Here is a 72,089-nt window from a genome sequence, read left to right as displayed (position 1 = left end):
CCTGTTTGATTGAAGGATTTTTCCGAATATTTTGCACTCAAATCAATGTTGTCATCAGGGAAAAAGCCCAACCACAAATACCGTCCACTGGATCGCACTACAGTAGTTTTGTGATCTCCACAGAATACACCAAGAACGTTGGCTGACCGATCATTGCCGTCACGAATCTCAAGATAGTTATCCAGTAGACATGGTCGAGGATTCAACCAGTAGCTGCGCATGGTAAACTTTAGTTCCACGTAGTGTCCTTTTGGAGCTGAGAGAACATGTGTACTATCAAACCAAGGAACTCTCTTCCATCCTTTTACTTGTTGAGGATATTTCAACAAAACTGCAGCAAATGCAACAAGTTAATTACTTTGCTTATAAAAAGAAAGTTTGATAGATATCGTAGGTGAAGGCTTAATGGTATATAGCAAGAGAAAGAAAAAGTCTGCAGGTTTACATAACAAGGGCCGCCATTTTAGACCTCAGCTGATCTCTGTCTTACAAGTGTCACTGGTCCACTAATCAGATATCAGATCAATAAACTTCAAAACATCTATCGCACGACTGCAAAATAAATTCTCATTCAGATCTTGAGTTCAACGGGCTTGAGCTAGCTATTACAAAACTGAGTCTTCCATTCTAACCAAAAACTTACTAATGTTTTACATTTGCAGTTACTTTCACTGAGAAAAGTGTTTCAGAAGATAAAGGAAAGTGGTTTATTAATGCATTAGAGGAATAATTTATTGACTTCATCCTATTCTAGCACTTTACTTTGAAGTTTGATTGTACAAGGTAAATGCAGTGGCAATGTCTTTGACGGGTTCAGTCTCGAGCTCAAAGTAGGACTAGGTAAACGTTTCGGACCACTTTCTCTCACCACCGAACAAGCATGCACCACATGTTGCATGCCTGGAAGCAGTTTGATATTACACGCGGGTATGAGAAGTTTTCATCCCACGTGATTATTACATTACATTTAAGCACTGGCGCATATTCCAGTTCAAGAAAGCCTGACATAACAATTACCAACAGATCCTCATGCCCACTTCGCAGTTTTTCTTGTCGCTCTATCCATCCATTCAACCTTACACTCTCCTCCTTTCCTCTCCTCTTTTCTTCCCTTTACTCGCCCTTTCCCGGGCCTTCCCAAGCATTCTATCCTTCCTCCCCTCCCACATTACCCATGAAGGGCTCCCATTCCCTCCCAAATGTCAACAAATGCAAATATTTATCATTTTAGTAAACACTTTCGACAACAGTTGTGAACAACTGAAGGGCTTACCGAAAAGGAGGATGAAACTCCACTTAGCCATTGAGGGTACCATCATGACGTGTTTCAGTTTGTTTTCTGCAGAAGAAAAGTTAATGTCTCAATTTGTTTCTTTCATCAAAAGTGGTTAGTAAATTAAATCTTTTCGAAGCAGCTCGATGTTTTATACACAAGTTTCTGGAGTGAACTCTTAAGGTTTTAATGAATTTGTCTCCATCGGCTACAGAACAAACGTATCCTTCGAAGTGAAACAGAAAAAACCTCAGACTTTCTTGGCACTTGCTGGAAAGTTGAATTTAAAAAAAGATAGTCATTGTTTAACTCTGCTGAAAATTAAGATATTGTTTTGCCATTGCTCATCAACAATACTTTTCATAACCTGCATTAAGCAATCGAAAGAAAAAAAACTCCTTTTTGTCCTAGAACATTCTCCTTTGTAATTTAGAATAATAAAAAGAAGATTGCGTTAGTTACCTTATGACCCATGAGAAAAAAATTACTTCAAAACTAATAAATACAGCCACCCAGGAACTTTACCCATTGTTCAGTCATGCACAGCTAAAATTCACGTACTCTAAAAGTGGCAATGTATGTTAAGACCTGGTAAAAGGAGAGGAGTAACTTTGTCGTCTTGTCTGATAACTACTGTTCACACTTCGTAGAACATTTGTATATTGTGACAAAAATTTTGGTTTATTCTCAAATCATAAACCTGATATTCAACTTTACATTAAACTTTTAGATAGGTTTAACTCCCGAAAAATTTCGATTCGTTCCTGCATCTTACACATTGATAAATTTTTTTCAACATTTCTGTGCGTGTTATTCACAAGAGGGAAAAATTATGCAAAACAGGGAAAAAATTTAACAGTTTATTTAATAATACTGTTGTCATGGATTGAGCAGATATTCTGATGCATCAAAAATGGACAATTTCATATAAAACCGAGCTAATTCTATTGAAGCATTATCTTAGTGAGAATGGAGGCATCAGTTTTTAGCCAATGAGTTGCATTTCATAACAACGGACCTTTGAGCTATGGCAAAAGAGACTGAAATGAAAAAAAAAATGTTTATTTTCCTTTTAATCGAAATGAGGTGACTGCGTTTTCCCTCGAATGACTAAAATTTAATTTTTTTATCGTACTGTTAGCGTAGTCTCCGACTTGAAAGTCGGAGACTGCGCTAAGATCTCAGTTAGTACGACCAAAGGAAGTTGTCGACCCGGCTAAACAAGATGGTGTAGTTTACAGGATTTCCTGTGAATGCGGCAAGGTGTACATCGGAGAGACTGGAAGACCTATTCAAGACAGAATTAAGCAGCACGATCGAGACATCCGACTCGCCCGTACCGAGACCTCCGCCGTTTCAGAGCATGCCCACAACACCGGACACAAGCCACTCTGGAACGACGTAAAGTTTATTGATCGTGACCCTTATTGCTACACGCACAGAGTCAAAGACCTAATTCATATAAGACTTCACCCTAACAAAATAAAAAAAAACAGCTAATCACAGCAAAGCATCATGCTTTATAAGATCACGCATGACCAGTCGACCTCATCGCCTGAAGAAGACTAACAGTATGCAGTCGAAACGTCGCGATCTACATCAAACATGACAACATCGTGAGACAAACGAAAAACTTGGCTTTTATTGTTGTTCACCACGATGAATAACCACAACCTTTTTTACGAAATTGACCGACATTTACTTCTCCTGAATTCTAAAAGATGTGCGTGATTAGAATTGACGCTTCATCTTCAAAATTTACATTATTAACGACACTAATTTCTAATTCTCTGGTCGATTAAACACGTCATTAGGGACCAAGGTTAAAAAAAAAATCTCTCCTCTTTCAAATGTCTTTTTGAGTAATGAATCATATGATGAACCTCGTTTTTCCCACTACCCTCTGCCCTGAGAAAGCGTCGTTTGGTTGGGAGAATTAAGAATTTATTGTTTGGAAGCAAACAGTTATAAACTAAAATAGTTATTTAAACACTAAAAGTTATCGAAACTCTAGTAGATTAGTCCTTATTTTAGTTCCTTTTAATTTCATTGATGCTGACGAAAGAAATGCTAACGTCGACAAAAAAAAAAATTGAAAATTAGTAATTTTTAGAACCCGCATCATCCGCAAGCCGACTGCTTCTTGTCTCCAACTCAGTTTTCATTTGACTTTCAAATTTTTGGGTTTACAAACTGATCGCCAATTTTTCCTTTTTTGTTGTTGTTGTTATATCTTAAATGTAAAACAACAATTCAAAGTGGACACTCCTGTGCAGATTTTACCACTCTGAAGTCCGAAGATCTCACCACCAAATCTTGTTGCGTTTCTCAAAGCATTTGGACATTTTAACAAGTTCATTGTTCTTGATTCTCGTCAGTAGTTTACACAACATTGTAGTAATGTTCATAGAGAGAAAATAAATTTTGATCAGTTTTACAGAAGTGCTGTTTCCTTTGTTGTGAAACCACTAGGAAAGTTCATCGCAGAGTTCATGTTTCGGTGATTTCACAGAACCTAAAGAAACTAGACGGATCGAATGACAGACTATACGTTCCAGAGATAAATAGTGAACAATAAATATTCCGTTAGAGTACAAAACCAACACGTATTCATCAACAGCATCGACATCTGTACCGGAAATGAAGTTATTTTGCGATACACAGAAAAAATTGCTCATCGTCTTTAAATCAACTATTTTGCCCTTAGAAGGATATAATAATTGACTACTAAGTGTAAAGGAGAAAGCTACAAAGCTTTTTCATTAATTACCTGATCATATTAAAAGATAACTATCGTTCGACAACTGACGTTTTCATTAGTTCGCACCAATATTCAACTTAAAAATGCAGATGATGCCATCATTGACGCACAAATTTTCAGATCAGAAATTTTTGTTTCGCCGTGTATATAAAAGACGATTTTTTGTGTTAATTCTTTGAAACCGAATCTCAAAAGTTATATGATATTGTCCTATGGTTGAAATATTTTTCTCACATCAGTTACTCTCTGTTAGGAAACAAAAAGTTGAAACAAAGTTGGATGTAGTTTGAATAATTATTATTACTATTTTCATTATCATTTATTACTCTTATGTTATTATCTGCAGCGTACCGAGTATTAATGCATAAAAATATTGCCCCAGTAGGTGCAAAATATAACCTATGCTGTTCTGTCGAAATTTGATACTGAAAAAGTTGAGGTCTTAAAATTTCCTTTTACTTTCATTGATGTTGAGGAAAGAAATGCTAATATGAAAGAAATGGAATATTAGTATTTTTTAGAACCCACATCATCCACAAGCTGACTGCTTCTTGTCTCCAACTCAGTTTTCATTTGACTTTCAAATTTTTGGTTTTACAAACTAATCGACAATTTTTCCTTCTTCTGAAGTCCGAAAATCTCACCACTAAATCTTGATGTGTTTCTCTAAGAATTAGGACATTTTAACAAATTAAATGTTCTTGATTCTCGTCAGGAGTTCACGCAACATTGTAGTAATCTTTATAGAGAGAAAATTAAATTTTGATCAATTTTAAAGAAGTGCTATGTTTCCTTTGTTTTGAAACCACTAAGAAAGTTCTTAGTGGAGTCCATTTTTCGGTGATTTCACGGAGCTTAAAGACACTAGACGGATCGAATAACGGACAATACGTTCCAGAGATAAATAGTGAATGATAAATATTCCATTAGAGTACAAAACAAACACGTATTTATCAACAGAATCGACATCTGTACCAGAAATGAAGTTATTTTGCGATACACCGAAAAAATTGCTCACCGTCTTTCAATTAACCTGAGAAAGCGCCGGTATAGTTGAGAGAATTAAGAATTTATTGGTTAAAAGTTAACGGGTATAAACTAAAAGAGTTATTTATATAAAAAATTGAATATTAGTAATTTTTGGAACCTGCATCATCCAAAAGCTGACTGCTTCTTGTCTCCGCTTAAGTTTTCATTTGACTTTCAAATTTTTGGTTTTACTAACTAATCATCAATTTTTCCTCTCTTTTGTTCTTAAGTGTAAAGCAAAAATTCAAAGTGGACGCTCCCATGCAGATTTTTCCACTCTAAGTCCGAAGATCTCACCACAAAATCTTGATGTGTTTCTCTAAGTATTGGGACATTTTAACAAGTTGAGAGAAATTCGATTTTGATCAGTGTTACCGAGACGCTATGTTTCCTTTCTTTTGAAACCACTAAGAAAGTTCATTGTACAGTTCATTTTTCGGTCATTTCACAGAACTTAAAGACACTAGACGGATCGAATAAGACACTGTACGTTCCAGAGATAAAAAGTGATGAATAAATATTCTGTGAGAGTACAAAACCAAAACGTATTCATTAACAGAATCGACATCTGTACTGGAAATGAAGTTATTCTGCGATACACCGAAAATATTGCTCACCGTCTTTAAATTAACAATTTTGCCCCAAGAAGGATGAAACAATTGATTACTAAGGATAAAGGAGAAAGCTACAAAGCTATTAAATTATGTACCTCAATATTGATTGTCCCTTTACACTTTTCGAGCCTGATCGCATTTATCCACATAAGCAGCAGAGAATAAATACACAGAAAAGTAAAGGTTTTTACAGCTGCAGTTAATTGTTGTTTTCAATAAATTCAGAGTTAAGACAAGAATTTCAATCGCGTAATTCGTAAAAGTCACAGGTACAGCAAAAATAGAAAAGAAAATTAGTTTTGGTTTAAAGAAAGGGCTGATTACTACTACTGTTGGAAACTAACGAGACAATTGATAGAATGCAGCAGGAAAATGAAGACGTGCTAACCAAAACTTAATCCCTGATCATATCGAAAGATAACTATAGTTCGACAACTGACGTTTTTATTAGTTCGCTTCAGATCAGAATTTCTGTTTTGCCGTGTGTATTAAAGACGAGTTTTTGTGTTAATTCTTTGAAACCCGATTTCAAAAAATATATGATGTTGTCCTGTGGTTGAAAATATTTTTCCTACATCAGTTACTCTGCTAGGAATCAAGAAGTTGAGTCAAAGGTGGATGTAGTTTGAACAATTATCATCACCATTTTCATCATCATTTACTACTCTTATGTTATTATCTGCAGCTTACCGAGTGTTAATGCATAAAAAAATTGCCCCATCAGGTGCAAAACATAACCTTTATTGTTTTGTTGGAATTTAATACTGAAAAAGTTGAGGTCTCAACTCTTCGCTAACTAGAACAATTTATAAATAAAAAGGGAAACAAATTTACTCTATCAAACTTTTGCATTAATTTTCGCGCATTAGTTTATACCCTGCTGACGTGACATGCCTGTCACACGGGGAAAATAAGCTTCACCAGCTAACCGAAAAAACATAAGGACCATGTGAGCGGACAACATTACAAAGTCTATGACATTAGAAGATAGCAATGGAATGTCTCCCACTCGTGCACGTATTTACTGACAACCACCGCTACACGTTAACAGAGCTTGACTTAAGGTAACGTTACACCGGCATCCACAAGCTGACTGCTTCTTGTCTCCAACTCAGTTTTCATTTGACTTTCAAATTTCTGGTTTTACGAACTAATCGACAATTTTTCCTCTTTTTTTATATATATTAAATGTAAAGCAACAATTCAAAGTGGACGCCCCCGTGCAGATTTTTTTTTTTTTGGACATTTTAACAAGTTGATTGTATTTGATTCTCGTCAGCAGTTTTACACAACATTGTAGTACTGTTTATAAAGAGAAAATTAATTTTGATCAGCTTTACCGAAGTGCAATTTTTTCTTTCTTTTGACACCACTAAGAAAATTCATTGTACAGTTCATTTTTCTGTGATATCACAGAACCTAAAGAAACTAGACGGATCGAATAACAGACTAACGTTCCAGAGATAAATAGTCAAGAATAAATATTCCGTTAGAGCACAAAGCAAACACGTATTCATCAACAAAATCGACATATGTACCGGAAATGAAGTTATTTTGCGATACACAGAAAAAAATGCTCACCGTCTTTAAATTAACAATTTTGCTGCAAGAAGGATAAAATAATTGACTACTAAGGGTAAAGGAAAAAGTTACAAAGCTATTACATTAAGTACCTGAATATTGATTGTCCCTTTACGCTTTAAGCGCCTGATCGCATTTATCCACATAAGCAGCAGAGAATAAATACACAGAGAAGTAAAGGTTTCTACAGCTGCTGTTAAGTGTTGTTTTAAATAAATTCAGAGTTAAGACAATAATTTTAATCGCGTGATGCGTTGAACTCACGAGTACAACAATTAGCTGAAAAACGTAACCTATGTTGTTCTTTAGGAAATTAATACTGAAAAAGTCGTTGTCTTTATTCTTGGCTAGCTAGAACAATTGAAAAAAAAAGGAAACAAATTTCCGCTATCAAACCTTTACATTATTTTGCGCGCGTTAATTTATCCTTCGCCGACGTGACATGCCTGTCACACGAGCAAAATAAGCTTCATCAGTCAACCAAACGACCATAAGGACCATTTTTAACAAAGGGACGTCATTTCAGTTTTTTCTATGCAGTCCAGAACCTCCACAACACTCATTTTGTTTGTTGGCTTCAAAGGAAACTAAACTTGCAATTATCTTTAAAAATACTCCGATATGGATTAGACATGAATATTAATTTTGACAGCGACCTGAGAACTGACTCGGGTGAAGAAGAAGAAGAAATAAGCGATGTAGGCACAGTTAACCCATGCTGGTAGAATGCGCCTCGGCAATTATGAAAATATCTTTACGCACAGGCGTCCCGAGCTCAAGTCATGAGAAAAAGAAAGCGATTAATTCATGAAAGCGTCACGCGTTGTGTTACTCGGTGTTAAGTTACCAGAGGAAATTTGAGAATTTAACTTGTTCGCGTCTGAAGCTTTTATAGTCATTGGCGATGTTTACCTTGCTTTATTCGCCATGAAATCCTTATAAAGTTTTTTGCAAGAAAACAAAATTGTTTTTTTACTAAAGATATTTCACTTTTCTATATGTCCAACTTCTAATAAGTTGTACTGGATTGAAGACCAACTCGCCGACGTCTCTACTCGATTTTACAGGTCGGCGAGTTGGCGTTGGCCAGTTGAACCGTCGGCGACTTGACCGTAATTCTTTGTTTTTAATCAAAACGGAATCAAAATTTTGAGTTAAGAATAGCACTATTCCTTCGGAGGCAAATCCTTAAAGTTCCACAACATAAACAATTGTTATTGTTTGGAAATAAGCAGTTATAAACTAAAAGAGTTATTTACATACTAAAAGTTATCGAAACTCTGGTAGTTTTTACATCTTCCTAAAGAGCATGTGGACATAATGGTTTTTTTTTTTTTTTTTTCTAATTTTAGTTCCTTTTAGTTTCATTGATGCTGACGAAAGAAATGCTAACGTTGACAAAAAATTGAAACTAAGTAACTTTTAGAACCCGCATCATCCGCAAGCCGACTGCTTCTTGTCTCCGACTCAGTTTTCATTTGACTTTCAAATTTTTGGTTTTACAAACTGATCACCAATTTTTCCTTTTCTTTTTTTTTGTTACATCTTAAATGTAAAACAACAATTCAAAGTGGACACTTCAATGCAGATTTTTCTATTCTGAAGTCCAAAGATCTTACCACTAAATCTTGTGTTTCTCTAAGCATTTGGACATTTTAACAAGTTGATTGTTCTCGATTCTCGTCAGTAGTTTACACAATATTGTAGTTATGTTTATAGAGAGAAAATAAATTTTGATCTGTTTTACAGAAGTGCTATGTTTCCTTTGTTGTGAAACCACTTAGAAAGTTCATCGCAGAGTTCATGTTTCGGTCATTTCACAGAACCTAAAGAAACTAGGCGGATCGAATAACAGACTGTACACTCCAGAGATAAATAGTGAAGAATGAATATTCGGTTAGAGTACAAAACAAACACGTTTTCATCAACAAAATCGACAACTGTTCCGGAAATGAAGTTATTTTGCGATACACAGAAAAAATTACTCATCCTCTTTAAATCAACTATTTTGCCCTAAAGAGGATAAAATAATTGACCACTATGGATAAAGGACAAAGCTACAAAACCTTTACATTAAGTACCTGAATATTGATTGTCCCTTTGCACTTTCCGAGCCTGACCGCATTTATCCACATAAGCAGCAGAGAGTACCTACACAGAAAAGTAAAGGTTTTTACAGCTGCTGTTAATTGTTGTTTTAAATAAATTCAAAGTTAGGAAGACAATTTTAATCGCGTTTTTCGTTAAAGTCACACGTACTGAACAAAAATAGAAAAGAAAATTAGTTTAGGTTTAAAGAAAAAGCTGATTACTACTACTATTGGAGGCTAACCAGACAACTGATAGAATGCTGCAGCAAAATAAAGACTTTCTGACCCAAATTTGATCCCTGATCATATTAAAAGATAACTATCGATGACGAGCATTCTTATCATCACTCGTTGAAAAAGAAACAAGGGATTTGATGAATCGCGTTTTTCCCACTACCCTCTTTCCTGAGAAAGCGCCGGTATGGTTGAGAGAATTAAGAATTTATTGGTTAAAAGTTAACAGGTATAAACTAGAAGAGTTATTTATGCACTAGAAGTTATTGAAAGTCTAGTAGTTTTTACGTCTTCCTAAAGAGCATGTGGACCAAGTATGTCTTATATATTTTCTTTTAATTTCATTGATGCTGAAGAAAGAAATGCTAAACTCGACAAAAAATATAAAAAATTGAATATTGGTAATTTTTAGAACCTGCATCATCCACAAGCTGACTGCTTCTTGTCTCCGCCTAAGTTTTCATTTGACTTTCAAATTTTTGGTTTTACAAGCTAATCACCAATTTTTCCTCTTTTTTGTTCTTAAGTGTAAAACAAAAATTCCAAGTGGACGCTCCCATGCAGATTTTTCCACTCTGAAGTCCGAAGATCTCACCACAAAATCTTGATGTGTTTCTCTAAACATTTGGACATTTTAACAAGTTGATTATTCTCGATTCTCGTCACTAGTTTACACATTATTGTAGTAATGTTTATAGAGAGAAATTAAATTTTGATCGGTGTTACCGAAGCGCTATGTTTCCTTTCTTTTGATACAACGGACTAAGAAAGTTTATTGTACAGTTTATTTTTTGGTCATTTCACAGAACTTAAAGACATTAGACGGATCGAATAACAGACTGTACGTTCTAAAGATAAAAAGTGAAGAATAACTATTCCGTTAGAGTACAAAACCAACACGTATTCATCAAGAGAATCGACATCTGTACCGGAAATGAAGTTATTCTGCGATACACCGAAAAAAATTGCTCACCGTCTTTAAATCAACAATTTTGCCGAAAGAAGGATAAAGTAATTGCCCACTAAGGGTAGAGGAGAAAGCTACAAAGCTATTAAATTATGTACTTCAATATTGATTGTCCCTTTACACTTTTCGAGCCTGATCGCATTTATCCACATAAGCAGCAGAGAATAAATACACTAAAAAGTAAAGGTTTTTACAGCTGCTGTTAATTGTTGTTTTCAATAAATTCAGACTTAAGACAAAAATTTCAATCGCGTAATTCGATAAAGTCACAGGTACAACAAAAATAGAAAAGAAATTAGTTAAGGTTTAAAGAAAGGGCTGATTACCACTACTGTTGGAAACTAACGGGACAATTGATAGAATGCTGCAGCGAAATGAAGACTTTCTAACCAAAACTTTATCCCTGATCATATCGAAAGATAACTATAGTTCGACAACTGACGTTTTTATTAGTTCGCTTCAGATCAGAATTTCTGTTTTGCCGTGTGCATTAAAGACGATTTTTTTGTGTTAATTCTTTGAAACCGGATTTCAAAAAATATATGATGTTGTCCTGTGGTTGAAAATATTTTTCCTACGTCAGTTACTCTCTGCTAGGAATCAAGAAGTTGAGACAAAGGTGGATGTAGTTTGAATAATTATCATCACCATTTTCATCATCATTTACTACTCTTATGTTATTATCTGCAGCGTACCGAGTGTTAATGCATAAAAAAAATTGCCCTATCAGGTGCAAAACATGACCTATATTGTTTTGTTGGAATTTAATACTGAAAAAGTTGAGGTCTCAACTCTTCGCTAACTAGAACAATTTATAAAAAAAAAGGGAAACAAATTTACTCCATCAAACTTTTGCATTAATTTTCGCGCATTAGTTTATCCCCTGCTGACGTGACATGCCTGTCACAAGGGGAAAATAAGCTTCACCAGTTAACCGAAAAAACATAAGGACCATCTGAGCGGACAACATTACAAAGTCTATGACATTAGAAGGTAGCAATGAATTGTCTCCCTCTCGTGCACGTATTTACTGACAACCACCGCTACATGTTAACAGAACTTGACTTAAGGTAACGTTACACCGGCATCCACAAGCTAACTGCTTCTTGTCTCCAACTCAGTTTTCATCTGACTTTCAAATTTTTGATTTTACGAACTAATCGACAATTTTTCCTCTTTTTTATATATTAAATGTAAAACAACAATTTAAAGTGGACGCTCCCATGCAGATTTTTCCATTCTGAAGTCCGAAGATCTTACCACTAAATCTTGATGTGTTTCTCTAAGCATTTGGACATTTTAACAAGATGATTGTATTTGATTCTCGTCAGCAGTTTACGCAACATTGTAGTAATGTTTATAAAGAGAAACTTAATTTTGATCAGCTTTACCGAAGTACTATTTTTTCTTTCTTTTGACACCACTAAGAAAGTTCATTGTACAGTTCATTTTTTCTGTGATATCACAGAACCTAAAGAAACCAGGCGGATCGAATAACAGACTGTACGTTCCAGAGATAAATAGTCAAGAACAAATATTCCGTTAGAGCGCAAAGCAAACACGTATTCATCAACAGAATCGACATATGTACCGGAAATGAAGTTATTTTGCGATACACAGAAAAAAATGCTCACCGTCTTTAAATTAACAATTTTGCTGCAAGAAGGATAAAATAATTGACTACTAAGGGTAAAGGAGAAAGTTACAAAGCTATTACATTAAGTACCTGAATATTGATAGTCCCTTTACGCTTTAAGAGCCTGATCGCATTTATCCCCATAAGCAGCAGAGAATAAATACACAGAGAAGTAAAGGTTTCTACAGCTGCTGTTAAGTGTTGTTTTAAATAAATTCAGAGTTAAGACAATAATTTTAATCGCGTGATGCGTTGAACTCACGAGTACAACAATTAGCTGAAAAACGTAACCTATGTTGTTCTTTAGGAAATTAATACTGAAAAGTCGTTGTCTTTATTCCGCTTGGCTAGCTAGAACAATTAAAAAAAAAGGAAACAAATTTCCGCTATCAAACCTTTGTATTATTTTGCGCGCGTTAATTTATCCTTCGCCGACGTGACATGCCTGTCACACGAGCAAAATAAGCTTCATCAGCCAACCAAACAACCATAAGGACCATTATTAACAAAGGGACGTCATTTGAGTTTTTTCTATGCAGTCCGGAACCTCCACAACACGAATTTGAAAGCAACTCATTTTGTTTGTTGGCTTCATAGGAAACTAAAACTTGCAATTATTTTAAAAAATACTCAGATATGGATTAGACATGAATATTGATTTTGACGGCGACCTGAGAACTGACTCGGATGAAGAAGAAGAAGAAGATGAAATAAGCGATATAGGCACAGTTAACCCATGCTGGCAGGATGCGCCTTGGCAATTATGAAAATATCTTTACGCACAGGCGTCCCAAGTTCACGTCATGAGAAAAAGCAAGCGATTGATTCATGAAAGCGTCACGCGTTGTGTGACTCGGTGTTACGTTACGAGAGGAAACGTTAAGAATTTAACTCGTTCGCGTCTGAAGCTTTTATAGTCATTGGCGATGTTTACCTTGCTTTATTCGCCATGAAATCCTTATAGAGTTTTTTGCAAGAAAACAAAATTGTTTTTTTACTAAAGATATTTCACTTTTCTATATGTTCAACTTCTAATAAGTTGTACTGGATTGAAGACCAGCTCGCCGACGTCTCTACTCGATTTTACACGTCGGCGAGTTGGCGTTGGCCAGTTGAACCGTCGACGACTTGACTGTAATTCTTGGTTTTCAATCAAAATGGAATCAAAATTTTGAGTTAAGAATAGCACTATTCCTTCGGAGGCAAGTCCTTAAAGTTCCACAACATAAACAATTGTTATTGTTTGGAAATAAAAAAACTAAAAGAGTTATTAACATACAAAAAGTTATCGAAACTCTAGTAGTTTTTACATCTTCCCAAAGAGCATTTGGACATAATATATTTTTTTTTCTTATTTTAGTTCCTTTTAATTTCGTTGATGCTGACGAAAGAAATGCTAACGTCGACAAAAAATTGAAACTAAGTAATTTTTAGAACCCGCATCATCCGCAAGCCGACTGCTTCTTGTCTCCGACTCAGTTTTCATTTGACTTTCAAATTTTTGATTTTACAAACTGATCACCAATTTTTCCTTTTTTTTGTTATATCTTAAATGTAAACAGCAATTCAAAGTGGACGCTCCAATGCAGATTATTCCATTCTGAAGTCCAAAGATCTTACCAATAAATCTTGTGTTTTTCTAAGCATTTGGACATTTTAACAAGTTGATTGTTCTCGATTCTCGTCAGTAGTTTACACAATATTGTAGTAATGTTTATGGAGAGAAAATTAATTTTGATCAGTTTTACAGAAGTGCTATGTTTCCTTTGTTGTGAAACCACCAAGAAAGTTCATCGCAGAGTTCATGTTTCGGTCATTTCACAGAACCTTAAGAAACTAGACGGATCGAATAACAGACTATACGCTCCAGAGATAAATAGTGAAGAATCAATATTCTGTTAGAGTACAAAACAAATACGTATTCATCAACAGAATCGACAACTGTTCCGGAAATGAAGTTATTTTGCGATACACAGAAAAAATTGCTCATCGTCTTTAAATCAACTATTTTGCCCCAAGGAGGATAAAATAATTGACCACTATGGATAGAGAAGAAAGTTACAAAGCCTTTACATTAAGTACCTGAATATTGATTGTCCCTTTACACTTTCCGAGCCTGATCGCATTTATCCACATAAGCAGCAGAGAGTAACTACACAGAAAAGTAAAGGTTTTTACAGCTGCTGTTAATTGTTGTTTTAAATAAATTCAAAGTTAGGAAGAGAATTTTAATCGCGTTTTTCGTTAAAGTCACACGTACAACAAAAATAGAAAAGAAAATTAGTTTAGGTTTAAAGAAAAAGCTGATTACTACTACTATTGGAGGCTAGCCAGAAAACTGATAGAATGCTGCAGCAAAATGAAGATTTTCTGACCCAAATTTGATCCCTGATCATATTAAAAGATAACTATCGATGACGAGCATTCTTATCATCACTCGTCGAAAAAGGAACAAGGGATTTGATGAATCGCGTTTTTCCAACTACCCTCTTTCCTGAGAAAGCCCCGGTATGGTTTAGAGAATTAAGAATTATTGTTTAAAAGTTAACAGGTATAAACTAGAAGAGTTATTTATATACTAGAAGTTATTGAAACTCAAGTAGTTTTTACGTCTTCCTAAAGAGTATGTGGACCAAGTGTGTCTTTCTTTTTCCTATTTTTTTAAATTTATTTCCTTTTTAATTTCATTGATGCTGAAGAAAGAAATGCTAGCCTCGACAAAAATATAAAAAATTGAATATTGGTAATTTTTAGAACCTGCATCATCCACAAGCTGACTGCTTCTTGTCTCCGCCTAAGTTTTCATTTGACTTTCAAATTTTTGGTTTTACAAGCTAATCACCAATTTTTCCTCTTTTTTGTTCTTAAGTGTAAAACAAAAATTCCAAGTGGACGCTCCCATGCAGATTTTTCCACTCTGAAGTCCGAAGATCTCACCACAAAATCTTGTTGTGTTTCTCTAAGCATTTAGACATTTTAACAAGCTGATTGTTCTTGATTCTCGTCAGTAGTTTACACAACATTGCAGTAATGTTTATAGAGAGAAATAAAATTTCGATCAGTGTTACAGAAGCGCTATGTTTCCTTTGTTTTGAAACCACAAAGGAAGCTCATTGTACAGTTCGTTTTTCGGTCATTTCACAGAGTTTTAAGACACTAGACGGATCGAATAACAGACTGTACGTTCCACAGATAAAAAGTGAAGAATAAATATTCCGTTAGAGTATAAAATCAACACGTATTCATCAACAGAATCGACATCTGTACCGGAAATGAAGTTATTCTGCGATACCCCCAAAAAATTGCTCACCGTCTTTAAGTTAACAACTTTGCCGCAAGAAGGATAAAGTAATCGACTACTTAGGGTAGAGGAGAAAGCTACAAAGCTATTACATTAAGTACCTGAATATTGATTGTCCCTTTACACTTTCAGAGCCTGATCGCATTTATCCACATTAGCAGCAGAGAATAAATACACAGAAAAGTAAAGGTTTTTACAGCTGCTGTTAAGTGTTGTTTTAAAGAAATTCAAAGTTACGACAATAATTTTAATCGCGTGATGCGTTTAAGTCACGCGTACAACAAAAATGGATAAGAAAATTATTTTAGGTTTAAAGCTAAGAAAGGACTGATTACTACTTTTATTGGAAACTAACTGGACAATTGATAGAATGCTGCAGAAAAATGAAGACTTTTTACTCCAAATTTAATCCCTGATCATATTGAAAGACAGTTATCATTCGGCAACTGACGTTTTCATTAATGCGCACCAGTATTCAACTTATAAATACAGATGATGCCATCATTGACGCACAAATTTTCAGATCAGAAATTTCTGTTTCGTTGTTTACGTAAAAGATGATTTTGTGTGTTAATTTCAAGCCAGATCTCAAAATTATATGATGTTGTGCTATGATTGAAAATATTCTTTCTATATCAGTTCCCCTCTGCTAGGAAACAAAATGTTGAAAAAAAGGTGGATATAGTTTGAATAATTATCATTTCCATTTTCACTACCATTTACTTCTCTTATGTTATTATCTGCAGTTTATGGAGTATTAATGCATAACAAATTGCCCCGTTAGCTGAAAAACGTAACCTATGTTGTTCTGTAGGAATTTAAAACTGGAAAATTCGTTGTCTTTATTCTTGGCTAGCTAGAACAATTTGAAAAAAAAGGGAAAAATTTTCTGCTATCAAACCTTTGCATTATTTTGCGGGCGTTAATTTATCCTTAGCCGACGTGACATGCCTGTCACACGAGGAAAATAAGCTTCACCAGCCAACCGAACAACCAGAAGGACCATTTTTACAAAGGGACGCTATTTGAATTTTTTCTATGCAGTCAGGAACCTCCACAACACGAATTTGAAACCAACTTATTTTGTTTGTTGGCTTCAAAGGAAACTGAAACTTGCAGCTATTTTAAAAGATACTCCGATATGGAGTAGACATGAATATTAATTTTGAGGACGACCTGGGAACAGACGCGGAAGAAGAAGAAGAAGAAGAAGAAGAAGAAGAAGAAGAAGAAGAAATAAGCGATGTAGGTACAGTTAACCCAAGCTGGCAGGATTCGCCTCAGCAATTATGTAAATATCTTTACGCACAAGCGTCCCAAGCTCACGTTGAGAGAAAAAAAGCAAGCGATTGATTCATAAAAGCGTCACGCGTTGTGTGACTTGGTGTTAAGTTACGAGGGGGAACGTTGAGAATTTAACCACGTTGTAAGGAATAATATGGGGAACGAAATGTGGTCGATTAACAACGATACGTATATTTCGAAATATTATTTACGCGTAAAATCAGTAGAATTTACTTAAATCTTGTGTGTCCGTTGTGGTTTCTGGCGTTCTCTGCCGTTTTAAGCTCGCTTTTCCTACTATTATTCCCGCTACAACAACAACTTTATTTTTCAACAACAACTTTATTTTTCACCCCAAAATATACAAGAAAGAAGAATTTATAATAATAGTACAGACAATGATAGGGGCGCTGGCTGCCCGAAATAACCTAAGAGTAAAAAATGCCAGCCAGCTAGAAGTGGAAGTCAACTTTACTTCGTTAGTTCATGAAAAAATCGTTTGCTTTCTCTCGAGACGTGAGCTTGGGATGCCTGCTTTACGTTTAGCAATGGAAGCAAAGTGAGGATTTGAGTGAGAAAATAATTTTAATTTAGTTCTTAAATTGAAAATCTGAACAATTTTTGAATTAAGAAAAAAAACTTTTTCTCTCTCTCATAGTGTTAGATTTTTAGGCTATTTACTGAACTGTTTAGTTCGCTTCCGTTTATCTTCTCTAATTTCTATATACTCCTTTCCCGGTGTAATTGCGTTCCGAATGCTGCAATTACAACAGAATTCCACATACGTGACAGTAAATGATAGAACTCCACGATTTCGTAAACAAAATGCAAAATAATCAGTGACTTAATTCGTATTGACTACCAGCAGAAATGTAGCGAATTTCTTTGAAACAAAGTACAAACATTTAGCCTTAGATGTAATATTGTGCTCCATGATAAGCAGGGTCTGGAGTTAACTGATTTTTTGTTTCATCTTCCTATTAGAATGAATAGATGGCCAATCGTTTCTCGTTCTCGTTGATGTGGGATTTCTTGACGGAAAATCCTGTTTCTTGTTTTCGTGTTTTCTAACATTTGTGTCATAAGATTACGAGTATTGAACTTGTGACGTTTATTTTCCTTTATCTTGAATTGACAGTCGTTTTATTTTAATCTTTATGTAGTTTGCATGTTGTTTTTTCAGACAGTAACAAATGCAGAGAAGCTCATGCTGTTAAAAGGAACGAATGCCTACCAAATTTCATTTGCATAAATAATCAGGGCTCCTACAACTGCTCTTGAAATCCTAAATAGGTTAGGGACGAGTTTAACTTTCAAAGTACATGTTTAGTATCTGCCATGTATTTTCGCATTTTTTAGGTAGATAAATTGTTGTTCTTTTAAGTACTAGTTCTGAAGCCAAGTTACTTTTTCTACTTTCTATGCAAATACTGGGGTCTTTGTCTTGACATAGCTGTTTTTCTTTTTCCCAGTAAAAAATAGAAAAGAAAATTGGTTTAGGTTTAAAGAAAGGGCTGATTACTACTACTATTGGAAACTAACTAGATAGCTGATAGAATGCTGCAGCAAAATGAAGACTTTCTAACCCAAATTTGATCCCTGATCATAAAGAAAGATAACTATCGTTCGGCAACTCACATTTTGACTAGTTCGCACCATTATTCAACTTATAAATGCAAATGATGTCATCATTGACACACCAATTTTCAGATCGGAAATTTCTGTTTCGCCGTGTACATGAAAGACGATTTTTTGTGCTAATTCTTTCAAACCAGATCTCAAAAGTTTATGATGTTGTCCTATGGTTGAAAATATTTTTCCTACATCAGAATCAAGAAGTTGAAACATAGGTGGATATACTTTGAATAATTATCATTACCATTTTCATCATCATTTACAACTCTTATATCATTATCTGCAGCGTACCGAGTATTAATGCATAAAAAATTGCCCCGTTAGGTACAAAACGTAACCTATGTTCGTGACATGTGGCGTGACGTATTATGTCAGTTACTGATTTCCCATATGTAAGAGGAAGCGAGAGCACGTGCTCACCATTAAAAAATACGTAGCTTGTTTTTGTGAACTCTGCGTACTTTTACTCTGTATTTTCGAGAGGACGTCTTGATACATGGTGGCAGCGGTGGTGGTTTTTATTCTGTTTATTGTTTCAACGATGAGCGACTAGGAATCTTCCTCTGGAACCCCCGCGACTGTTTCTGTACACACAACGGCTTCAACCAAGCTGGAAATAGCCATCGCCCGTCGTTACCTCAAGTGAAACCGCCACCTCCACTCAATCTTGCTGACTGCTCGGCGAAAAGGTGGAAGTTGTGGAAGCAAACTTGGCTCAACTTTGCTATTGTTTCGAAATTTTCAACGCAAGGAGAGGCATACCAGAAAGCTCTTTTTCTTTGCACCATCGGGCAGAGCGCCTTGGAAAATCAACGCATTTCAGTTCACTGCGAGCGAAGATTCAAACAAGGTCGACACGATAGTCGTTAAGTTTCACGAATACTTCACTGGTGACGTAAACGAGACGTACGAGCGCTTCAAATTCAACCAACGCAATCAAGAAGCTGGTGAAAACTTCGATGCTTACCTGACCGCCCTCAGAAACATGACCGACACACGTAATTTCTGCACATGCCCGACGATGAAAGACTCTCTGATACGAGACCGCATAGTCCTTGGGATCAGAAAGGAGGATGCTCGCAAACGTCTACTTCAGGAAAGAAAGCTCGACCTAAAGAAGTGTATCGATATTTGTCGAACCTCGGAGGGCGCCACAACTCATATGCAAGCGATAGGTGGAAAACCCGAGGAAGTTCATTGGATTAACAAGGCAAAGGGCCCTCCAAAGACGAGCGGGAGACGGAGTGACCGTCCCGAACATTTACCTGACAGGAGTAACTCCCAATCACGAAAGCTCAAATGCAAATTCTGCTTAAAAATTCATCTTATGAAGAAGGAACTGTGTCCTGCATGGGGTAAAAGGTGCAGTGTCTGTGGTAAAATGAATCACTGGAAGGGCTCGGAGATTTGCGAGCGAAAAGACAAACTTCACTCGGTAAGTCAAGACTCTAACCCTTCAGACTCTGACTCGGACGTGGCTTCAGTTAAGACTCTTAGTGTCGTTGTTAATGGTGTTCGATAAAAACAGGACAAGCCCATTTATTGTGAAATGCTCGTTAACTCCAAGCCAGTCAGTCTGCAAGTGGACTGTGGAGCCACTGTCTGTATATCCCTAAAAGCCACACCGATTACAGCCATACTAAGCCTTCTAAAATCTCCCTGAAAATGTGGAACAAAGTGAAGATGAAAGCGCTTGAAACCTGCAAGCTGCTCTTTGAAAACCCAAAAACACTGTTGAAGTACATGGTAAAGTTTGCCGTTGTTGACAAACAGCTCACCCCCCTGCTTAGCCGCAAGGCTGCTGAAAGGATGAACCTCATCACAGTCAACTATGACCAGTTTGAGCATGTCAATGGAGTAGTAGATAGCACTGATATCTTAGATGAATTTCCTGACATTTTCAACGGGGACATTGGAACCCTGCCTGGCTCTGTGCGATTCACACTGAACTCTGATGTGGAACCGATACTTTGCCCGTCAAAACGACTGCCTATTGAGTTAAAAAAACCAGTGAAACTAGAACTTGACAGGCTAGACACTGCAAGAGTTCTCACTCCAGTGGATGAGCCCACTCACTGGGTAAATCAGATGGCAATTGCCACCAAGAAGAACGGAAGCCAACGCATCTGCACGTTCTTTGAACCTTGCGCTAGAGCGGGAACACTATCAATTACCAGTCCTTGATGACATCCTTCCTGACCTTGCTAAGGCCAAAATCTTCAGCAAAGTTGACCTTAGTCATGGATATTGGCACTGTACTTTGGAAGAAGACTCTAGCATGCTTACCATATTTTCAACCCCTTTTGGGAGGTATAGGTGGACACGCCTATCCTTTGGACTTTCCGTAAGCTCGGAAATATTCCAGAAACGTCTGGTCCAAGCTCTGGAAGGAATTGTGGGTGTTGCCTGCATAGCAGATGACATCTTGATTTATGGTATTGGTGACACTCTTGATGACGCCAGGCAAGATCATGACAAGAACCTCTCGTTGCTATTGGAACGTTGCCGGCAGAAGTCCGTCAAGCTCAACAGGGACAAAGTGGTGCTGAGGGTACAACAGGTGGATTTCATGGGACATCTGCTGACTGCACATGGCTTGAAACCTGACCCAAACAAAGTCGAAGCCATCTTGAAACTAGAAACGCCTGGGACCAAGGAAAAAATTGAGAGACTGAATGGCACTGTTAACTACCTTGCTAAATTCCTGCCAAGACTTTCCCAAGTCATGGATCCACTTAGGAGATTGACCCAGACAGGAGTCGAATGGTACTGGGGAAATGCTGAAGAGAAAGCTTTCGATGAGGTGAAGCAATTGTCACTCAAGCTCCAGTTCTTGCCTACTACAGCCCAGACAAGGAACTTGTCATACAGTGCGATGCCAGTAGCCTAGGGCTTGGTGTGGTCCTTATGCGAGAAGGTCGCCCCATTGCTTATGCTAGTAGAGCTTTAACGGATCCAGAGACTCGCTATGCAACCATCTAAAAAGAAATGTTGGCAATTGTCTTTGCACTTGAGAAATGGCATCAGTATATCTATGGGCGTCATGTTGTCATCAAAATAGACCACAAGCCTCTAGAGTCCATCGCCAAGAAACCACTTGATAGGGCACCAAAACGCCAACAAGGTATGCTCCTCAGAAGCCTGGCCTTCGACATAGACGTCCAGTACACCCCTGGCCATACCCAACTTCTGGCAGACATGATGAGCAGATCATTTCTCCCAGCTGATGGTCAATCAACCCCCAGTGAATTTGAGTCTGTCAATAAGGTCCAATTCCTACCCATGCGATAAGAGAGGGTACAGAAAGTCCAACTCGAGACTGCAAAGGATGAAACCCTGCGACTGCTTATGGACACCATACTGAAGGGATGGGCCGAGGATCGGTCAAAGATCTCACCTCAGCTGACCCCCTACTACAGCATGAGAGATGAACTTAGTATTTATGATGGGCTGGTGTTCAAAGGGAAGCGCCTTGTTGTGCCTCAAGGGCTGAGAGCTGAGATAAAGAAAGACATATATGCGTTGCATGCTGGTGTAGAAGGCTGTTTGAAGAGAGCGAGAGAGAGTTTGTACTGGCCTGGTATGAACTCTGAACTCAAGCGCTGGATCTCGACTTGTTAGCCCTGCAGATTATTTGAAGTTTCTCATGGGAAAGAGACCTTCATGAGTCATGACATACCAGAGGCCTTGGGAAAAAGTAGCTGTGGACCTCTCCACCCTTAACCAGAAATATTACTTGGTAATGGTCGATTACTATAGTGGTTATTGGGAGCTGGACCGGCTACATAACACAGATTCTGGAACTGTCCACTTGCTAGTGACAATGGCCCCCAATTTGTAGCTGCAGAGTTCCAAAAGCTTACAAAAGAATGGGACATTGAGCACAAGGTCACCTCTCCTTGCAATAGTAAGGCTAACGGCAAAGTAGAGGCTGCTGTGAAGTCTGCTAAAAAACTCCTCCGTAGAACTGCTAAAGGTGGCAATGACTTCTACTTGGGACTACTGGCTGAGCGCAATATCCCATCTCAAGGAATCGGAAGTAGTCCAGTTCAGAAGCTTATGAATAGGAGGACAAGGACATTACTTCCCACAACTGGTTCTCTCCTGGAACCAAGAACCCTGAGCTCTAGTCACGAGAGAGAGAAGCTGAAAGATGTTCAAAAAAGGCAGGCTCGATACTACAATTCTGATGCCCATGACTTACCTGAATTGAATGAGGGAGACAATTTGAGGCTGAAACCATTTGTACTGGGGCAAAAGGAATGGAAGAGGGGAGTGGTTGTTGAACGACTTGACGAAAGGTCATATGAAATTGAGACAGCAGATGGATCTTCCTCTAGGCGCAACAGAGCCCATCTGAAGAAGACTAATTAGTCACGCCCTGAAGCAACTAGTGGTGAATCACAGCAAATACCAGACAGCAACATGAAGAAGGACCAGCAAATTGCCTCCTGAGGATACCCTTACTGAGCCACCACAGATGTCAAGCTGCCCTGACGAGCCAGATGAGCCCTCACTTCGCAAAGAATCAGGCACTAAAAGCCTACCATGTAGTGAACCCTACAAAGAGCTGGACTCAGGGATTAGAACCCAGTCAGGAAGACTGGTCACTAGACCTTCATACTTTAAGGACTTTGTAGCGTGACCAACCTACAAGCAACTTGTGGACACTGCCTGTTAGGCTTAACACCGAACCTTCTATTTGTTGTTCAAAATTGAACATTTATTACCAGTTGAGACACTTTCGCACATAGTGTCCATGTTCCAGTTTATTATTGGTTAAGGTTTCTCATGCATGTTCCAGTTTTTTCGTTTTTCTTTTGTTTGTCTACCCATTTTATATTGGGGAGGATGTGACATGTGGCGTGACGTATTACGTTAGTTACTGATTTCCCGTATGTAAGAGGAAGCGAGAGCACGTGCTCACCATTAAAAAATATGTAGCATGTTGTTGTGAACTCTGCGCACTTTTACTCTGTATTTTCGAGAGGACGTCTTGATACAATGTTATTCTGTAGAAATTTATACTGAAAAAGTTGAGGTCTTAACTCTTCGCTAGCTAGAACAATTTATAAAAAAGAGGCAAACAAATTTCCACTATTAAACCTTTACATTAATTTTCGCGCATTAATTTATCCCTTGCCGACGTGACATGCCTGTCACACGGGGAAAATAAGCTTCACAAGCTAACCGAAAAGACATAAGGACCATCTGAGTGGACAACATCACGAAATCTATGACATTAGAAGGTAGCAATGGAATGTCTCCCACTCGTGCACGTGTTTACCGACAACCACCGCTACAGAGCCTGACGGAGGGCAATGTACCGGCATGACATTTTGGTTTTGTAGTATTTTGCGCTCTTACGCACTTTTAAGTAGGTTTCCAAAATTTTCGATTTGTTTCTCCATTGCCACCTCTGATTTCTTCAATTTGCTATATAACAAATTACCAGACGACTGTGCCTACTGTGAAGCGTTCTTTTACTAATCAAAAACTTTCTGTAATAGGATAGTTAATAGATGTAACTCATTGGGCAGTTTCCTTCAAATTATCAACCTCATAATGGTGTTTGTTAATTCTCAGAATGTTAAGCTCAAGCGTTTGAAATACCATGATCCAATTCTTTGGGGGAATATATTAAAAGGTTTGTACTCTTTACTAATATGAAGTCTCTAGTTTTCTATATTCAATATCAATTTACTTTGCTTAATTGCACTAAAAGTTGTCCTAGAAAAAAGCAAAATCCGAAAAGGAAAAAAGCCAGGAAGGAATTTGACTGATGTTCCATGCATTGTTTCAATTTACAATAAAGTATACACATTAGAATATAGTGAGTCATTGACAGGAAGTTTGTTCAAGACATCAAATAATGGGCCATACATGTCTCTTCAAAATTCAAATTGTCAACTTAACTACAATTGTTGTTTTTTAACGATTAGAATTAATACTGTTGCAGTGATTAACAATTCAGAACAAAGCTTTAAAATTTTTGATACTCATTCCAGGGATTTGGGAAATGTACTTTGCTTACCATTAAAGGAATTGAAAACCTTGTGTCATATTTGAAAATTTCCTGCTTACAAATAGGGGTTGTTCCTTTTGAAATTAATGGTGTCTTTGTCAGAGATAATGAACTTGATTTGCCAAATGTTCACGAGAGTCCAAAAATTGAACATTTGCCTTTCGGAAATAAAAGAAACCAAACACAACATATGAAAAGGACGCAAAAGTCTTTAACTGAAACGCCAGAAGAAAAAGAAAAACGATTGTTTGCTAGACACGCCACACACGCCGGCTTTCCTACAGTCGGCTTGTCTTCTAAGTGGATTACAACGTGGAGTTGTGCTCTCACAGGCCAACATTTCACGGTCTGGAACTTTAGTGCAGGTTGCGCCACATTGAAACTTAGGAGTCATTATTGGCTCTCTATGCGGACACATTTCACGTAAGTCATTTACTGGAATGTTTTTTATCCTGAAATTCTGTTTATACCACATGCTCAGTGAGAAAATTACTCAACCAGTCTTTTAAGTAAATGCTAAGATAAAATTTTGGTTAAACTGCAGAATACCCTGCCACCTCATGGCATGGAATACAAATAGAATAAACAATTTTTAGCCAGTGAGTGAAAATAGGACTTTTTTGTTGACATTAGAAAATCAAACACTGCTGTTGTCTGTCAATTCGATTTGACGGCCCCTTTAAATGAAATTATACTTTCATGTTTACATAGCTAAACCAATAAAAGTCACAAACGTCTAACGCCTAACCTGAAACTGCAGTTTGTCGTTAACATGGTGCTAAATGTCTATTGTGATTGATTCCAAACTTTGGGGAGTAATCTACTGGAATTCAGTAACAAAGTGGTTTCGCTTTTATTAAAATATGAATAGGAGCCTAGTGCCTTAATGTTAACTGAAATGTGATTAGTGCTATGTTTTCCAAGTTATGGCCAGAATTATTCAGACCTTAACATTTCATGACTTCCTTCAAGCTTGGCAGTCTTCTAGATTCTCTTCATAATGGCTCAGATAAGCATTGGTATCTATACTTGGTAGCAATACATGTGTATAAGGCCTTTATTTGGTAGACTACACCTCCTTTTCAGTTTTTTGTTTGGTTTGGTGAATTCATCACAATACTAATATATATGAAAAATTGCACTTTTTTGATTAGCTGAAAAAAGCTAGGTGCCTTTTTCATTTACCATCAGTGAAAAAGTAATAACTCATGTACGAAATAATATAAACTAGGCTCAGAAATAATAGATCACATTAGAAACCAATGAGATTTACACAAAGTAGGTTGTTGATTGATACATGCTGTAGCTGACAAAAATAAACAAAAGCTTGGATACTTTTATGTATAGTGATAAACACTAACAAAATTGCGTTCCTGAGCAAGAATTCAGCTGAAGGACAAATTTTGATGACCCACACTTCATTTAGTCAATACTGTCAAATTTATCTGCCATCAGTTTGTTGATTTCCTGTGAATGTGTATCTTTCACGTATACATTATAAATTAATAACACGATTTCTCATATGATAAGCACTTTTAAATTTTTCAAATACTTTAAACTGCACACATGCTATGAGCTCAACATTTGTTGTTTGTGAAAAACTTACTTCTGCTTATTTAGAATACCAAAGTACACTTTAATTAACTTACATGTAGCTTAGACTTTGTTGAGTTTTTATGAAGACAGTTCAATGGAACTGACATTTGTTACGTTTATATCACATCTGTAGACCCCTTAAAAGCACAGTCCTTAGAGATCAGTTCCAAACTGTCACAGTCATTCTGAATTTTGATTGGTACCAGAAGTTCAATCTTGTTCTAGCAAATGAGAGTGAAGCAGGTCTCACACTTCCTCTTGTGTGCTCTTACACCAAGTGATACATGAAATTCAGTTGCTTACCATGTTTGTTTTGGACCTTTTTGTACGGTAGATTAGCACTTTGCATGATGATGTGAAGTTGACCATTTGTATGATGATGTCAAGTTCACCTATTCATTTCTCCCCATAACTTGAATTTGTTAGACTTACTGGCATGAAATTAAAATTTCAATAATAAGAAAAGTTGAAAGCTTCTGGTAGTTTAAATCATATGATACCATCATGCACTTGCCTGTACATTGCTCTGCTGTGTTTAAGATATGTCTCTGATTACTGTTCCTGAAATCTATTATGGTGACACTATCTCTATTGAACTTTCTGTTAAATAAAACCTCCAGGTATTGGGTTAAAAATTATTAGCAACGTTAATGTTACTTCAGAGTACTTAACTCAACATATGATACATTAAAATATTGCTTTTGTTCTGATCTTGTAATGTACCTATCTTTTTTCCCTAGATTCTTCCATTTGTAACCTCATATCTACCTACTTCAACTAAATTTTTCTGTATTCTTTATTGAAAATACAGTTCCACAAAACCTAAATACAATAATTATAGTAAACGTTTTGCTCTCAACCAACTGAAAGTTGAACTTTATACCCTAATAGACAAAAGAAACCTACACTCAGCATTGTGTTACTTTACATGTATACATTGTCCAAAATTAGTCACACGTTCAAACCAAACAAGCTCCCAATGGCTTCTAATTTAGATTACATCATTTCCCGAATGTCCCTACTCTTCTACAAAGTTTTGTCCTTGTGTACTGGTACACAAAATGTCAAAAATATTCATGTGAAATTCTTCCCTAGAGTTTATTTCACATCACTTGCCTTGAAAAAGACAATCAACTAACAAACTTCAGAAGTCAATTCCACTTCGTTACGTAAACATAATCGTGACTGAATCTCTCAGATCACTATGGAAGATTATGCTGATGTTTTTTCAGTTCCTAAAATCCTCGGGATACATGTGCAACATTTCTTGTCAAAACGAGACCTCCAAACCAAAGTTTGGCCAATAACTCTCATCCTAAGAATGAACATTTCGGGACTTTTGTATGCTAGTTATCTTGTGTTATTAATGAACAGGATCAATATTGAAAACTATCTAATGGTAATCAGATATTAGCTCTTCTAATAGAAACCCAATGAGACAAAAAGCAGCTAAATTTCGTGAGCCACACATGTACGCATGCGGACCTATTTTTAATACCTAGCCAGAGGACGAGCATTCTTATCATCACTCGTTGAAAAAAGGAACAAGGGATTTGATGAATCGCGTTTTTCCCACTGCCCTCTTTCCTGAGAAAGCTCTGGTATGGTTGAGAGAATTAAGAATTTATTGTTTGGAAGTAAACAGTTATAGACTAGAGAAGTTATCTATATACTAAAAGTTATTGAAACTCTAGTAGTTATAACGTCTTCCTAAAGAGCATGTGGACAAAGTATGTTTTTCTTTTTTTCAATTTTTTTAAATTTCGTTTTATTTTCATTGATTCTGAGAAAAGAAATCCTAATGTCGACAAGAAAAAAATGGAATATCAGTAATTTTTAGAACCCGCATCATCCACAAGCTGACTGCTTCTTGTCTCCAACTCAGTTTTCATTTGACTTTCAAATTTTTGGTTTTACGAACTAATCGCCAATTTTTCCTCTTTTTTGTTGTTGTTATATATTAATGTAAAACAACAATTCAAAGTGGACACTCCTATGCAGATTTTTCCATCTGAAATCCGAAGATCTTACCACTAAATCTCGATGTGTTTCGCTAAGCATTTGGACATTTTAACAAGTTGATTGTTTTTGATTCTCGTCAGCAGTTTACACGACATTGTAGTAATGTTTATGGAGAGAAAATTAATTTTGATCAGTTTTACCGAAGTGCTATGTTTTCTTCGATTTGACAGCACTAAGAAATTTTATTGTACAGTTCATTTTTCGGTGATATCACACAACCTAAAGAAACTAGATGGATCGAATAACAGACTATACGTTCCAGAGATAAAAAGTGAAGAATAAATATTCCATTAGAGCGCAAAGCAAACACGTATTCATCAACAGAATCGACATATGTACCGCAGATGAAGTTATTTTGCGATACACCGAAAAAATTGCTCACCGTCTTTAAATTAACAATTGTGCTGCAAGAAGGATAAAATAATTGACTACTAAGGGTTAAGGCTATTACATTAAGTACCTGAATATTGATTGTCCCTTTACACTTTCAGAGCCTGATCGCATTTATCCACATAAGCAGCAGAGAATAAATACACAGAAAAGTAAAGGTTTTTACAGCTGCTGTTAAACGTTGTTGTAAATAAATTCAGAGCTGAGACAATAATTTTAATCGCGTGATGCGTTTAAGTCACGCGTACAACAATTAGCTGAAAAACGTAACCTATGTTGTTCTTTAGGAAATTAATTCTGAAAAAGTCGTTGTCTTTATTCTTGGCCAGCTAAACCAATTAAAAAAAAAAAAAGGAAACAAATTTCCGCTATCAAACCTTTGCATTATTTTGCGCGCGTTAATTTATCCTTCGCCGACGTGACATGCCTGTCACACTAGGAAAATAAGCTTCATCAGCCAACCGAACAACCATTTTTAACAAAGGGAGGCAATTTGAATTTTTGCTATGCAGTCAGGAATCTCCACAACACGAATTTGAAAGCAACTCATTTTGTTTGTAGGCTTCAAAGGAAACTGACACTTGCAATTATTTTAAAAAATACCCCGATATGGATTAGACATGAATATTAATTTTAACGGCGACCTGAGAACTGACTCGGAAGAAGAAGAAGAAGAAATAAGCAATGTAGGCACAGTTAACCCATGCTGGCAGAATGCGCCTCAACAATTATGTAAATATATTTACGCACAGGCGTCCCGAGCTTACGTCATGATCAAAAGCAAGCGATTGATTCATGAAACCGTCACGCATTGTGTGACCCGATGTTAAGTTACCAGAGGAAACGTTGAGAATTTAACTCGTTCGCGACTGAAGCTTCTATAGTAATTGGCGATGTTTACCTCGCTTTATTCGCCATGAAATCCTTATACAAAAAAAACAAAATTGTTTTTTTACTAAAGATATTCACTTTTCTATATGTTCAACTTCTAATAAGTTGTACTGGATTGAAGACCAACTCGCCGACGTCTCTATTCGATTTTATACGTCAATCAAAACGGAATCAAAATTTTGAGTTAAGAATAGCACCATTCCTTCTGAGGCAAATCCTTAAAGTTCCACAACACAAACAAACCTGCCGATTATAAGCTCAGGGGTTATACAACTTCGTAAGGGTTTTAGGAGGGCTTATTAACAGAGGGACCTATAGCCGTGGGGACGTGTAACCGGAATAGAAAAGGCTAGTGCAGTGCTGATCAAAATACGTTTTTTATTTACTTGTTTTTCATTAAGATTCAAAACGTCATAATAAATCAAATTAGTTTCAATACATTTGGCTCAATAAAAACTGGCAACATGAAGAAAACTGGTACGTAGGAAAACTGAGAAAACAGACTTTTCTCTCAAAAGTTCATCTTTGCTCTTCTATCATTAAAATTTCTATGTCCAAGTCACAGCACTGAGGCTTCTCCTACTTTGGTATTGTAGAAACAAGAAAAGCTAGAACAGGGCTTATATCGGGGGGAGCTTATAATTTGATGCTTTTTGTTTTGTTTTGTTTAAAGTTAGATGAGCCTTTAACCGAGGACTTATAAATGGAAGGGGGAGGGGGGGAGGGGGGAGGAGAGGGCACTTATAAGCAGCAGTTTACCGTATTTATATATTTACCGACAGAGACATTCTTTTTATCAGTTTTCACATGCCTAAATGTCTCCTCTTATAATATTGTTACCCCACGCAAAAAGTGAGTAGGTTGCCTGTGACGTCCTGTTTCAGAACTTTCCTGCAATAGGTGCAGTTGTTCTCTCTTTTCAAGTCTCTACACTTCAATTTTCTTTGCCTGGAACAAAAATGCATCATAAAACAATGAGAAAACTTAAGAGAGATAAAAAAATAAAATATTACATGATAATATTTAAAAAGAATCCCTATTTTACTAACATCTTCTCATAAGGTAAACAAAAAGGCCAGGCACACCAGTTTTTCTAAAATTTGATTATTACCTTTGTCCAATCCTAAAACCCCAGATAGTGACTACAAACTAGTTTTGCCTTGCAAATGTCATCCATTAAATTAAACCACTGACAAAAAATACCTTGATTGTTGAGCAAATTCTCCTTGTCAAAAAAAAAAAAGCTTTTGACTGTTGAGTAAATTCTCCTTATCAGAACACAGAGAAAAGTATGGAGAATATGCATATATATTGATGTTAGAGTGTAAAGGGTTAAAAACAGACAATAGGGAATGCATGTGTATAGATTAAGGATTAAAAAATATCATTGTGCTTCTATGATTTCCTCAGCTAACAGTGTGTTCTTGCAAGATTTGACACATGTGAGCACAGGGGAGCATATGGGAAATGTACGTGACAGCATAACAGTTACATGAGGTCAAGTACATCTCTTAATTCAAAGGCATCAGTGATGTTTAGAAAGTTTTGTTAAATGAACTAGCCATTGGAGTACAGCTTGAAAAACTTTCAAAACATATAAAGAGTCACTATAAATTATGAAATGTCAGAGCTGTTTGATATGCTTTTATGCATGATATGTTCTAAACAAAACCTCATACAAATACTACTCTTTGTCCAATTTCCTGGTGCACATTTCTAAAAAAACATTTTCAACCTATTGGAAAATGCCTTAAGATAATTATATTTTTTGATTTGATCATTCATTAAAATGTAGATAGTGATGGACACATCAAATTTAAATGTTTTCTTTAAACTACTAAAGAGTTTAGTGTTGTTAAGTTATCTTTAAAAGTTTTAATTTCAAGTCAGTGTATTGCACTCAATAACTAACTTTTCAATTCATTCACAATAAACTAATCAGGAATGAAACATTTTGTTTCAGTATCTAATGATTATTATTACATTATTTTAAGTAAGAAGTATTTAAATTTAAGTAGAAAAAGCACAGCATTCCTATGTCTAAGTGACTTGCTGTTGTAACAAGCCAGAACGGGCAATGTAGAAGAGAACACAAAACCAAGATGTCGGACCAACAAGATATATATTTAATAAAAGAAAACCGATGTGGTCAGTGGACCACGAGGTCGTGACAATGTCACGCAATATTGTTACAGCTGTAGTCTCTTATTTATCTTGAGTCCCTAATTTTTGTTGATGACTGTTAATTAAAATCAGAGCGAAATTAACGAAAAATGACACCAACAATTTGACAATGAAAAATAAACCTCATCCCTCTTTCACTGTAGGACAGTACCCACTGATGAAAGGATGAATCTGATTAATTCTGACTAAAGCTGACTCATTTGAGAGTGTAAGAGTTAGTTTGAGAGTACATGTTTAAGTATGTAAGTACTCCAAATACTTTTGCAATTATTTAAAATCACAATTTTATACCTCCCAACCCAAAGCCATTTTTCATTTGACCCTAATTGTTGCCTTTGGCTCCAGTTCAAGGAACATTTGAGAGCCTTGGAAAAAGAAAACTAACTTTATCCCTTGAAGCCAGTCATCAACTCCTTGTGTTTAACAAATTACTGGCTGAAAGAAACTATGGACATTTCTAACAAAGAAAGTGCTGCACAAAAAAGCCAAACCTTTCTATTTTCATCACACCATTCCCTGAAAGGACTCTTTTGTGCTCATCTTCAAATGACTATCTTGTCATGATAACTGAAGTTTGTGGTTTAAAATCTAACATGATATCCAAGCTAATTAAACACAGAAAAAAAAGAGACCCTGACCAGTCTCCCAGAAAACTTACTGCAGGCTTTAAGTGCTTGAAACTCCTTATCACAGGCATGCTTGGTTATGTTGTCGTTCTGGGACACACAGCTTCCATAAAAAAGGGCCTGAAAAGATGAATAAAAATATAATCATTAAGAAAATAAGATATCTTACAAGAACCTTTTGGTCGAGCATTAACACAATCTCAGGCATATTCTCAATACTTAAAACAAACTGTGTAAGGTTTTCAATTGAGTGAGTCAACTCTTGGATCTTGAAAGTAAAAGGGTCAAGATTTCAGATGGTTGGCTAAGAGGAGACAATTTGGAACAGATTTGAACACCGTAATGATCTTTTTATTCATCATACACAGTGCTATCTATAAATTTAATTGGCCTAAAACAATCTAAAATTGGAACTAAGCTTTTCCATGACTGGTCTGTGATTGGCTAAAATATTAGCACTATCTAATCAACCAATCAGAGGCAAAAACAGCAATTTGGTTTCTTGTATTTTGCAGTGGCCTAAGTTGGTTTCTGTCTTTGTTTATCTCTGTTTTTTTCCCCTTCTTTTTTCATATTTTAATCACAACATCACACATTATACTAAAAATACATCAGCAACCTCACTTTTACAATAAATTACTCATGATCAATAAATTCCATTATAATCCAACAAATTTATTTGCTAGTAGGCAACCAGTCTAAACCCATTACATGACAGAAAAATGGGTGATATCCAACACTGTACCTGAAGTGATATTCCCTAATTTTCCAACCTTACGTCCAATATGGAAAACTCTGTGTTTAAAACTCCCAATATCTCATTAGTAATTCTCTGTACTCTCTCCCATACAGTTCTTGTGATGTTAGTTTGGAGAATTTGTTTTTGGATCAACTAATAATCCCCTAATTAATATTCTTCTTTACTCTCATCACTTTTCTGCTTGATAATGTATTAACATTCTAAGGAGAAATTCTGTCTTGGTCACTTAAGGAGTTAAAAGGTTAATTAAAGGTGAAGAGCATTAATTGTGTGGTTGTTATAGAAGAAGGAACATGTATCTTTTGTTCATAAAATCATTTCAGAGGACACTGAAAAGTAAACCTCCCACACCATCAACAGTAGGCTGTTCATAAACAATTTTCCCGCATGTTGAAAAATATTGAGGGATAATAAACATAACAGCCTCCATTTGGTATAAATAGAGGGTAGCTGAATATAATTCATAATATAAACCTCTCAGCTTATTAGAAAATTGATGAAGGCTTAACGAAAATGAAATGGATAGAAAAAATCTATAAATTTTAAACAAATTATGTCAAACGTGATTTTTTGCAGCAACAGTGCTTTTAATTTATTTCTTATAGTTTCCTTTTTTATTCTTTGAGTAAGTCACATTAGGGAGCAAAATTGTAACCTTTGCCAAATTTGAAATTCAGAAGAAGACACTTATTGAACAGTTAAGTTACTCTCTGTGATCCCAAAGTGCAGCAACAAACAAATCTTCCCTTTGTGCTTTAACAGCTGACATGTGGCTGATCTTTAGGGACACTTTTATCACACATTTATCACACTGTGATCATTTGCTGAGCTGTCATCAAAAAAATGAGACTTTCACTAAACTTTTGTTTGTTTCATTTTAGTGGGGAAACAAAGAATATATTCTGCATTTGGTTGATTTAATCACAAGTTGCATTATGCTGGAGGGTAAATAGAAACAAAACAAAGCAAAACAAGACAAGAAATAATAAAAAAGAACCCGATGATAAATTTGTCCTGAAGAATTTATTTAAAGCAGCAACTACATGTAATCGCTATTTTGCCGAGGAGAAAAATATACGTAAATCCTTAGCATTATGTAAGCTCAATTAAAAATAGACAATTAACCAAACCTCACGTGCCTTCGATGTCATCTTTTTTTGGTAGGTTTCAAATAACTTTCCTATTAGGTAATTCGTCACGGTTTAGATTAATACGAGCAATGCTAAGAAAAAGAAATCTGCGTATAAACCGGAAAAGTCGGTAGTCACAACCCCTTGCAGCTACATGTACCGGCATTTTATAGCCAAGTCTTGTGCAATCTTGAACTTGACTTTGTTAAAACGTACTTACTTGCGTTAACTACCCGTACTACTAAGGCGTAGTGAACACAATGTGCCTAGTAAACTCTCACCTCTGTTTTTCATTCCACAAGAGGCTTCGCTAAGCCCGAGATTCTTCTGTAATCTTTTCCCATTAAGCTCGTTATTTCAGGTAAATCTTCGTTTAGCCTTATCCGCCATCTTTATTTACCCGATTCGCTCATAATTAACCGCTTACATGCGGATTTAATTAGTATCAAATTAACGCATACAAGCCGTCAAAGTAGGGCCTATTTACCTATCGAGACCTGAAAGGACTCAAGGCCTGGTGCCATAGCCTGCGAACTCTTGAAACGCGGCTTTGGAAAAGCTTTGGATACCATTATGCCTCCTAAACGCGATTTTAGGTCGAAAAAAAGTTTGAATGTAGTTACTTTTAAAGGAGGAAAAGCTATAAGAAAGTCGAAGTTTAGTGTTCCAGTTCGATATGCCGCCCAGCAATTAACTGATACAACGTCTGTAGTCGCCGGATCTTCTCTAAACACGTGCGGCGGTTTTTCTCCAGACCAAGAAGACCTTCCCCATATTGACGAATATCATGGTTTGAGAACCAACCAAAGATCAAAAAGTAAAAAAGTGCGACTGAAGCGCAAGTTAAAAGCTTACCATGAAAGGAAAGCCACGCTGGCTTTGTCTTGGCTCAATGCGAGAGAGCAGCTCGTCTCAGGGCTGTTGACCAGACAGGCTTTGCCTTTGGGGCAGATGTGTGTCATTCCTTTTTGCGAAGAAGAGGCGTGCGGCAGATGCCTTCACTGCAGTCCAGGGCAATTCCTATGCGCAGATCACATCAATTTAGTTCACGCAGGCGGTAGATCACTTCACCACCCGGAAGTTTGGAAAGTGAGTTGAAGATTTATGGAGGACAATCTCCTCCAGTCACCTTTTCAATTATGTTGTGAAACCCGATTTCTTGTGTACTCTGGCCGTTAGGCAATTTCATTTGTAAGTACGTTGTCTCGTGGTTTAATTGCAGAGATATCCATCTTTTTTTTCTTACAACTCCATATATCACCTCTATTCAATTACTTCACTTGATGTAGTTTTTTCTCAACTTCAATGTGCATTATGTCAATGAGACCTGACCCATTTTTATACAGAGGAAAAAAGCGAAAGCAGTAAGGATAATTTTTTCTTGAAAGCATACATGTAATTTGCTCTATACTCAGAACAAAGTAAAGTTTATTTTTGGCAATTTTGAAAGAGTTGGCTCATTTAAATGGTGTGTGATTTGTATTCACTTGATTCATGTAGGATATTTTATGCTCTTAGTATGGAAGATTTGTGCCATATCAGTTTGGTGAGTGTGTATGGACCACACCTCACAACATGGATCATGGATATGTGCATGACATTTAGCTGTCGGTTTGCATGGTAAGTAACTAGCAGCTGTGCAATATGTTACTATATTGTGAGATAGGTTGCCAGTCTGCAATTATTAGTACTACTTTTTACTTATACTTATATTTAAATAGTTAGGTTACCTCTTCCAGGAAGGTCTTTGTTTGTGTTTTAATTGTTTTTTTCAACACAGACAGGAATTAATAAACAATTGTTATAGAAGAATACGACTATGGACACACTATGGTGTTTGTCTTTATACAGGGCAGCAGAATCCCATCAAAATCAAATGTTGCGAGCATGAACCAGAAGCCATAACACTGGTCAGGAATGGTTTCTGGCCATTTACTCCAAAAGAGCCCCAGGTGGCCTTTGACCTTGAATTTATGGCCTTGCTCCAATACATTTTCTTAGAATGTAGAGTGTCTTTAAGGTCAATATGTCAGGCACTGCAGTGGCTGGTCCCACCTGCTTCAAAGGTTTACGTAAGTATTCATTCAGTAATTTTTTATCTTATGCTTATGAATTCCTTTTTATTTTCTTTATTTATACAATAAATAAATTATTTGTTTTCCTTTAGATTAAGGACATCTACCGGCTCCTTGTTGGAGATTGTTTCTGTGAGTTCCGGTATATGTCTAGCATGTTGAGTAACCTGAAGCATTTCAATCCTTCTTATGAGAATGATCATGAATGTCCTGCATGTCCTAAGGTTTGTGATAAGTCATCCTTCAGATGAAATGTCTAAGTGGGTAATATTTACCTTTAGAAATCACAAATGACTATCACTATATGTGTTGGCATAATGCATGATATAATTTAGACAAGAAACATTGTTTTGAATCTTTATGATTCTCTCTTTTTCCTAGTGGTCCTCATAGTGTGGCAGCTGGTCTTAGCATGAGTTATTCCATTGTTTTTCATTCATTTAGGCATAAGAAATATTTTTAACATGACATTTCTAATAAGATTTTGGCATCTGATTGTAGGAGAAGGGAAGTTTATTTATCTCTGTTGATGCATTGTTTGGATGTGTCCGCAAATGCAGTGCTGGAACTAGTGGAAAGTCCTCAAATCATGGAGAGGAACTGTTCATTAGCCAAGAAAAAGTAGATACATTTCTAGCTAATTACAGCAAAAGACCAAGCAGTAAGTCAATGGTGTGTGAACCAAAGGACTTTTTCTCTTACTTTGTATTTTGTTGCGTTGCTCTAACCTTTTGTTACCCATCAGTACTTATACCACTACTCAACCATTGCAATGAGAGACCAAAAGTAACAATTATGTTCGTTACTTGTAATAATGATGTTAGTGTTGAATAATTTAAATATGGTACAGTTTGAAGGGTTAATTACTTTGGTAACATTCTGCCCAAAATACATGTAGCTCAAACATATTGTTAGTTTGTTCTGTAAACTTAATTTACAAGAACTGTGTGAATTGTCAGCTTCAAGAACAAGTACATAATCTTTATTGCAGCCCCCTCTTTTTCTTGATCTTTTTCTATTTTTTATTTATTTTTTTTTCAAATACAGTTTTTTTCCCTCTTTTTTGTAATTGATTTATGGTCTTTAAAGGTAATATCTTTGTATTTGCTTACACAACTAACTCTGCCAAGGGTGTCTACTGTCACTCTTGCTGGTCTCAAGCCTGAATGAAAGAGGATGGGTTGTTATTAAGCAGTAAATTTATTTGGTTGTCCCATTTTTTAAATTTTTATGAGACATTGATGAATGATTATTATTTTCTGCCAATATTTTCCTTGCCACCTTTCCCATAATGTAATGTTTAATTTCTAATGTGAGGGTTCACCTCCAACAACCCATATCTACTTTGAATGCTACACGTACATGAATGCTACATAGATCTTAATTCCTGTTCTGTTTTTATCTTTGATACTTATGCTTTAAATGACATCTCAAGAAAAGGTAGAAAGGAAGTTGAAGATTAAGAGTTAAATGTTGTCTGTTGTAGGAGCAGTGTAATCAGTTTCAAGCTGGTTCCAATCTCCATTCCAAAAACAAATCCACAAAGCTCGATGAGACAGCCCTCTTTGGTGGAGGCTGCAAGCATGAAGTGCCACTGAAGTTTTTCAGCTTAAAGAGAGGAGAAGAGTATGTACATGCAAAAGGAAATCTGTACATTATTGGTCAGCTATTGTTAAGAAATATGTAACCAGAGTGCCTTGTAGGATGCATAAATTAAGAGACATGTCACTTTTAGGTTCCTAAGGAAAGAATTTGTATATGATAGTCGTACTGCTGTATAGCATAACTCTGTTTTATACACCATTTCTATTAGGGTACTCAATGAAACTAGGGAACAAATAAATTACTGCATGGACATTGTGGCTAATAATGATTATATTTTTATTAAACAGGATTGGAAATGCTGTGTATTTGCTAAAATGGATTAAAAATCATGTGCAAGATTAAGCTATCAACATTCACTTCTTCTATGATATTGCATGTGTGCTGGATACACATTTGAGAGTAAGATTTTTTTAGCGGTTTTATTTGAATTAAGTTGTGGTCATGGTACTCTGGCATTTTTGCTTGTTAAATGATGCCCTGTTGTTTTTAATTTATCTTCTCTGTAGAAACATTGCTTGAAAATGTTACTTTTGCGATACCTGCATTTCACTGCTATGGACACAAAGTTTCTTGTCAGGTATTTTGAAATATTTTCCTTTTGAACACTTTTGAGGAGTTGAAAGGTATTGAAAAACACATGCATGCTTACTCTAAAACAGTTATTGCTTTCATGAAGCTTTGTTTGGTCTTTTGTAACACCAGGTCAACTACAGTGGAAGACGGCCGGAAGGGTTCGGGATGAGTGATGGCGAGGTGATGGAGAGACTGTGGTCTTACTTGAGGCCAACAGCAAAAATAACGAAGGAAATGACTCCAGCCCACTGAGTTGATACATTAACTGACTTCTTGATGCATTACGCTAAAAAGTCAATTTTGAACCTTGGTAATTTAGCTGTTAATCTTCACGTTTTACAAAAAAAGTTATCACCATAGTAAATCATATTATAAACGATTTGTGATATGTTTTCGTAAACTCAATCGTTATCTTGCTGTTTTTCACCATGTTTCGTTATTCCCAAAAATTTAGGAGAACGACTTTGTGACCATTTAAAGAAAGCAGTGGAAACGGAGAAAAAAACTGAAGAGCAACTCAATTTGCTTCTTGAGAAGTTGAATGAGACAGGTAGGGATTTGATTTCGTTACTTTCTTTATTTTTCCCTTCAACTAATTACATTGTTCCTTTACGTGTTAAAAAGAATTAGACTTCATTGCATGTGCGTCCTGTTGTGAGCTTTATGCCGTAAATACATGTACGGTTAACGTTCCTTAAGAACTTTTGTAAAGAAACCACATGGTATGTTTTCATACTCCATGGACCAACTTCATTCAAATAACTTCAGCTTAAGTGGTGCACTATTTTGATACAATCAATTGTATATTTTTTTTCCTTTCATTAGCGAATTGGCATTTGGGTATTGCGGAATACTAGAAAATGAAACTTCGATGAATGTAACTTTGTTAGATACATAGGTATGTCTAGATAATGATACAGTCTCATTTTACTATTACCAAGGTATTAAGGTGGACGTATCCAGCGTCTCAGAGTGGAGCATTATGGAGAAATCTACGGCTAACAAAGCGGCCAGTACAGGAAGACCCAGTACGTACAAATTTCGCCTATTCATTGAGGGGAACTTATTTGGAATGGTTCACCTTTAACGACCAATAATAATCATGACAAATGAATGATTTCCATTGTACTTTGCCCCCCTTTTGATTACAGAGTGATAAATGTTTTGAAGTGCGTAAGAGGAAATTAGAGTACCACAACTGAAGTTCAGATAGGTACACGCAAGTTACTTAAACAGTTACAAGTTCGTTTATGATTTTACGTTTCCTACTTGAAGGTTCATCACCAGATGATTACCAGGACAAGTTGAGGCAGTTTTTCTGTGTAAGGTATGAAGTAGCATGGGGATCTGGTTTTCATACAATATTTACCCCAAATTTTACAGGAAATGTGTCACTTTTGGTCCATCACTTTCTCTCATTTCTCCTGACTTTCTGTGATGCTTGTCTTCTGAATTTTCAAACTGTTCGTTAACAGAACAAACCTGCAAAAATGTTCCCCGGCATCTGAAACTTGGAAAGTACTGACCGATCAGCTTGACAGGTATGAAACCATATTTTGGATCCTGCAATTTATTCCCCTAATCTGGGAACGAAATGATCTTTACGTAAGGATATTAAAACGATTTTCAAATGAGGCCCGCCAAAACAAAGCAAAGAACTCATTACCAGCCACAAAATCTAGAAATAGCTTATCATACAAGTAAACAGACAATCAGGCAGTCGGGCAATCAGAATTATGGAAAATTCCATGTCATTAAACGTGGAAGTCATTATTGGTATTTTACTGGGTTCTCAGGGCAAGTTTTGATTGCCAATCGCACTTCAAAGCAATGCAAATCCAAACCAATAATTTCAACCAAATTTTGGGTTTCTCCACTGTTTTCCTTTACGCTGGTAATAGGTTGGATCAACAGCTAAAGAACCTTGAGGGCGGCCAACCCCAATGGTCTCCTGACAGTAGCATGTATATTGCATACCTCCGCGATTTGCATGACAAGCGTCGAGAAGACTTGCTATTATCCATGCATGTCAAGTGCTCAGAAAGGTGGTTTCTCTTACAACTAATGAAGAAATATGCAGGTATTGCATTGATATGTTCCAGTGCTATCAGTCGTCAATAAAAGCCCGATTACAGCTAACCAACACATCGTATTGAAATGATTATTATAACCTAGGCTTTCTAGGGTATCATTTTGACTCATGTCGTGTTAATTCTTTAGATGGTCAAGCCATTGCAAAACGGCTTTGTACGCAAATTACAAAGGCAACGGGAGCCATTAAACAGCTGGTCAAGGAGTACACAAGACAAAACGTTGGCACGGTGGGTTGTAAATACCCCTCCACAATTGCGGTTGAAGACGCGCTAAGCATCGACAGTCCACTGTGGCGTGTACTAAACGATGACATCCAACCGCAGTCTGCTGTTCCCTATTGTTTAAAGAGGCAACTCATTGATTTGTTTCACACACGCAAAAGATGCTTAGAGGAAATAGCCAACACCAGAAGAAGAAATGGCTCGGATGTTCAGTCATTTCGAGGGAAAGTTGAAGGTATTGGACACTTGGTCAAAGGAACTGATGGCACAGAAAGATACGGAGCGAGCTCGCCCATTACTCTCCATTGCCTGCACTAAAATGGATGAGCTTTCCGTATTCACAGGTCATCTCCACGGTCTCTTTTCTAATGATGATGGTAGCCATGAGGAATGTGAAGCTCAGTTTGACCTTGGAATTTCCCCCGAAGTGGATTGTGATGATGCCGATGAGGAGGTTCAGATGGAGGACGATTACAACACTGATGAAGCTGACGTGGTTCAACAGCTTGGCCAAAGTGAAGTCTTTGAGGACCTGCGTTCCGTTCTCAATGCTGAATACGGAAGTGACAGTGAATCTGATTCAGATAGTTCAGATTTAAACACAGAAATATCTTGATTGTAACTTGTGAGTCGTTTCAACTGCCTGTTCCTTTTCCTCTTTCACTCAAGAATGTAAATCTACGAACAAGTGTTACCAATCAGCTAAAACAAAATTAAGCTCAGTGTCAACTAGTCAGTCACTTTACAAGACAAATAACAGCTCTCCTCCACGAATTAATTCAATCTTGTTTTGTCGACTTTGGCTACTTGACGCATCCTTACCTGGTCATTTTGTTGTGACGTTTGAAGCCTGATTAAATTGAAAAAGTTTCAGCATTTTGGCCTAAGTGTCTTTGTTCGCGGGACAAGTATTTTAACGTATGGCAATGGCGACCTTTATTAAAATTATTTAGTGCATTACTACATGAGTCAAGAACATCTAAGGCTCGCAATTTTGCTAAAATGAGTGAGAGTGTGAGTGTGGGTCAAGAGCAATATCCCATAAGAGCGACGAGGAAGTCGAGGAATTGGCCAATGTCGGCAAAATGGGCCCAAGTGTCCCATAAATACCATAAGAAAGTTGTGGAAACTGGCCTTTATGGCCAAAATGGGTCCAATTGCAAGTCAGTGTCGATATCCGACAAAGATCGTGAGGAACTTGTAGAAACTGGGTAATATCGCTCAAATGGGTCCAAGTGGGAGTCAAAATCGTTATAAGCAAGTTGTGGAAACTGGCAACTATCGCCAAAATGGGTTCAAGTGCGGGTCAATGTTGACATCTCGTGAAAATGATAAGAAAGTCTGACCAAATATCGCGAAAATTGGTATAACTGCAGGTCAACGTCGATATTCTTTGAAAATCATAGGTAACTTTCGGAAAATGGCAAATATCGCCAAAATAGAGCCGGGTGCCACTCAATGTCAATATCTCATGAAAATCATGAGACAGATGTGGAAACTCGCCAATATCGCCAGAACGGGTTTAAGTGCAGATCAACAGCAATATCCCATGAAAATCATACGAGGGCTCTGGAAACTGGCCAATATCACTAAAATGAGTCCAAGAGCGAGTCAATGTCGATTTCCCGTGGAAATCATGGGAAAAATTTAGAAAACTGAACGTAATATCGCTAAAATGGTTCCAAATTAATGCGTGTCGACAAGAAAATAATATGAAGGTGAGAAAATTTGCCAATTTCGCTAAAATGAGTCCAAGTGTGGGTTAATGCCAATATCTCATAAAAATGTGAAGAAAGTGATGTAAACTGGCCAATATCGCCAACATGAGTCCAACTTAATGTCAATATCCCATGAAAATATCAGACAGATGTGGAAACTGGCCAATGTCACTAAAATGGGTTTAGGCGCGGATCAATAGCAATATCCCATGAAAATCATAGAAGAGTTATGGAAAATGATCAGTATCGCCAAAATGAGTCCAAGTGGGATTCAATGTCGATATCCCATGGAAATCATAGGAAAAATTTGTAAACTGACTAATATTTCCAAAATGAGTGTATGTGCGGAACAACAGCAGTCTCCCATGAAAATCACAAGACAGATGCGGAAACTCGCCAATATCGCCAATGGGTTTTAGTGCTGATCAATAGCAATATCCCATGAAAATCATAACAGAGTTCTGGAAACTGGCAGTATCGCCAAGATGAGTCCAAGTGCGAGTCAATGTCGATATCATTGATATCGATATCATTGAAATCATAGGAAAAATCTGGAAACTGATCAAATTTTTCCAAAACGGGTCTAAGTGCGGACCAACGGCAACCTCCCAAGTATCAAGTATCATTAAAAAATGTTACAGTGGTGTTAATGTCATCATGTCTCAGCAATGCCTGCAAGAGGTACTGACTGCTGCAAGCAGACACTTTCTGCCTGAGGCCACATGTTTCACATTTTACTACATTCCCTGGTGTTGCTGGAAGCTTTTTGTCACATTTGCAACATTGGCGATAGCACATGAAATTTTGAACACCAAGGACTTCAGCATTTGTTGATGTTTGGGTGAAGTAGTCTGGCAAATCACCTGGTGAAGCTACTTCCTCTGGGAAAGGATCAACTGGTGAAATGGAACAGTCATGCTTTGGTGTAGTAAGGTAAATGGAGTAGTTGTCATTATCCTTCGTCACTTTAAGGTTACAGAAGTTATATGTGTTGGTGTCTGCAACTTCTGTAATCAGGTCCTCCCACAGGGTTAGTTTGATTGATCCAGATGGATCTAGGAGGCAACAATCAGCTTTCGACTTCGTGCCATCTCTTGTGATTATTTTCTTCACTCCAGATAAGTGGACCACTTTGGCTTTGAGATTAATAAGCTGGTTATTGGTGACATTCGAGAGCATCGAGATGTTTAGAGTCGAGGGAATCTCTTCTCGTAGAAAAGTGACCTCCTTCAGTTACTCTATTTGGACTCTTGCATTCATGAGAACACTGTCATTGTTAATAGTGAAGTTGCTAATCTTTACTGGGGACTTTTGTTTGCTGCATCTTTCAAAGTCAAGATGCTTGCTTGAAGAGAAACAGACTCCACGTACTTTGGTCGCTTTTGTTTGAATAAGCATATCAAAATAGCGAGTCTTGTTGAAGTGCTTAACATGGGATACGTTATGAATGTATCCTGTTAGGTTGTTCATTGTTGTTGTCTATTACAATCGAGGTGTGTCTACCTGGAGAGCAAAGAGAAATAAATGGTATCAGTAACTGTGGGTTGTAGAACAGGTATCAAAGAAAACTGCAATCTGTATGTACTACAGGGCACAAAAGCAATAATCATAAAATAAACATACCTGGATGTGTTGCATATCACATATCTGCAGATTACCCCTTAGATGTCAATCACAGTGCATGATTGGTATCTAAGGTGTACATTTGAGTTAATTTAATTTTTTTGTACTCATTAACTATGAATATTCTCTTTCAGAAAAAAATAAAAACACATGGAAGTTACAGTGAAGGTGACAAGAAAACCATAAAGGTCTATTTTTTAATCAATGCACAGATTGCTTTGTGATCAGGAAAATAAGTTTCTAAAATGTGTACATGGATTTGTGATTCAGGTAAATTAGTGTAGACATGGTCTATAGTGGTTCTGTTATTAGTAGTAGAACATGATACCAGTTGTCTGTAACTGTGATCTCTTGTAAATAGATTATAAAGAGGAATCTTGTCTTTTTCATTTAACCAGTTGTTATTGAAATCACCAATGAAAACTTTGAAACCTGAAATATCAAGGGTAAGAAGTCCGATCGATGCTACACACATTTGTCTAATTGGCACTCTTGGTGACCAATATATGCCTATTATGGTAATATGTGGAACTGTTGTAACCTTAATGATAGTTATTTCAACACCACCAGTGTTGTTGCAAACTGGATATCCAGTTAGAAAAGGAATTTTACTGTACACTGCAGTTCCACCATAAGGTCTTGTATTGAAAACGTCAAGTTGACTGTCATTTCTAAATAGAGTATACCCAGTGATGCTGTAGTCAGTATCACTGTCTAGGTAACATAACCGTGTTTCTGAGAATACATTTACATCCGTGTTTGAGTAGTTTAAGTATTTCTGTATGTCCTCAATATGTCTATGCAATGACCTTGAATTAAGAAAACATATCTTAAAGGCTGTTGGATCTGTTTTATAAATTGGAATTATGGAAAGCTTGAGAGGCCGGTCTTTTCTTAAATGTTGCATTTCTGCTTTTACTTCAGGATCACCAACATCCACATAGTCAAATTGAACCCAAATTATACCAGATGGTATATTTGTGTCATACAATTTTATCATCTTGATGATGCCGCCAGCACCATTTGTGATACCATCATCAGTTCTTACATTTATGGCTATTTCTATTCTTTCCCCTTCAGCAAGTTGAAGATTTGAAGCTAATTGCTTTGTTTTCCTGGGATCCAGTGGTATTTGCTTGAAGATTTTATCTCTGAGTTCTGGAGAATTTGCACCTATAACATTATCCAATGCTTTGATGGTATATTTGTCACCAGTAGCTGCCCTGTGAACTCTAATATTAAACTCGTCAACTTTTGAGTTTTGAATGAACAAATGAGGAACATCAATTGGGTAATTCATACAGTGTTCTGAAATGTATCTTTCTTTCACTTTTGCAATATCATCTTGGGTGTGATTACCTTCTCTCAATCTATTTAGAATTTGAGCAAATTCTCTACTTTCCCTTTGTCTCATAGTTTCGTCCAGTTCAAACATTGTAAAATGTTCTTGCCATAAATTGGGGGCAAGAGATCCATAATCTGAGTTCTTCATATCTTTGAACACGTAACTGTCCATAACAGGTTCTAGTTGAAACAAATCACCCAATGCAATTATGCTAATACCTCCAAATACCTCTCTACTACCCTTGATATCCTTAAGTCTATTATTTATTTGGACATTTAACATAGTATTGCCTATCATTGATATTTCATCAAGAAATATAAGCTGAACAGCACGAAGTTTACATCTGAGGGTATTTAGTCTGCTTGAGTCAAGAGGTTTATATGTCTTTGGAGACTGGCATGCTGCTATTGCCAAGGAACTATGTACTGTGTTCCCTTAGATACCATAAGCAGCTTTTCCAGTAGGGGCAAGCAATAATATTTTAACTTCATTAAAGTTTTCCCCTGCTCTGGAATTATAATGTTTTACTGCTGCAAGTGATGGCATGGATCACCATATAACTGATGAAAAACAGCTCTAAGAAAACAGTCACCAGCACCCCCAACACCTAGGGGTCTCAATCCCAGGTGACGTAACCGAAAGTTTAACAATATGGTGGAACCAACTGATACTGTAGTTTCAGTGTTGACATTTACATGTAGTTGAGAGCCTGGATTTAATTCAATATCACCTGAAGTCATAAGCTTCATTCTTGATACAGAAAATCTTCTAGAATGGCTGCTTTATTTCTTTAAAAGCTTATTTATGATTGGTTTGCTTAGATTAACAAAGCTGGTGAAAAAACTGTCACATCTCTTAAGATATCTTACGTAACACAACTTATAGTCAGTAGCAAAGCTGTATAACCTTGAAGACTTAGGAATATATTTCCTAATGATGACCTTAAGTTTACATCTTGTTTTTCTTTTTTTCATAAACTGCACAATCGGTTTCATCGAGACCCTCGACGGCTCTCGGTTTCTACGTCGTTTCTTTGTTTTTTGGTCAGCTATTTTGAAATGTGTATCAATTTCATCTGTTCCACCTGAACACAACATATCCATATGTCTTTCCTTTCACATCAGCCAGGTTTCTCGCTCTTCTATATACATTTTGTGTAATCTCTAAACGGGCAGGCTCAATAATCCCCAGAAGGGGCTCAATTTTCCCCAAAAGGGGCTCAATGTTTGCCTTTAAGGCCTTTTCTTTTCCCCAAATGGAGCTAACGAAGCGGAAGTTCTTTCCTTTACGCATCGTAAATAACACCGCAGCATGACTATTCTGTTGGCGTGGAGAGCATCGATCGAACACTTGAAAACATCCTTTAAAGTCTTTTACTCGACCACATTGACTCAAACTTCAAAAGCTGTGGCATACTGAGAAACCAACGTTATAGAAGTTCATCGTAAAGTTTACAAGAGCAAAAGGACACTCATCAACTTTCCGAAGTGTGATCCACAAGTGTGAAATTCCTCCTTTCCTCAAGGCACGGGTAAAAGCACATGGTGGTCAAAGATCAGAGTCATCGTCATATTTTCGTCCCCGAATTCAATTGCTCCCGACTCTTCCTTGCGGTTTTCTACTTGAATCCACTTGGTCAACCAACAGTCTCCGAAATTATAACGATAAAATATCGACATGGTTACACATTCCACTTGTTGAAAATCAGTGTACACTTCATGTTATCCGTCATGTAAAGTAAACTATGAGTAAAACATCATATTTCGTGCTCAAATGTGGCGTATATAAATTGTTTTTCGAATTCCGTACGCTCTTCCATCGTGTCTGCGTGCTAATGCACTAGACACAAAAACTTGCTCACCTTTGGAAACGATAAAACCAGCAGCAGAGGAAGTGCTGCGTTGAGATTAGGAAGGAGTACCGAGAACAATGGATGCGCGGGAAGTACAGTGGTCAACACTCACTGTGGCTTTGGTTGCAGATGACTGATAAACACTTAAAGAACTTGTGTGTGATGAGGTTGTGTCAAAGTGAAAGAAGAATGTATATTGTGTAAATTCCATTTTTTCGTCTGAGGTGTTTTGTAAGTTCTATTAGTAGTTAGTTTTGTTGTGAGTTGGTATTGTTACGGTTGTGAATAGAAGTGGTTTTTAACTTAAACCGGGAGTACTAATTAACAGGAGGTCGACGAATTAACAAGGGAAGGAGTGGGCGTAGGAGAAGTTGATGTGTGAGTGGTGGCTGAAGGGGTCGTGCAACTATCCATGGAGGGTACAGGCAAAGAAATACCAAAGCTCCAGTCATGACAGGCGAGCCACAGCTTTTGGCGCTGGCCGCTTCCGTAAAGAGACGGTTTACGCGGAATAACACCAATCTCTTTCTTTAAATCCAAGGGAAGGTTATTAAATGAAATTCCCAATTGCTGTATCTTAGCGTAAGGCATTTTACTTCCTCTGTTTCCGACAAGTTCACCTACAAAAGACAAGGACAGAAATTGACTGGAAAAAAAAAAACCAAGCTAAAAGTCACTCCTTGTTGCGTTGAATATGACACTTATACAGAAATCATAGCCATAGATAAAGGGAATTACCACATCAATACATTAAAAGCAGAAATAAAATTTATATTGGGAAAGAAGACTGACTTTTTTTCGTATTGCAACAAATCACAGAAAAGGCAGAAGCTGAGTGTAAAAGAGCTATTGACCCCTTAAATGCTTCAAATAGTAGTTTATGGAGATGTAGTTTTCAATCATGGGTCAACTGAAACTGAATGCGGCCATTTCAGTGGAAAGAGAAAACAAAGATATTTTTCAATAATTTGGAGGAACATCAGCTTTGTCTTCGAAGACCTTAATCTGCACGTGTATGGATAAAGGCAAATATATGCTATAAAAACGCTTACTGTATTTGAAGTTGAACACTTCTTGTAGATGTTTTACTGACACGTCTTGCTTTTCCACCAGGGAATTACCTATAAATTAAGGACCTACTTTCACTGGAAATATAATGCTTTCTTTTCTAAGTTATCAAGAAACGAGATGCTTGGTGTAATACGTTGTTGATCTAAGCATCAATGTAGTGAATTTCATTGAGATTCATTTATTGTTTTAATATATTGAGATTATATTGATATTTAAGAACATAGATGTACACTTAGAGTAACAGAAATTGAGTACCGGGACTACTGCTCTCGATAATTTTTTTTTGAGGTTCTGTTTATGTTTTGAGTGCAGGAATGAAATGCAAATTGGAATTAACAGGTAATTGATTTTATTAATTGTTTTTCTTTTTTTCATCAACTCATGTATGGAAAAATCCAATTCACAAATTCTCAAGCGCAAAAATTTGCAGAAAGATTTCAACATTACAAGTAAAATTAGAATGAGCTTCTGAAAGTATATATCAAGAGTAAAGTGCTAATTAATGCATATCTACAGTCAGTACTCACAGTGAAATCTACTTGCAAATGTTTCCATGATGTTTGTTTTTAAAAGGCTGTCACCAATCCCAGCTGAACCTTGGTAACAAACACCATCATAAGCACATAACATCAGTGCATGACCACCAAGTGTTTCCAGTTCTGCAACCTGTGTAAAACATTGATAAGGATTGGTAACAATTAGAAGAACCAAATAAGTGTGATAACATATATACTCATTACTTAAGCAATGTCAGTTTGTTTAGTGCTGGATTAAAGTTGTATTCCACGATGGGAGTGTATGGTGACAAACATTTAATTACATGAAAATTACTGAGCTTGCATACTTAGAAAGTTGTGTAAATCAAGGAAAAGAAAAAACCCACAAAGTAAGATATTTAAAACAGGTAATTATTAGTAAGTTTAAGAATAACTTTCATTGTTTATTAAGAGCTTGCTGAGACACCTGGTGACCAACTGTAAAATTATAAGAAAGGGGAAAATTTTTGGCATATCTTAAATTACAATCCACACAGATAAATATCATAATTTTATTTGACAACAGTCAATCTACCAGTAATATAAATGAAACAATAAGAAAACTGATACATTAATGCTGATCAATTAAAATCAATGTCAAACAGAAAAATTCAATACAAAATGCTTGTTTGCTATTATAGCACAATTTAAGACCAGTTTACAAATTAAACAAAATCATAAGGTCAGTAAATGTATTGGGTATATCATTTCAAGAACTTGTCAATCCAGTCTTTATACAGCTTGGTGAGTTGAACTTGGTCATTTATAAACCACAAAGTTCACATCACAAAATGTGATAAATATCATTGTAAGTTTGTAATAATGATGATGATAATGACTATGATTATTACTAGCTGACCTGTTTCATGATGTTGCCAATTATCTTCTTGGCTTGTTTATCAGCTGAGGGTAGTGACACAGCTGACCCTGAATCTGTTGCCACCTTTTTGTAGGCATCTCTATCTGAGTCAGAGAAGTTCCTCCACTTTTCTCCGATGGTGCGAAAGACCTCTGCACTTCCACCAGTTTGTTCTGTGGAATAAAAGGACATGATGCATTTTTTAACTTAAAAGGTAAGATGTAAAACACAAATTTAGCTAGATCAAGAATGACTACCTTTGTGGAGAAACTCCCTTGTGAAAGCATTAAAGCCACTTTGTTTCCTCACTAGTTTCTTTTCTGTCCTCTTGTGTCCATCAAGCACTCTGGAACCACTACTCTCCTACAAGCAATTTTCTATAACTGAGTTTCTTGAATTTTGTTAATGACCCAATGAATTGGTAATCAGATTTCGCGTCGCACAATTTGGGCGTAAAGGTCCTCGTAATTTCAAATTAACCTCGCGATACGTGCTCCTCTCAGTTCTATTACCTTTACTTATTATTATAATCCACTTACCATCTATACTAAGTTTATGACAATGTGCGAGAACTCTCATTTTAAAAGGCATCAGCTTTTACATTACAAAGTGCGACCAGTACTATTACAAAATGCGTCTGCCTTTTTTGTCACAGAGTGCTATGAGTATTAGTATGAAATGCAACAGCTTTTTTACATCAAAGTGCGAAAGTCAAGTTTTATTACAAAGTGCGTTAGTTTTTTATTAAAAAGTGCGACGTCAAGTGTTATTTCAAGTGCGCCTGATATCTTAGTGCAACGATCGTACAAAGTACGAAGGAACAAACCAAAGGCTTTGGACATTCGTCACTGCATTCACATTTTTTCCCTCTATATTCAGTTTCTATATTTAGTCAGGTAGGTATACCACCTGGTATATTTTGTTAGAGCATTCTCTTTAACTTTTAAGTGCGTTTAAACTGTTCCAAATATCATCTGTTGTCTATTTTGGATTGGAGACATACACGTTGCCTTTAATTCGTATCATCTTCAGTGGCATTCATCTTCCTCGTTTATCAACACTAATATAAAAAAAGAAGAAGAAGGGAAATACATTAACCCAGATTTTTATATCCACCCAAGATATTATCTTATGAAATGTGGTATACTTGTGAGAGCGTGGTACAGTGTTAAAGTAAACAATCCAGATAATACTCTAAGACTTTCCCAATAAAAATAATACATTCATTGTCTCTTGCCAGTCATTAATTTTTTTTTCCCTTTGTACTTATATTTAGCATATAGTTTTCATTTCATGCAATTAAGTTTTACTTCTTAGAAGCTTTGGAAAGAGATGCAGTCTTGTGATTTTTAAATTCGTCTGTTTGTTGAACGTGGATTTTTTATCACGCAAGAATAGGCTCCGCGATATAGCTAATTAGGCTGCAAAACGGTCACTTATCACAATTTTCTCACTCAGTATTCCCTTTTTTTGAGTTTTTTTGGCTCCCCAAATCTTACAGAAGAAGCCATCTGCCGAGGTTGCATTTATTGACAAAGAATCGAACTAAAAATGATAGCTTCCCAATTCTTGCGCTGCTATTTCGGCAAAGAGAACGCCTTCCTAGCAGATAGGGTAGGAACTATTTCTGCGGTAATGTGCTGCGCTTCAAAGTTATGAATAACGGCATTTCCGACACAAACTGAATCTAGTAATCATATTATATCACTGTTCGCCAATTTCCATGTGTTTGTTTTGAGTCTTCATTAACGTGGTGGGAAAATGGGAAAGTGGGAATTGGCTCATATTTGGAAGATCAGTAGGAGACGGGTTCAAGTTGCCGTCGATTGCATCCCTATCATTTGAGACGGTCCTCGCGCATACTGATGGTGGTCGGGAATGGTGTTTGCAGCCAACAAACAACAATTCTTTAAGAATCTTGGATCGCAAATTATTTTTGGGTTTTCATGATAAATTGTATGTGGAAACAGCGATCTGATCAGTATTTATATTTGTTTTTTCCGATTTACAACAGTTTTCCAATAATGATTTATTAAAAACAATTACTATTCAAAATATGTTCGAGGATTTCAATATCCCTTATCAGATTTCAAGAAAGTAAGCAAGATTTGAATGGTACATCTTTTCTCAACAAGCGGAAGACTGGTTTAAGTTAGAATCGATAACAAATCGATACTAGCACTATCGATTGAGGTTTTGCGGTAGCGATTTCCAACTAGTTATCACAAACGATCGGTGGTGTCACAGACGATTGTCATCGTTACAATAGCTGTATTTTGAAAATAACGCAAGCCATAAAGGTTTTACACTATCGACTGATAATTAAACCTATGACTGATATTTGGTTATCGATCTGCCTCGGAACACCAGTGATTTATAATTAGCGATTTTAATTGGAGTCTTATGACGACGTTTGGCGCAATAACACAAACCATTGAGGTCCACCACTAACGACTGACCATTTTTGAACGGAAAATAAATTGATTTACGATCACGATTTGTTGTTAGCTCTAGCGATTGATATTTTGGCACTAAAGATTGAGTTTTATTCCTAACGATTGATATTTTTGGCACAAACGGCTCCCCATATATACTGAATCTCGTTCAACGATGGCTATCTTATACGACTTAATATTTACTCACCGGACCGAAGATAATTTTGTGTATCCCATCCGTTGATCTCTAGAAATAAAAATACTTTACCATCTACTCATCAAACAGATAAAGTCATATTCGTAAATCAGTATCGACCCGGGGGGAATGATCCGGTAAAATGTTCATTTAAGTGAGGCAATGCAATTCTATCTTAAAATTCCCCCAAGTCAAAAATATTAAAATGTCTTCGTTCAGTTCGATCAAAGGTTTTATGAGATTTTAATGGTGTTCATCGCCAAAGGTTATAGAGTCAGAAAACTTAGGAAAGAAAACAGCCAATAGTCGAGTCTTTAACAAGCCAAGACAGCTTCTTTCCCTCCTCGTTCATTTCGAAATGCTCAATAACATCATCATCTTTTAAGAACGAATCGTAGCCACCTGTCAAACTTCTAAACGCAGCGAAGTCTATAAGAGTGCAAAAACTGAAATAGGGAATACAAACACACGCTTATTAAAAATTAACTGGTAGAAGTAAGACAAAACTAGCCTGAGATACGTGTTACTGACCATAAGATACGATAGAAAAACGGAGGTACACGCTAACATTAGTAGGCCCCTATGGATTGTGCCAGTAGAAGTAGCATATTATGCTACTATCATTGCCAAATCATGCTCAAAATTATGCTGGTTTTTGGAAAATTACCGGTAGGCTACCTTTTACCTCTTCGTATGACGTTGGTCAAACTTTGAGGTTTTGGTATGGAAGGAAAACTCTCTCACCCGTTCGATTCTGCGACAATTAGGTTTGCTTCTTTCCCCAAAGTCGTGCTATTTTTTGCTGATCGAATATTTGAGGATGAGTACATAGGTCAATATTTTTTCTTAATTAAATGGAGTACTGAAGATAATTCAAAATGGCGTGTATCGTCATGCCTTAACACTTCTTTAAAAGAAAATTTGCTTAAATTATATTTTTATCATATTCTGCAGTTATTAAGCTCTCTTTTGAGGCATAGTTTGCTATGATTTTAATGAAATTAGCGAGCGTACGAATTTTTTCCCGAAGGACAGCCACGAAGGTGTAAACCAAAACTGCCCACACAATCCGAGAAGACAAATCTATCGGTGCAAATCAACAATGTCAAGGTCCATGCGCTTAGTCGGTGGATAGGGATGACCGGGGGCTCATTTGCGCACACCGAAGGCTAATCGGAGAAAATATCAAATGTTCCCTCATAGTTTTGATCCTCACAAATACATTTTAAAACAACAAGTTAAGAACTACAAGATCTGTTATCTGTTACTGAAATCATCCCGCCGTACATTTGATCAACTTCATGAACCAATGAAAGTGCGTGTGTATTTTTTCTAATTACAAACATAGAGATAATTGTATAGATTATTAAATGTCTAGATGACGTCTGGTTAGATATAGATAGATAGACAGATAGCAAGAAAGATAGACATAGGAATTTTTCTAGCTCTACCTTCGCTATTGCAATAACGCCATCCATTCCCCTGATATCCAGGCAAACACATGCAGACATATGAGCCAACTGTGTTAACACACCGAGCGTTTGAATGGCATGAATATAATCCCGTATGACACTCGTTCACATCTATAAAAGGATCAGTACATGCCCGACTTAATCACTCGCAAAAACAATCTTTCTAGAGAAATTAGTGTCTTTCTTATCGTGAGTGTGCGTTTGTGCGCTTTTTTTACAACAGTGAACGGAAGCAGCGCTAAGTTATTGTGTTAGCTTGGCTAACATTCCACCTGAATTTCTATCGAGTTGTCAGGAGTTTTTTCTCATAGGCATCGCTTAGTTGTCAAGGGCAGAACAGCAGCAGTTTTTGTTCCATGTGGCAAGAGGGTAATGGAATAGTATTTGGTAGAGTTAATATTTCAGTAGGTGAAGCTTAGGGTCTATATGCAATTAATTTTTGCAGCTAAACGCAGAAAAATCAATGAAGTCCACTTGAAGACAGCCGTCATTGTGGACAGGTAGCTGGTGAATACAGGAATTGAAGAGCGTGTTGAAATGTGGTCTTACAGTAAATGGGAACATTGAATGCAGCGAATAGTGATAAGAGTTAAACATTTTCGTCGGCCTGGTTCTTAAACATGTAATTTATATTCCACATCTTACCTGAACAATACCAACCATTCCCTTGAAATCCACGCTCACATTCACAGTCGTACGAGCCGATTGGCGTTTGAAGCGCAAGAATGTGATCACGTTATACACTCGTTTGTATCTGTCGAGGTTAGATTTAAATTTCATTTCATTTTTCTAATGATTGAGTCCAACCTAATCGCCCTAACTGACGATTTCTACGAATTTCAGTCAAATTTGTAGCCATTTCCGTTACTGCATGCATTTCTAGACATATCTTTAAAAACGAAGTCAGAAAACAAGAGATAACAGCCAGATTCCAAATAATGACTATATATACTTTTACCCCATTCATACCAAATTGAAGCTCAAACATGTTTTTAAGATGTTTTGTTAAACACGGTTTTGAAGTTGTTTTCTTAATTATAGAAGCTGCCTAAAACCAATTGTGTCGACTTCAAATATACAAGTTAGAGACTATTTAAAACCAATGGGAAATTCAGTTTTTCAATGTTTCTGATTTTCCTTTAGTTAAACCCGTTTTAACTATACATGTTTGGCTGGCAGGAATGGGGACAAATAGCCAAAATCTGAGGAAACGAGTCTACATCGTAACGTATGTTAACCTACTCCTGAGTGTAGTACTACTCAAATTTGACTGGCTGTAATAGTATTTATATATATACCTGAGCATTTGTATAGACCATCTCCTGAATATCCATGCACACATTCACAATCGTAAAAGCCTTGTGTATTAATGCATCTGGCATTTGAATGACAGGAATATGATCCAAGTTGACACTCGTTTATGTCTGTTCAAGAAAAAATCGATGTAATATAGTGTCTAAGTACATTGAATTAAAAAATTCCGTTTCCCCTTTCTCTCTTTGTCCATCGCGTTCTTTCCTATTTCACTCGGAATGCTGTTTTCTTTTGTGTTGTTGTCGTCTTTTTTTAAGGGAAAGAAAAGAACGTTTACCTCGTGTTTTATATGGCATGGTTGGATTTCCCGTAAATAAAAACAGGACGAGTACCTTCATTTTCAAATGAACTATGTCTTTGTTTGTTTGTTTTCTCTATTTTTAGCTGTCAGTACCTTTTTTGCTGTTTTGTTGTTATCTTGTTTGACTGTTTATTGTTTTGTTAATGATTTGTGTTGGTTTTGTTGTTGTTGATGTTTTTCCTTTTTTTGTCTCCTCCCACTCAAGCACCCCTGATTTGGAGATGACCGGGAAGGAGTCAGATGCTTTCATTGAAAGCGTTTTTGAAAGCTTATATAAGAAATGCCACCCCATCAGTTTGAAAGTGGTTTTGCCCAAAGTAGCCGCTAAGTATGACCGGGCTCTCTGATCAGGTTTTAGAAGTTATCATTAAAAGAGGGGAATCTAATGATAAAAGGCCTTCTCAGCTCATTGTTTCTTGTCTGTGACGACGGCTGTAGAATACAGTAGTGTGATGCTTTTTGGCAAGATTTATTTCAAAATGTGGCACGACCATCCCCCAAATATTCGAATAAACATCTACATTCGTAGGAGCCTTGTATGTTCACGCACTGAGCTTGTGCATGACAGGAATGAGATCTTGATTGACACTCGTCCACGTCTGTAAAACGAAGATTATAGCGAATCAGATATCAAGTTTTAGTCATATTTTAAAAGGATAGAGTATCAAATGCCAAGCACCATTTCACCAACCTTTCACGAGGGAATTTACACCTCTCTTATACCGACTTCAGTGTAAGTTACGACTGACCTTATTCTGTATACCTGAGCTAAACTTACAGAATTCAGCCGCAGCGTGTTGTAGATTGTTAAGTCGTTGTTATGACTCGTTTTGTTCTCCTCCTACCTGCACAAGCAAAAATGCCATCTCCTGCATAACCAGCTAAGCATCTACATTCGTACGATCCTTGAGTATTCAAACACTGGGCTTGTGCATGGCAAGAAAACAAACCTGACAGACACTCGTTTACATCTGTTTAAAACAATTTTAATAAGATGCAGAAACACACCGACAAGCGAAGCAAATAGCTCTTTCTTGACAAGAAAAGTCAACTTTATTAATGAATGAAAATAAAAGAATCGCCAGTCCCTGAATAAAAATCGTAAAGAGCGTTGGCGCTAAAGCTTTAGATGAAAAATGTGTTGAAACGATACAAAACCAAATGATGGGCGTAGTTTTCAATACACAAAATTCTCAGTTAGTAATTTGGTCCTTACTGACAGAGAAATCCTTCAGGCACACGGCGAAAATCGGCCTGTGGCAAATCTTTCATTTTCGATTTTCGTCCTTAGCCACGAGAAATGCTATTTCCAAAGCGACTGAATACGTAACTTTCGGTTTTTATTTCCATGTTTTGGTTTTTTCCCCTTTTAGAAAAGTTTGAACGTCACTCTCTGTAAGCGATACCGATTTTTCGGTGTTTTAGCAGCTATAATCTGAAAAAATTCCGACTATGCAAACGACCTTAGATTGAGAACAGTGAAGGCTTCGTCGTTCATTCTTATATCTGGGCGAGTGGCGCGAAGGGGAGTGACGTGTCATCAGCTGCTTGGCGATATCAAACACACGTAAAAAAGTACGAAATTTTTTCACCTGTGTTGCCACGGCTTTTCTCAACGCTGGAAATCCTCGTATAACATAGTAGTTTGTATGATAAATAAAATTTATTAATTTTTCATCGGCATAACGATTGGAAAACGATAAACTTTATGTAAAGGCATGTTGCCTCTTATATCGGCTAGAAGACCTTTCAACCTAGATATTCTCAAAGGGTATTTATGCTGCTTGAACTAGTGGTTACTATTACTCAAAATGTGCCCACTGTATTCATTCCAACCGCCACATCAACAACTCGTGTTGAAAACTAGTCAAAGCCCTTAGTTTTACTTTATCTTACCATTCCGAAGGGATGGAAACTTAGACTCATTTCCCATAACACTTCCCTACTTAGCACCCCAAAAAAGTGGTAGTGAAGTACGTGAAGTCTAGTGTTTTAACGACTGATACAGAAAAGAGCACAAACCTAGACAGTCTCCCTCTTCGAAGGTATATCCAGTGGGGCATACACAAGTAAAGGAACCATAGCTGTTCACGCAAGTCGCACCTGCTGGACAGGAGTCAGCGAAATATTGGCACTCATTGTAATCTGGAATGAAAAGAGATAATAATAACAGCAATGATCATAATAATGGTAACTCCAGTTTAAGTAACCTCATGTTTACGGGGAGGCAAGATAATAATCAAAAGCAATGCATCTATGTACAATAACTAGATATGAATATGAAAGCAATCCTCGCAATTGTGAACACTACATAGGTAGTAGTAGTAGTAGTAGTGATAATAAGGTCTGAAAAGAAAAATTCAGGCCTGTATGGGATTTGAACCCATGACCTCTCCGATACCGGTGCAGCACTCTACAGCCCGCACAGGCCTGAATTTTTTTTCAGGCCTTATTTCTACTACTACTTAAGTTCTGTTCATAACTGTGAGGGTCGCCTCCATATTCGCTTCTTCAGCCGCAGTTCACATATATGATTTTCAATAAGTATATATGTTTTACATATTTTGGACGAAAAGTAATTCTGATCAATCTATTAAAAAATATACCGTGTTTGCACAATATGACTTTCCTTCGAGCAAAAAAAGGTAACATTAGATCTCTTTGTAACCCCGTTTATACCGGTTTTCTTGTTTACGAGGGATTGAGGGCTAAGACTCAAGCACCCACCGGGATATAGCAAGGGGCTTTTGGTCCAGTTAACACCAACCTTTCTTCCAAGTGAATCTGTGGCAGTCGGTACAATTTACGTCATTCCAAGTAAACTCATTAAGGAAACCAAGAGTGTGAACACAGTCTTGGTTGTGCAAATTGTTTGGTTGTCCTTCTGCCCAGTAATGGAAGTCTAAAGGGGTCTCATCGCTCCAAACGAACGAATCTTCGGTGGAATTATCAGACAGACCCAGCCACGATTGAGTACTACCGTGTAGACTTTGAACATATACATTTTCTTCTTGGCTGTGTATGCTGGGAAGATTTGCGTCCAGGGAAGCACATGTCTCCTGACTACTTTCCCACGAGTCACAAGACGAGACTTTTCTATAGCAATACCCAGTGTAATACGTCCAATCGTCCTGACATCTGTGTTCTAAAATGAAGGGAGTAAAATTAGATGAATACTATGACTGTGCTGATTTACTTGAAGGCTGCCTCTGTTTTTCTTTCATATATCCACACGCATTAAAAATTTGGTTTAAAAGACATAGTTTGATGCTACTCTGGTTTACAGATTTAATTAATGTAACCAAAGAAGTTACAATTCATAGACCCAACGTTTCGACACTCCTGTCTAGTACCTTCATCAGGGGTGATCTAAACGCTGCAACAAGAGGTCCTTTTATATGATTACTAATTAGCGGCCTTTTTTTCTGACGAGGTGTAAATAGGCGTCAGGAAGCAAACCGCCATCGTCACGATTTAAAGGAGCGTGGGCGGAGTTAATATGCCAAGCCTTTAAACAAAGGCGCTGGTGGTAACGCCGATTAGTGGTGATAATTTTAGAATTATCCCACCCAATTGAATGGTTAGTTAGGCATGTATGCTCCAATAAAGCTGAATTTTCCTATTTGCAAAGGAAAACCGCTTTTTGGTGCTCTTTTAATCGTGTACCAAATTGACGTTTGGTCTGTCCGATGTATTCGTTGTCACAGTCATTGCAAGGAATAGAATAAATGGCGTCGGTTCGTTGTTCTTTCGTGACAGGATCCTTAGGTTTGGCGAAAATATGCCCCAAAGTCTGAAAAGGTTTTTGAGCAACTTTAAGAGCGAATTTTTTTTATCACCGCGTGGGAGGTGGCACATGATCGGAAAAATCACTATCCTCATGTTTCGCTCAGAGATACCTTAGGGTAAGTCTATAAACGTGGTATAATTTTTTTGTTCAGAGCTGTTTTTATTTTCTAGAAAATCACCAAACACTGTATCGAGCCCCAACCGCCATAAAATGACCGAAATGAAGTCGACGAGTAGGGCAACAAAACCTTTATTCCTCAAAAGCGCAAAAGAAAGCAAGTCTTTCTGAATTTTACCTATTTGTATACGAGGTATTAAAAAATGATTTGAATCTAATAACGGGCTTGTTGACATAACTATGAATTATTGGCGAATATTTGAAAATAGCCAAAATTTGATTGATTAAAAATTACATTTTGGAGCAGTTTTTCAATAAAAATTTTTCCTACCTGGTATAACTCGGAATCACTTGAGATGAGCATTTTTACAAAGTGGAAAGAATGTTCTTTCCATGAATATAAAAATTAATTTGGGGCTCTTAATTACTGCGAACAAGTAGCCCGGTCTATTTCGTGCAAATCGCAATGCCGCCATGTAAACAACCGCAGATAATCCAATTAGGCTTTTTATTATCGAAGCCATAATTCCGACAAAATCTTATCGCTTTGACCTATACTACATTGTAAACTGGATTTCTTAGGCTCACCTGGCGAAAAATACCTTTCTAAGATTGGTTCCTTGCTTCAATCTTGTTATAAAGAGACTTGACAACAGCTTCGATAGTACAGCACTACAGGCGGTGTATACCAAATCAAAGTGAAAACATCTCACGAAGGTTCCTGCCGGAAACGTCGCATTGCTGGACAGTTATAACCATATTTCAGCTTGGAAAATTCACATTTTACTAGTCTTCCTTTCACAATAAGAATGGAAGTTTGTTTTTTATAGAACGAACCAGAGCATCCTGACAGATGAAATGAATCATTGACGTTCGTTTTTTGCGATGGTGTCACGCAATAACATGTCACTCGAAAGGAGGCTCGGTTACCAATACGCTCTTATTTTCTTTCCTTCTTATCCCCTATTTTTTATTTCCGGGAAAAAGTTTTCAATCCAGAATTTAAAATTACCGTTGTTTGCATTTTTTAAGCTCGATACCACTCATGCGTCACCCTAGACTGCTAAATGAATTAGGTATATGTTACTACAGCATAGAGGAAATTTCGCTGCATTAATTTTTAACGACGTAAAAAAATGTGTTATCCTATTTTGTAAATTGTGACGGCTTGCAGGGTAGACAGGTGCAGGAGTGGAAAAATTAAATTGGGAGTAGCTTTCTGAAATACTCAGCGCTAAAAAAATTAATTAAATTAGGCATAGTTTCTAATCATATAATGAGCGTCGCGCCATAAATTTTCCAAAGCAAACTAAAATGGTGTTTTCGTTTGGTTGCCGATTTTTTTAAGAGGTGAGCGTACCAAATGGAAGTCAATTGCTCCTTTCAAAGATTAGTTGGGGGATGCTGCTCCCAAGATAAGCGAAGTCGAGTTGCAGGAAAAGCTTCTCTTATAGTCCCTCTGCGCTTATGTGAGAAAGACATCTCAGCACACAAACAGGCTGTGGGCGTGAATGATGTTGAATCGGAAGTCGATCTCATTTTAGCACGGGCATCGATATTCACGTTGCCTTCCAATATTTCGGTATCTCGATATCTCCGTTCATCGTAAGCAGCCTTACGTGAGCAAGATCGAAGCCCTTTGTTTTAGCTGTACCTGTCAGCAGTGACGAACTACATGTAGCTTGAATATTGGTTTCATTGACCAGGAAAACACCTAAAGTATATGACACTGTATTCTTTTCCTTTCTTTCTTTCTTTCTTTCTTTCTTTCTTTCTTTCTTTTTTTGCTTTATAAAACCCATTCAGTTAGCTGGTATGGAGGAACTTCCTGATTTCTGAATCTCCAAGGGTACGCCGCCTCTGTCTTGTCGAGAATTCGGGATCTCAAAGAATGGCCGATTAATTGTTTGATTAAGGGACGGGAAACAACTTTTTCCTAGTTCGAGTTGAGAAAACTGTCAAGTTTCTAGCGATGGCCATTATCGTCGTAGCAATCAAGGTACAAAATCGAAAGGTTTAAATTGATGAGCACGCTATCGTAAGGAAAATTTAAAAAAACAACAACAACAACAAAAACAAAAAACAGAGATTGTGTAAGTCCAAAGCTTTAAGAAATGTGATTGTAATGACCTACAGTCAGGCGATATCAAATAACACGTAATGTCTCGCGGCCTGATACAAGCGGCTGACTTTGTGACTCGAAGATTTACGTTTTTAGTGAAGTTTAACGTTCAAAGTGCTTAGATAAAGCACGAAATTGTTAGTCTGTTGTTCTGTTTACATAGTCGGTAGAATTTTTCCAGTGTCATTAGAAAAGAACGCCTCACCTTGGAACCTGTCTGCCTGCCACTGAAGGTCATGGTAGACCTTATCGATCCACTAGGGACACGTAGGTGATGTATATAATCACGGAGCACTAGACAATTAACTTCCAACTAGTTGTTTTAGTTAACTGGGAAGTTCGTCATTTGAGAGGTTACGCATGACGTTTGTTTTTCCCGCGAAAGTCAAAAATTCAATTTCTGTCGTCTGTCTCTAGGCGTGTATACACGGAATTAACTAGGTTTGATTTATTTTATTTTATTTTTTGTGCAGGATTTTTTTAAGAATTCCATAAATAGGTAACAAAATGAAAGGCAAGCTTGCGTTTGCCGTTTGCCGTTAAACGTCATGCTTAAAGTGCCTATTGATAAATAGAATCTTTGCCGATAAAGTCGGCTAGAGTCAATAACAACGCATGTATAGTCAGTACCAGGGGGTGACTAAATTTACGAAAACGTCAAAAAGTAGTTTTTCAGAATGGCACTGATTCAAAACACTCAAAAGAGATCTACAGCGTTTTTTAAGTGAATTCACGCAGGTTTTTATTTAAAACATAACACTGACTAAGAAATAAATATTAGTTGGCCCTGCACTCGGTACAGCGATGTCTGCAGACGAATGCCTGTCTGGGTGTCCTGTGCACGTTTAGCGTGATTGCGTGACAAACATGAGTGATGACACACGACTTCGTTGGTGAACATCGTTGTGCCATTTGGGGAATCAAACGTTTCTTAACTGAAACTGTAAGCAATCAAAGCATCTTGGTTTATCGTGCTAAAAAGACTTTTGTATATACTGGAGTTGTATGGAAGCAGAAATAACTCAAGAGTTGCGATGGTTTGCGATGATTTATGAACAGCTCCGAGTATTGTAAATGGTCAAGCCGGACGTTGTAAACACTTTTCAAGTGAACATGGCGATTTGAAACAAAAATAATGGAAACATCACTCCTTAATCACTGGTTTCAGAAGGTAAGGGTAACATATTGAGTTTCTGATAAAGCACAGCTCAAAGCGGTAAGATTTTGAAGAAATTATGGCTTCGATAATAAAAGAATAATTGGATTATCTGCGGTTGTTTACACGGCGGCGTTGCGATTTGCACGAAATAGATCGGGCTATTTCTTCACAGTAATTAAGAGCCCCAAATTAATTTTTATATCCTTGAAAAGAACATCATTTCCAATTTTCAGAAATACTCATCTCAAGTGATTCCGAGTTATACCGAGTAGGAAAAATTTTTATTGAAAAACTGCTCCAAAATGAAATTTTTAATCAATCAAATTTTGGCGATTTTCAAATATTCGCCAATAATTCATAGTTATGTCAATATTCCCGTTATTAGGTTCAAATCATTTGTTAATACCTCGTATACAAATAGATAATATTCGGAAAGACTTGCTTTCTTTTGCGCTTTTGAGGAATAAAGGTTTTGTTGCCCTACTCGTCGGCTTCATTTCGGCCACTGTTATGGCGGTTGGGGCTCGATATAGTGTTTGGTGACTTTCTAGAAAATAAAAACAGTTCTGAACAAAAAAATTATACCACGTTTATAGACTTACCCTAAGGTATCTTTGAGCGAAGTATGAAGGTAGGGCTTTTTCTAGGCATGTGCCACATTTTTTTGATTTCACGCGGTCTCCAGAAAAATTCTCTCTTAACACCTTTGTTTGGAGGCTTGGCATATAAACTCTGCCCACGCTCTTTTAAATCGTGACGATGGCGGTTTGCTTCCTGACGTTGGGTCTATGAATTGTAACTTCTTCGGTTACATTCATTAAATCTGTAAAGCAGAGTAGCATCAAACTATGTCTAATTGTCCACCTGGTTGCCGTGTGAACTTTAATATATTTTGGTTTAATAGACTTTGCCAATAAAATGAATTGCATGTTCATGTTTTAAGGAGTGCAGCTATCGTCGAAAGACTTTTACAAGCCACTGACTTGAAATTAGATGCTGAGCTCCTACGCGGAAATCGCGTTAGCGGAGGCACAACAGCTAACTATTTCTTTTAGACGAATTAAACCATTTAAACAGGAGAAAGCACTAGTTAAGAGATGGATATACCTTTAAATTGCTTACATAGGAACAATCCGTTCGTTGGTGACGCGGTGGAAATCAGTTGCAGATTTGTTATCTGCGTGCTCACTATATCATCGTCTTAACTAAACATCCCTGCTCCCTGATAAACTTAAATGAAAGCCAGAAAGGGCGACTAGGTCGAGGTCAGCTTTCAGGTTTGAGCTTATCTGTGAAAGTTACACAAGCTTAACAAGGATGGAATCATTTTTATCGCTTTTCAAAGAAGAAATATCATATAAAAAGCACAAAATAAAGGACAACCTTGTAATTAAATGAATAAAGGGGTTAAGTATCTAAAGAAACTGTGGCGCTGCGTCGGTGGAAGAGTAGAGCAGGTAACTTAATGTTAACTACTGAGTTGAAAACGTGCATTGACCATCGTAAAGGGTAAAAAAAAAATGACGTTTGGAGCGTTAGCCCTACGTCAGAGCAATTGATTTCGATTGCTCTGACGAAGGGCTAACCCTCCAAACGTCAGCTTTTTTCGTCCTAGTGCATGCCACATGATTGTTTAAGGGAAAGTCTAAATATAAAACAAAGCATTCAATGTGTGGTCCCTCGGGAAAATAAAACTAACTTTTTCCCACGGGACCATATATTAATTTTATAATGCAAAATGTGTAGACAGAAGTAAAAAGCAGCAGTGAGAAGAGCAGCATTAATAGAATCTCAAATCTGGTCATACTAGGTCTTAAGATCAAATTGAAATCCATACATTTCAGCTTCTGTTATTAGAAGCACGGACCTTTTCTTTGAAAGAAGGGCTGCTTGTGTTACATTGGGAAGTGTATTCGTATGGAGATATTGCCACACAATGAGCAAATTTCTCGCATTCTATACCTATGCAAGAATGAAGATCTAAAAGACAAAAGTATATGTTGATGCAAACAAAAACAAAAAAAGCAAAAAAAAAAAAAAAGACGAGACTGATCTTCGTTGGAGAATCAATCAATTGATTTAGGGTCATGAACGAGAAGTTAAATACTTGAGGTTACCTCCGATGATCAAGTAATTTACAGTCACATTGTGTCGCGGGCCACCATAACCAGTGTCACCTATTATACATACGCGAAAGTGGAAGGTCCTCACCTGCTTGTAAAGGAAAATTTAAAGTTGAGTAAACAAGCGAATAGGTACATGTATGATGGATAATTGAAGAAGAGAGAAGCAAATACATAAGTAATTAAAATAAAGTACCTTAAAAAAATCAGCGGGGGCTTTGTGCTAACGAAGGAAACTATTTCTCTACCACTTTTGTTGAAAAAGAGAAAAAGAGGAATTACGATAGATTTGCGTAACTTCTATTTCTACTTGCTGTGTGACCTTCGAAATCAAGAATACGACTCTAAGCGTAGACCTGACAAGAAAATGGAATTCCCATCTGTTGATAATTAGAAACGATACCTGTACAGACTTAGAAATCCATATTTGTGTATTTGAGGTCATAAATATCGTTCACGTGTGTAGCTCCAATTGGATTTCTTGGAAACAACAAAGACGATGGAAAATAAGGAAAAACCAGTTTTTTTCAGCAGTAGCGAGTACTAATGGTGGGGAGTAGTATGGACTTGGAAAGCGCACATTCTGAGGGAATAAGTCATAAAAATCTTAAAGTAGTAAGTACTATTAGTAAATCAGTACCGAGTTATTGTTAACTTCCCCTTTCAAGCACACACTCCTCTCTTCCTCTTTGCTTCTCTTCTCTTTTTGCGTTATTCCTTTTCTCTCTTCTTCTTATCTTCTCTTCTTCTCCTTCTTCTACTTTTTCTCCTAATTACTCTTATTTTTCTTGATCGTGATCGTGTTGCCTTTTTGTATAAAAGCCGCTATCAAACATACTCAATGAACCCTAATGGAAGCTTTAGAATAATTTTCACAGAAACTCGTGTGATAAGAATGAATATACCCCATACCTTGCACACGGCAAAATTAGTTTCAAAAGTTAGTCCATCATTCTCAGAGAACATGACCTCTGACGATACTTTCACTTGCCATGATGATGGATAGTCACCTTGGCACGCCATCCAGGTCTTAAGATCAAATTTAGAAAAACAATTATAAATAGATAAATAATTGGAATAAAGATAACAAGTATAGTCGTAATATATCATTCTGTTGAAGTATAAACTCAACTCAATTCATGAAACTGCTTCCACATCCGAATGTTGTGTGTAGTGTCTAACTCCAGCAAACAAGGACATAATTTTTACTAACCACAGATAAATTGCTATGAGGTCCGTCAAATTTCTTCCATTCTTGCAAACAAACTTCAAACTGAGTTGTTGAAACGTGCTCGATCCAAACATTCATGGTGTCCTGCATTTGGTTTGTAGTACCATGCTTTACAGTAACGTGAACTTTAGCAAGCGAGGAAAAGGCCTAAAAGTGGCAAATGTTGTCATCCCGAGTTACTTTACTCGACATGTTATAATTGAATGAAAATGATTAATCTGATAAGCAACCACGAGAAAGGCCCCTTTGTGAACAGTTGTGATGTCGTTACTTCGGCACGCCCTTTCAATTAGCTCAAATGTTTAAGTTTAAAAAAACTATTATACGTAAATTATTTTTATTTTTATTCTCCTTTTTTCAAGTTTGCTCTATCTATTTTTAAAAAAAGTAGCTGTTAATGGGTTGAGAAAGTTTGACTGTCTAGCTAAACTTCAGCATGATGTCAACATCGTTCTCTTTAGCCGAATTTTTTTTGCTAATTTTCTTAAACATTGCCGGTAAGAAGACGAAAATGTCATCACGGTATGAAAATGATCAAAATAATAAAGGAAATTAAATGAATTTTAAATGACTTCTGATGGTAAAGACGGATACTTTTCCGTTCCCTCCGAATACCACATGATTTACAACCCCCTCCCCCCCCCCCGTAACCCGACCCTCCCCGTTATACGTTGGCATGGATATTGACTATCTCAAGTCCTGAAACAATACGCAGCTGAGATATGAATCATATTACCCGAGCAAATGCAACCTGCTTGCATTTTGCACCAGTGGTAAATATGCTAAAACTAGCCTCTCCGTGATGTACGCCTGACTGGGAACCCTGAAACGCAAACCAATCGATGATAGTGGAGTTGCTCTCGATGCCTCGGCCCCCTTTTACGAGGCAAGCTTTGAAGTCAGTTGTCGTCACTTCCTCCACCCAAATAAACGCTGGATCATGGACAACATGGGACTCGTTTCCGTGGTTGATCGAAGCAGATAAACGAACGGACGATCCATCGGAGATGCTGTTGCTAAATGAGACACGCTTGCACTGGAAATCATTATTCCCCACAATTAAGATCACCTCAATTCCAAGAGGAAATATTTACGATAACATGTCTTAGCGAGCTTCTAGCAACTTAAACTTTATATTTTGTTTGTTTGTTTGTTTTGTTTTGTTTTGTTTTTTTTATCTATTTTTAGTTTTCGCGGACGCTTGAAGGTCATGAAACATGTCAATGGCCTATTTCCTCGCGGAAAATGTCTTAAATTTGTTATTAGACATTGATATAAGGAGTGAACTTGAACTACATTTAACTTCGTTACTTAACAGTGATTCGAGCATAGAACAGATCCATTTAAAGCTTTCAACAAGTGACGTGACAACTGACCTTCCCTGGAGTGGTAGTTAGAATCGAAAATCACATCTCAAATAACATCAGGTTCTTAGAATTAATGAACTCCATTAGTTTGATCCTATGGCCTCCAAGTGTTTCCATGGGACTATTGAAAGAGAAGCTTTGGAAAATAGACAAAAGATATTGCTTAGCCGGCCTGAAGCAGTGTCATCAAACCAAATCGCTTTTAACATCTTTAAAATCAAACTTAGGCTCTCCGCACAGAATTTTGAGGTGCGATTAAAGATTAACCCCTCCAATATGTCATTGCCAATCATTAAGAATGTTTGGCGTCGTGGCTTATACGGAATCTTCTAGTTGTAGACGTCTATCAAATTAAACCATAGAATTTTTTGCACACATAAGATTACCTGCCTATTAGGTTTGTTTAGGTTGATAAAATGTACAATCGACCTAGTTATATCATTATTTTGACACAGTCAGAAAGAAACTCGATAGAATGTATTCAAAGTTTGGTACTGGCGGCCGCTTACGCGTGTTTTGAACTGCTCCATATTATTCCTGACTAAAATTTTACCTCCGAGGGAACCCAAAAATAGATGGAGAAAAACAAATTTTTAGTTCTTTCATCGGTATTTTCTCATATTGATTGTCAGAGGCCCTTATATTTCATTCAACGAGAAAGTGAAAGTTCATTGTGTTGTTACTGATTGATGGTGATGATATCGAAAATCTATTCTTGTATATTATGTTTACGTGTGTAAGGAAATACTTTTCCCCCTGGATAACGGCTTTTTAACATATTAGAAATATGAAATAGCATATCTGAAGAGCTTTATATATCTATAACAGGTTAAAAGGATTCCTATTTAGAAGAAAACAGTTAGTTTTGCATTAAGTTGCATTCTCCTTATTTTTCGTATGGTTTTGTGATTAAAAGTAGCGAGTTCATCTAAATAGTGCAGATGTGATTATAGTCATTGTAAAGGGGAATGGACAAACCACGTTTCAACGTTAAAAATAAAGTACAGTGTAACTCGATGCTCCGAAATCACTACCATAATAAATAGCAAGAGTTGGAAACTGTCATAAGAAAAGGAGGAAACGGGGAGCTATCCATGATGATTCATCACAAATAACAAATCTCGATTCTGCGATAAAATACTATTACCAATTTACTATTTTAGTGAGCTATCAGCCAAATGAAAACTCTCCTTATTAAATATTTATTATAGCAGATCATGTCGATAGTCTACTTTTGCTATTTCTCTGCTGACTTTTCTGACTAACTCTGCTTGCAATGAGTTGTGCGTTTACGTCCTATCCTATTTTCTGTCACAGTCCCCCACTCACTTCCATTCATGATCTGCCTGGAGAGTTGGAAATGAAGGAGGACATGGAGATACCAGTTCTTGATTAATGCAATGTATCTTTTATGTATTTTTCTCCCTTTACTCCTCTATTTTTTCTTGGCAGTAAGAAGCTTCACAGCCACCGGCAACCTTTTTGGTTATTCTTATTATTGAATTTGGAAAGTTCTGTTTAAAGCCCATGAGACATGTCATTATTTAAAATTAAATGAAGGCAACAACGGAAAATGGTGACTCTGAAGTCTAACCTTTCTTAACCGGAACAGTCTGCAAGCATAAATTATTAAGGTTTCAGAATCTCACTTTACACTTAATTTAAAAGTCTTAAATAAAAGAACCGATATTTTTTGCTGAAGAAACCACGTTCTTCTTCTCTTGCTGATTTTGTGAATGTCAGTAGCCTTAGAAGAAGTCGCACATGTGCAAGAATATAACGAGTGCTCATGGAGTAACGGTTTCAAAATAACCTATGTCACGTAACCGAAGAGAAGTTGTCAACATAGCAGGGCTCTTTAAAAAGCGCAGAGGGTCTGTCAGACTGACTGACCACTGGCAGCAGTATATTCTTTTATCTCATTTTATTCATCTATTTATTCATGTGTTGTGTGAATTGCAAATATGATCAATCTTTTAATAAACCATGCAAGCTGGAAAACAGTTAACCGCAGAAAAAAATATCTGCTGACAACAATGTTAATCACAGATTGGCCAAAATCCCCCTATTCAGTCTAAACTTCCCTGCTTTAAACGCTCCCTTTCCACCGTAATATGTTCCTGGATTGTCTCCATAATCGTATAAATGTGTTCCTCCCCGAGCTCCCCAGGCTTTGATGAGATAGCTGGTGACTCTTCCAACAGTGAACGCCTCCATTTTACCAAAGTGTCCACTTTTCGAACAACAACTGTGACATAGTTTCCATTAAAAAGGTAAAATGATATCAACGTGACAATAGACCTTTTTAAAGTTCCCGGCGCCATATTGGATTAGTAACCGCGCGCACGCGATAACGAGACTGGGGTTGACCTGGCGGTTCTTTCAAACAGCTGATCTGGTGACATTTCACGTGTTAATGCACTTTTCTTTGCGATTTCTCCCTTCAAAATGGTTCTTTAATAAAACAACATGGAAATTTCGTCGTTAGATGACATTCAGAAACTCAAAGCAAAAGATCTAAGGGGATCTTAAAATCTAATTCAAAATCGACGGGCGGAATTAGAACCGACTTAGTGTCGAAAGTTTAAGCTTTGCTGATGCGACACGTTCTTCCATCGAGTAGTGGAGAAAACCGAGAATTTCTTTTAGATACCCAGGACCCAGAACAACACCAGAGCGACTTCAAATACGAAGCAACTATGGTAAGGATTTCAGCCCTTGGATGGTCGAGCGATCTCCGTAATTTATCTGAGATTAATTTCATTCAGCTTTACGATTACCCCGTTGTTTCACGAGAATATCGCCACATCGTGTTGAGAGGAAGGCATTATAGGAAGTACCACAGAAGTTGTTCAGTATGGCTTAGAAAGCGAGGAAAAGGCTGTAGCCCTCTTGATGGAAGAGATTTATTATTGCTGCTGTTGTTGATTTGGTACTTGTTGTTGTGCCATAGTCTTCAGTTAAAGTTGTTCCCATTTTTTTTACCTAGATGTATTTTAGTTTGCCATTTGTACATTGTATTTTAAAGGGAAACTATACAATAGAGCCTGTAGAGCCACTTTATTATAACCCTTCTTTCTATCAACCCATGAGGGAAACTGTTACTAACAGATGTCGTAATATTTTGAAACCCATCTGGCCCAGGACAACTTATGCTCGTGATACACTGAAAACCATTTGAGTTGGCGAATCATGGTAATTTATCAGGTGGCAAGACAGCATTGAAAGAATCACATCAAAATATTAGGCAATTTAAAAACTCCCAAAAGTGACTGATTCATGTAAATTCTCCTTATAATATCCAAACACTACCCAGCGAACAGATAATGATAATACTGAACCTTATCAGGCAGAAGTTATCTTGATTTTACATCAAATTCTCATAACTTATTTACAAGTAAATGTGTAGCAACTAGAAGGAAGAATTGACAATCAGATCTTGGATATTAAAGGGTTAAAGGAAGAGAGCAGAAACGCTTCCTCTCAGCTACTGATCTCAACAATGCTAGTCCTTTACACACATTTAAGTTCCTGTCAATGATAAACATTCAGTTAATTGATATTCCCATTCTTAGCACTCAGAGGCCTTCTGACACAAAGGTTTGCCATACATGTACTAATTCTTATTGCATTGTGTTAACCAATGTTATGATAATATAATTTTGAGACGTAAAAAAGATAGTTAAAAGATTGAGAAATATATCCAAATCAAGATATTTATTTTACCATAAGATCATCTTTGTGTTGAAAACTCTTTTAGTTGGTGAAACTCACTTTTTCTTTTTATCAATTTGAAGCATCAAATTAATTTACATTTGAAGCACACAAAATATTTTTTGAGAGTTACATGTGGCATCCATAGTGGATTACTATGCTATCATAGAAAACAAAGTCAACCACTACTGAAACTACTTTTGTCACAATTGCTACCAAATTTGTGTCAGTTTTCTGGGTCTGCCATAATAAGTGAGAACTCTGAAGACACAGTGTCTTGGTTATTTTATTAAAAGCAATTACTTTCCAAAAGTTTCTCTGCCAAGAGTGTTTTAGGCAAGCCATTTAGTAAACAGGTGAGCAGTACTGAACTTATTGACTTACTGCCGGAATAAAAAAAAAACTCTATCGAAATTAAAATCAATTCTGGTACCTAATAGAAAATTTGTACTAATTTTGCAACAATAGCTACCCTCAACCATAATTTACAGAGAATAGGGTAAATATAGAACGATAACTACTTGGCAAAAATACATGCCTCCGTGCATAAACTTGAAGAAGTGAAAGCTCGTAGGCAAACCAGTGGGGCCAGAAAATGTATTTGAACAACCAAAAGCGGCACACTGCTTTCCTTTCTTTTTGGGAGAAAATTAGCTTTATCGAGTTTTAGGCTAAGACCATCCATTTTCCTTAAAAAGAAAGGGATTTAACGCAAGTCAACCCCAGTCTCGTTCTCGCGTGTGCGCGATTGCATGTCCAATATAGCGCTGGGAACTGTAAAAAGGTCTATTACGTCTTCATGTTTTTTTCACGAACCGTTTTGCAATCAGGATTTTTCCGGTTTCCGGTTCTTGTTTATTTATGTTTATCTTGAACTTTTTTTGTGTGTCTAATTCAGGTTTTGTTCTTCGCTTTCTTTTGGTTTACAGTGTGGTTCTTGGTCTTGTCTCTCACTTTCACGTTTAAAGTACATTTTAAAGTAACATAAGTATAGGAAAGCTTCTTCTGTATTCAAATAGATTAAGCTTTGCCATTGTTAACATGAAGTTACCCTCCGTTTTCATGTCAGTGTAAGCGAGTATATTCTCTCCAGATCTGACAATTAAAGCCAATAAGTGCCGTTTACCGCCTGTCCACCTTCACTTGC

General features: G+C 36.8%; 3 protein-coding genes and 1 long non-coding RNA gene across 8 annotated transcripts in view; 1 reads left to right on the top strand and 3 right to left on the bottom strand.

Moving 5' to 3' along the window:
• Window positions 1-9,404, bottom strand: part of LOC131799388 (uncharacterized) — a 39,937-nt gene extending 30,533 nt beyond the window's left edge. The window contains exons 1-3 of the mRNA XM_066167361.1: window positions 9,340-9,404; window positions 1,274-1,339; window positions 2-331 (exon numbers count right to left, since the gene is read on the bottom strand). Of these exons, the coding sequence (XP_066023458.1) occupies window positions 2-331; window positions 1,274-1,319 (376 nt within the window). The 5' untranslated portion in view covers window positions 1,320-1,339; window positions 9,340-9,404. The remainder of the gene's footprint in view (window position 1; window positions 332-1,273; window positions 1,340-9,339) is intronic.
• A 20,361-nt stretch (window positions 9,405-29,765) lies between these two features.
• LOC136281137 (uncharacterized) lies at window positions 29,766-34,511 on the bottom strand. Its single transcript, XR_010717566.1, has 3 exons — window positions 34,311-34,511; window positions 32,172-32,259; window positions 29,766-30,277 (listed from the first exon to the last, which is right to left on the bottom strand). It is a non-coding gene; the product is annotated as an uncharacterized lncRNA (long non-coding RNA).
• A 30-nt stretch (window positions 34,512-34,541) lies between these two features.
• LOC131773290 (uncharacterized) lies at window positions 34,542-41,464 on the top strand. 5 transcript variants are annotated; one of them, XM_066167350.1, is made up of 15 exons: window positions 34,542-35,118; window positions 35,548-35,649; window positions 35,881-36,101; window positions 36,197-36,236; window positions 36,606-36,776; window positions 37,591-37,730; window positions 37,997-38,108; window positions 38,216-38,286; window positions 38,412-38,592; window positions 38,737-38,832; window positions 39,224-39,310; window positions 39,558-39,609; window positions 39,758-39,823; window positions 40,184-40,362; window positions 40,503-41,464. In XM_066167350.1, exons 9-15 carry the CDS (start codon window positions 38,559-38,561, stop codon window positions 40,913-40,915), a joined length of 927 nt encoding a protein of 308 aa, XP_066023447.1. In that variant the 5' UTR covers window positions 34,542-35,118; window positions 35,548-35,649; window positions 35,881-36,101; window positions 36,197-36,236; window positions 36,606-36,776; window positions 37,591-37,730; window positions 37,997-38,108; window positions 38,216-38,286; window positions 38,412-38,558; the 3' UTR covers window positions 40,916-41,464. The 5 variants fall into 5 exon arrangements, with proteins under 5 accessions (XP_066023447.1, XP_066023446.1, XP_066023448.1 ...); XM_066167349.1 differs by having other exon boundaries at window positions 36,197-36,328; window positions 36,606-36,765; XM_066167351.1 differs by having other exon boundaries at window positions 36,197-36,328; window positions 38,412-38,575.
• A 5,992-nt stretch (window positions 41,465-47,456) lies between these two features.
• Window positions 47,457-49,897, bottom strand: LOC136276841 (uncharacterized). The gene is made up of 3 exons (XM_066166479.1): window positions 49,602-49,897; window positions 48,734-48,872; window positions 47,457-47,755 (listed from the first exon to the last, which is right to left on the bottom strand). The coding sequence occupies exons 1-3, from the start codon at window positions 49,791-49,793 to the stop codon at window positions 47,457-47,459; spliced, it is 630 nt and encodes a 209-aa protein (XP_066022576.1). The 5' UTR covers window positions 49,794-49,897.
• Window positions 49,898-72,089: the final 22,192 nt, after the last annotated feature.

Source organism: Pocillopora verrucosa, chromosome 5 (assembly GCF_036669915.1).
Source record: "Pocillopora verrucosa isolate sample1 chromosome 5, ASM3666991v2, whole genome shotgun sequence".
Classification (NCBI taxonomy): domain Eukaryota; kingdom Metazoa; phylum Cnidaria; class Anthozoa; order Scleractinia; family Pocilloporidae; genus Pocillopora; species Pocillopora verrucosa.
This window is presented reverse-complemented; position numbering and strand designations above follow the sequence as displayed.

Bases quoted from the DNA above. Each gene is read 5' to 3' on its own strand.
- LOC131773290 (XM_066167350.1), top strand. From the start codon at position 38,559: ATGCATTACGCTAAAAAGTCAATTTTGAACCTTG. The intron at 38,593-38,736 runs GTAATTTAGCTG...CCAAAAATTTAG, and splicing joins AAAGTCAATTTTGAACCTTG to GAGAACGACTTTGTGACCAT. The intron at 39,610-39,757 runs GTATGAAGTAGC...GTTCGTTAACAG, and splicing joins AGGCAGTTTTTCTGTGTAAG to AACAAACCTGCAAAAATGTT.
- LOC136276841 (XM_066166479.1), bottom strand. From the start codon at position 49,793: ATGTCCTTTTATTCCACAGAACAAACTGGTGGAAGTGCAGAGGTCTTT. The intron at 48,873-49,601 runs GTCAGCTAGTAA...TGTTTTACACAG, and splicing joins TTGGCAACATCATGAAACAG to GTTGCAGAACTGGAAACACT. The intron at 47,756-48,733 runs GTGAGTACTGAC...TGTCTTTTGTAG, and splicing joins ATTTGCAAGTAGATTTCACT to GTGAACTTGTCGGAAACAGA.